This window comes from Odocoileus virginianus, chromosome 14, assembly GCF_023699985.2.
Source record: "Odocoileus virginianus isolate 20LAN1187 ecotype Illinois chromosome 14, Ovbor_1.2, whole genome shotgun sequence".
Classification (NCBI taxonomy): Eukaryota; Metazoa; Chordata; class Mammalia; order Artiodactyla; family Cervidae; genus Odocoileus; species Odocoileus virginianus.
In genome coordinates this window covers 64517649-64587355 of record NC_069687.1, presented here as the reverse complement: position 1 = coordinate 64587355, position 69707 = coordinate 64517649, and the positions used below count along the sequence as shown (strand labels likewise).

The window sequence follows — 69707 nt, the reverse complement described above, 5'->3', positions numbered from 1 at the left end:
GATTTTCTAAATGTGTGTGCAGGAAACTTGGCCTCTTTACCGCTTACTTGGCAATTGTAAGGTCCAGTCACACTGTTCAGCTTTCCTTATTAGTGTACTTCGCTTCTTCAGTTGGATTAAAAGGCCTTTTAAGAGTGATAGATGCAGATCTTATTTTGTTCCCCACAGACAGTAGCCTATAGCCTACAACCTAACTTGTAGGTGGCTAATAAATGTTAGGTGACTTATACTTTGCATGCGTGATGACATAAACATCTGTGTTATCAAATGTGTTTTTCTATGTTTAGATTTACTGAATCTTAGTCACGTAAAACTTGAAGACAGCATTGTGCTCAAGTCAGTTTCTCTGGTCAGTGGTAATAATGAAAGGTTATAATTGTCTACATTTAAAAACAACTAGTTTGCAGGGCTTTGTAGAATGGTGGAAACTAAGTTGAAGCACCGTTTTTCTCTTTCCAGGTCAGTTTAGGGGCTGGAGCAAAGGATGAGTTACACATTGTTGAAGCAGAGGCAATGAATTATGAAGGCAGTCCAATTAAAGTAACACTGGCAACTTTGAAAATGTCTGTACAGCCAACGGTAAGGGCGCTTTAGTACTTTTAGGCTAATTTTGTCTAATTAGATTTTAGTCTAATATTGTTTCATTAAGGTGGATGTCATTTGGGTTACTCTTCTGTCACTGGGGTGACTGATAACTCTTGAACATGGTGGTAGCTGCTTGTTTGTGAAAAAACTGGCTCACTGATTTGTTCATTTGGCTGATGGGTTTGCTTGTTCAGAAACATTTTAAAGTTATGAACAGATTTTATACCAAACATGTAACATTTTTTTTTCACAATATTTAGTGGTTTATAATTTCTTTGTAGGTTTCTCTTGGGGGCTTTGAAATTACACCACCTGTGGTCTTACGGTTGAAGTGTGGTTCAGGGCCTGTGCATATCAGTGGACAGCACTTAGTAGGTATGTTACACTGTATTCTTTTTAATGCAGTTGCCTTGTTCCCAACTTGGACTTTATAAAGTATGTTTAGTTCTGGTGCTACTGTCTGTAATGGTTCAAGTGGGAACCTAGTAATTTATAACTAGAAAAGCAGTGCTTTTTTTCCCTGAGTTCTTGCTGTTGAGTTTTAATAGTGGCTAATGAAGAATTTTATTTTAGCTGTGGAGGAAGATGCAGAGTCAGAAGATGAAGAGGAGGAGGATGTGAAACTCCTAAGTATATCTGGAAAGCGTTCTGCCCCTGGAAGTGGTAGCAAGGTTCCCCAGGTATGGATGTAATTTGCTACACATAATTTATTCTTGCCTTTAGTTCAGTAGTTTGGATTAGCACTTATTTAAGAGTATGTGTCCAATTATTTTTTTAAGAAAAAAGTAAAGCTTGCTGCTGATGAAGATGATGATGATGATGAAGATGACGATGATGATGATGAAGACGAGTAAGTAGTAAGCCCTTAGAAACTTGACGTAGTTGTATGGGAGTGATTATGAGAACAATTTATCAAAATCATGTGGGATTAAGTAATTGTTTTAGTTACACAAGAGGTGAATGGTCAGTGGTTGTCAGTTTGTGTTAAAGGATGAAGTATGTAGCATTTCCTAAATATATTTAACTAGGTTCCTTTTTTTTCCTGAGGAGAATTTAGTGGACACATTAATGTATGCTAAGTTTGCTGTATTTTATTACTGTACAGTAATAAATGGATTAGGCCTACAAAGAATCTGAATAGCTCCAGCTGTATACATTTTGTAAGTTGTCACATGATGATTTTTTTCCTCATAAAGGATTTTGGCCCATGATTATCTGGTCCTTAGGAGAGAATTAGATTCTAAAAGGGAGTAGGGTTTTATTGGTGAGTTTAATGATCGTAAACAAGATTTGATATGTTTGTTAACTAGGTTCGACTATGGTAAAGTTACAAACATGTTATGGAATAAAATGCTATTCATAATTAGTCTTTCCTATATGTAGCAATATAAAAATTTGTTAGTATTGAATGTTTAATTGCCTGTCAGCTTTGTTCTTGAGTTCTCATGTTGGTCCATATATACTGAAACCAACTGAAACTGGAATCTAAGACACTCTGAGAACATGCACTAATGAAAAATCTGCAAACCAGATTTTCAGTAACCTCAACTAGTCAAGCTGGTAGTTATTTTAAAAGATCTTTGAGCATGATAATGAAAGCAGAAAATAGGAAAGAGTTGAATGCTTAAAATTCTGAGTTACCTGTATGTCACAGAACAGTGTAGTTGGTGTTTGTTACTACTTGATTATGCTTGGGCTTTCAAGACTTCCTGTCTTTAAAAGGGATAATTCCTGATGTAACTACAGTGTAAATAGTTGGTGTTCTTGTCTTCCATGTCTCCTTTAAGTTTTCTTTAGTTAGGTGATTAGGGAGGAATGAAAGGTGTAGATGGTAGCCAGGTCCAAATCAGGAAGATTTTTGGTATAAGGGGGGAAAAGTGTTTAGTCAGATATATGAATAAGTAGAGGCAGTTAATAGATCCTGTTGAGGGTACCAAGGTTTAGAGTCCGTTGGTTAGGAGGCAGTGACCAATGGGTCCTGTTTTGGGGGTGGAAAGGGTATGGTGTGGGGTTGGTTGACTTGCTGTTCATGTAAGAAAAGCTGAAGACCATTGAGTACGTTAAAAGTTTAATATGGCCAACACAACATTGTTAACTATATTCCAGTATAAAAAGTTTAAAGGTTAGTATGGTTTACAAATGCAACCTTGGTAGATTATTGTTATTCTGAGTGGCCCAGGGAACTGTAATGGGTATATAAGGACAGTTTTTAGGGGGCCCAGAAAGTGTTAGGTGCTCAAGCCTGGTTGGCCTGGGGCCACTGTTGGGCAAGAGTGGCCATTCCCCAGGTGGCCTGTGCTTAGGGCTGGGTCCTGATGCTCCTTGAGCGGTACTTCCTTCCAAGTTGTAGGTTTTCCCACAGGAGCCAGGTCAAGTGAGGGGGTGGTGGAGATTGTTCTGGTTCTACATTGAGGTAGCAATGAGAAAAGTGGGGTTCTCCAGAAAAAACATCCTCTCCACCTGTTTTATTAGGCAATATTCTGATATTTAAAACTGCTTACAGTACTGGTAGTGGTTGTATACAAAATCACTGTCATCTTTTCTTAAGGGGGTACCACATGTAGTTTTTGGGTGCTAGGGCCAAAATTGATAAAATCAGTGATGAAAGTCACTTAAGAGATGTTATATGCTTTTAGTGTAAATTATATGGTACTTGATCCAGTTAACACAGCAGATGTTTTTCTCTGGTATTGGAAAAGAGGTGTTTCTTTGGTTGAACATATATGAAGTTGTCTTATTTTTGGGACTGTGTAATACTCAGTTTGTGAGGTAATTAAAATTTCAAGCAGTTCCACCATTCCCTGTTTCATACTTGTGGACTTCTCTGATAGCTGCATTTCACCCCCCAGTTTGCACACTGAGAGTACGATTCTATAGTTTATGGTATATGCCCAGTTGTGCAGCCAGTTTCAGAGCATTTCATCACCTCAGAAGAAACCGTGGTATAACCCCTCATTTTCTCCAGCTCTAGTCAACTGCTAATATACTTTTTTTTAAAAAACTTGTCTGTTTTGGATATTTCCTAGAAATGGAATCATAGTGTGTGCCCTTTCCTGCTGGTTGGTTTCGCTTAGCCTCAGTATTTTTAAGGTTCACCTTTGTAGCATGTGCTAGTGCTTGTACTTGTTCTGTATTATTGAGCTATAAGAACTTCTGTATGTTTTGGAAACAAATCCCTTAGAATTTACAAATGTTTTCTCCCATCCCATGTGTTGTCTTTGTGTGACAGTCCTTTACTGACAAGTTTTTTACTTTCATAAAGTCCAGTTAATTTTATTAATTGTGCTTTTGGTGTCAAACCTAAGAAACCATTCCGGATTTATAGTTTAGCTCATTTTTGATCTTTTATCCATTTTGAATTAAGTTACTGTGAATACCCAGTAGTCCCAGCACCATTTGTGAAAGATCTTTCCCCATTGAATGGTCTTTCCCCCCTTTTTGAAAATAGTTACCATGCTTACATAGTTTTGTTTCTGGATCTTCAGTTCTATGTCTGTCCTACCACTAGTAAAACATTCTGATTTCTGTTGCTTTGTAGTTTTTATACACCTTAGTTTGTAATTACTTAACATGAATGTTTCGACATTGTTCTTTCTCAAGGTGCATTTTGGCTTCCTTGCGCTTCAGTGTGAGTTTTAGCATCAGTTTCTATGGAGAAGCCACCTCGGATTCTTTTAGGGATTTTGTTACATCTGCAAACTAATGTGGGGAGTTGCCACCGTAGTGTTTACTGGTCCATGAGTGTGGGATGTCGCTATTTTAATTTCTTTCTTTTTTTTTTTTTAATTTTTATTTATTTATTTATTTATTTTAATTTCTTTAACCCTGTTTTCATTTTTAAACATCTCTTTTCAGTTGTAAAAAATAACTGTACCATCTTAACTATTCGAAGTGAGCAGTTCAGTAGTTTTAATCATAATGACGTTGTGTAACAGGTCAGGCTCATCTAATAATACTAAAAACCGTAACCACTGAATCAAAAGTCCTCATTTCCACCTTTCCCCTGGCAGCCACCCATCTTCTGGTTTCTGTAGTGATCGCTGTAGATGAACCTCCAATAAGGGCATGGTACAGTGTTGATTTACCTTGTGAGGTCTGACAGTCTCCCCGTGGTACCACGTCCGAGCGGCTCATCCATACGCTGCATTCGACAGCATTTCCCTTAAGGGCTGTGCTTTCAGTCCTTCTGTCGACCCCCAAAAGTTTGATTTGCTTTGATTGACTAAACTTGTGGGTTCATCCACTTTCTAGATAAGCTTTCTAGATTTGTTGAGTACTTCGAGTAAGTAATAAGCACTTACTTCATTTGTAGTGATGATGATGACGATTTTGATGAGGAAGTTGAAGAAAAAGCTCCAGTAAAGAAAGTAAGTAAGATAACAGTAATTTAAGATTGTTGGAAATAGTTAATAATAAAAGGTGGGGATTTTTGATTTCTTTGGCTTGTTTGATGATTATTGAAAGTTGTCACAGAAGATGCTGATCTCCCACTTAAAATTGCTCTTGAATAGGGCTGTTTTGGAAACATTCCTAGTAGTGAGGAATTAACTTGTTCTCTCTGTGTAGTAGTAGCCTTCTCCCCATTAGCCCTTTTGTGAAAATGATTATCTTATCTTAGCCTGGCTGCTACTTTTACATGCTTTGGGGTGGTTTAATTTGCAGCACTCGGTCTGTTCACATGGTTTGGGCTTCCCTGAAGCTCAGACCTGCAATGCAGGCAGACTTGCCTGGGTTCAATTTCTGGGTCAGGAAGACTCCCCTGGAGAAAGAAATGGCACCCCACTCGAGTACCCTTGCCTGGAAAATCCCATGAGCGGAGGAGCCTGGTGGGACAGCCCATGCATGGGGTCAAGTGGAGTAGGACGTACTGAGTGACTGGTGACTGCAGTAAGTCTGTTCTGTAGGGAGGGGCCTTGATTAAGATTAATGTGATGGATTTAATTGCAGTCTGTACGAGATACTCCAGCCAAAAATGCACAGAAATCGAACCAAAATGGAAAAGACTCAAAACCATCAACACCAAGATCAAAAGTAAGTGGTAACATACATACAGATGCAAGCATCATTGAAGTAGTTAGGTTCTACTGCTCTCATAAAATTTGGTAGGTCTTTGGAGAATGACTTTAGGGTGACAAAACAGCTAAAATGTGCTTATTTTATTGGCATTCATCCTATACTGGACAGTTGACCCTTGAACAACAAAGTTTTAAACTACATGGGTCCATTCATCATGGATTTAAGTGGTAAACACCATAGTACTGCACATCCATGGTTGGTTCAGTCTGGATGCAGAGGGATCACAGATGTGGAGGGCTGACAGTAAGCTAGTAATACACATACTAATGACCACGGTGAGTGCTGGGGTCATCTATTGACATTCACGGGTCAACTGTATATTGCTGCTGGCTTTCTCATAAGGGAGAAAGCCAACAAAGATTTTTGTGACATTGTGTTATTTAAGGGTTCTTGCTTATATCTAAAAGGTATATTTATCACATAAGGCAGTTTCTCACAGCTGGCTGCATATTGGGAGATTTTCTCTTAAGTCCTATGGAATGGGCCCCAGGCATAAAACTGTAATACCTTTGATTTCTTCTTAGGGACCTTCTAGTTTCCAATTAAGGAATAATTTAAGGGCAAAAATAATTATTCCGATGAATTACTGTATATTGGTAACTCAACTCTGGTGTATACACACTTGTTTTTACAGTAAAGGATTTAAGAATTTTATTTATTGAGAAAATCCAGATACTGTATTGAAATTTACTTTTTCTTTCAGGGTCAAGAATCCTTCAAAAAACAGGAAAAAACACCTAAAACACCGAAAGGACCTAGCTCTGTAGAAGACATTAAAGCAAAAATGCAAGCAAGTATAGAAAAAGTGAGTAAAATAATCTTCCTTAAAGAAACTTTCTGGGGATTGGAACAGAACTGTTTCTCATTTTTTATCCTAATATACCTGCCCTTTTGTGGTGTGAAACTTTCTCAAAAATGGCTTACTTAAAAAAAAAAAGCTTACTAGTTTATAATCTCTGGTGATTTTTTTTTTGTATATTTGAATTTACATATGCTTTATTTTCCATTATAAAAGGAGTACAAATAAGTTGATGGTAAGATATATTCTGACTTTAGATGTTAAATTAGACCATTTCCCGTTGCCTGTTCTGTTCATAAGATTCCACAGTACCAGCAGAGGGCGTATGAGTCTTCTAAAATTGCAAACAGCTGGAAATGTAGTCCGGCTGTTACAGTTTAAAAAAAAAATTACACACTTTTGACTAGTCAGAAACATTCTCCAACAAATAAATTACTTCTATTTGCCTTTTGCACCAAGGTGTCACCAGTCAATACATGTGATCCTTGAATATTTGAATGACAAACATGTTTATATTTAGTTATCTTTTGTCTTAAGTAGTGGGAACATGTGAGAAAAAGATTAGCTTTTGTCCTACTTGCTTGATTTGGAGTTGGGATAATCTACATTTCATGGACTTTAGTGAACTCTGGAGTATGGTGTAATTGATTTAAATGCCTTGAAACATTTGAGAGGAACCTTTAAAATTCTGTGAGCAGAATTAATATTCTTAGACCTCAGTTAATGAGAATAAATGTAGAATTGAGAGGAAAAGTTAGTAACTCCTTTTCCCTTGTTTTTCCAATGCTTTCTAGGTTCTGCAAGGCTTCGGTAGATTTCCTTTCCTTATGCAGCTATGAGTCAGTTGGAAAACTAACATTTTAGAACCAGAATGTATTTCTTGATTTTGTTTCAGTACTGCTGTAAATCTTTTAGCCCTCCTGGTATCACTGCTGTGTTTTTATCCCTTGCATACAGTGCTAGACTGACAATTTAGATATCCTCCCCCTCAATTTTAATATGGTCCTATCTCCTTGGTTTAATTGCAGGCGCATTGAACAGTCCTGGGCACTACTGGTAAATTAAGCCCAAAGATGGGGAGAGGAAAAGGAGAGACACATATAGTCCAAACTGAGTATCATCAGCAGTCCAGACTGAAGTCTTCTATTTTAGTCTCAATCCCCTTTCCTGATTGGCCACCCACCCATGCCCCTTCCAGGCTGGAAGCAATCAATTGATCTCCTAAAACACTTTGCCTGCTGTGATTCAGTGAACCTTACACTTTGCTTTCTATTTGTGCTTCTATATTGCCTCACCTCTGACCATGTATTTCCCTAGCTGCTCAATAAATATTTGAATCAAATAATGGATGTGACAGTAATTTTAAAATGTAAATTAAAGCCAGGTTTATTTTTTAGGTGATAAGGCAGTTAAGAATTCACCACATCTGAAACTTTTGATCTGTCTAAAATGCATAGAAGATTCAGGTTAACAATTTTTGTCACTTGTGTATATGATACTCAAAGGGGCTATATGTTTTTTAGAGGGGCTGGGAGTGGGTGGGTGGATGTCAGAAACTTATTCTGTATGGAAGATCTAGGTCCTAATATGCTGTGCAAACGTCTTTCTAGGCTTTTTAAAAAAGGGTTTATTCGGTATTAAAACATTTGAAAGGACAAGGAATGATCACAAATAATCCCATGTAATATATAGCACGCAAATCTTAGGAATTTCATAATGATCTCCCTCAAAAAGTGTTTCTATACTTACCCTTATGCTTTTGTCTCCATAGGGTGGTTCACTTCCCAAAGTGGAAGCCAAGTTTATCAATTATGTGAAGAATTGTTTCCGGATGACTGACCAGGAGGTAACTGAACTTTCTGGAGACATGACCAAATCCAGAATTTTTATTGTGATTTATTATGGTTGTTTAGTCTCTTTAGGTATTGGCTTCTTTTAAAAGGTTCCTAACCACAGACAATACTTCAGATTAAATACATGGAAACTCTTAAGAATTTAGTTGGCAAAAACTGAGAAGATAACTTTTTTAGTACATTTTTCCCAGCTTTTATATAGTTGGTAAGTTATTTCTTGGTTACTGAACTCAGTTTGCTTTTGGTACTATGTTGGCTAAGGAAATGAGCTGTGGTTTTCCTTGCTGCTCCATTTGGCTCCTTGGGGCAGTCTGGTCTTTTTGCTTTCTTACGAGTTGGCAGAGATGATTTTCTCCATAGATGTTATGGGAAGTACATGTTGCTGAAATAGACCTAAGTGTAAAATTTGGAAGCAGGAAGCCAAATTGTACTCAATATATTGATTTAGATTTTGTATTTCTTAATATGAAGGTATTTTGTCAGTAAAAGAAAAATCATGCATTTATTTTTACTGTCTTCTAGTTGTTGACTCAGGTTGTAAAGGAAAATGTAAAAGCTGTTACACAAGGTTGCTAGGCATTATGTACATACAGGACATGTTCTGTGTTGTTTTTGTCAGGACTCCCTAAATCTCCTGTGTTCAGCTTTCTTCAGTAAATTAAGAAATTTGTTATTAGAGCTCTTTTTCTGCCACAGTATTTAGTACTTAAATCACTTAATGGCAACACTTTTTCTCAGGTTTGAAAGTCTTTCAGTGATTTAATATTCTTTACGTGAGTTCAGCCTTCATTGCCATGGCCTTGAGATGATCAGATTGAATCTTTTTTATTCTTTTGGTTGCTGTTCTGTCTTTATGTATATTTGAATTCCAGAATGCCAGTGTATATTTTGTGAATTTTCTGAATAGTGGAGATTTTAGTAAAAATAAAAGCCCTTTTAAAAATGGTGCAGTAGATAATTGTTAATTCAGTGTTGAAAATCGTGGAAAGTGAGATATATAAATTATCATCTGTAACTGATAAGCATAAGAGATACATAATTTAAGCTAATACCAAAGGAAGTAGTAAAATACAATTTTGATTAAGAAAAATTCAGGTGAAGATAAAGAGGTGAAATTGGAAAGGCCTTCCAAATAGTGTAATATCAGTCTTGTAGCTGAAATGACTGAACTCACTGCTATCAGAAGTATTTTCTGACTTCAAAACTGAAAGTATATTTCGAAGTGCCAGGGTGAAATTTCTGTAATAGTGAAAAATACGATAATTCACTTCACTATTAATGGAAATTATCAAAATGCTGAATTCGTCACATTTTTACTGCATAGTTGCAGATATGAATAATCACAGTGTATAAAATATCTTCCCATTGCTTGTGCAGTTTTTCTTTAGAGATGCTTGTGAGAATTAGGCTAATAAAATCTAGATGGGACCTGAGAAATAGCAACTTTTTGCAGAAACTCTTGAATTAAAAAGTTAAGAAAATGTACTACTACCTTTTGAGGAAATACTGCAGATAAAAGTTTTGCTGAATGTTTGTATAAAGGTGCAAACAATGTTTGGTCAAAGTTGAAGCATGAATTACTCTAAGATCAGTACTCTATATAAAGCAGGTCAAGGAACCATCTGATAACCTTTTGACTTTTTCAAATACTATGAAATATATTGTTTGATATTTGTATTTAACTTAATGATTAGAGAATGACATGATACTCAGTTCCTGTTGATTTGAAGCACTGCAATATTATTAGTTTTCAGGAATGGAAAGACAAGTCATGGAAGATGGGTTTATGTGTTTAAACTGGAAGAGCTTGTCTGAGTAACTAATAGGCAAAACATGTTCTATATACTGCCTCATATGTCTTCTCATTAATAAAGTAATTTGGATGTGACCACTTTAGAAACTTAAAATGTACCAAGATAAGATACAAGCCTAACTAAGGAATTTCTAAGCAAATTCTGTAAAACAAGGAACTATTAAGATATCATGGAAATATAATTAGAGATAAAGAAGGATATAACTGGTATATAGTTTATTTCAGATAAATGTAACTTTTTAGTATGTGTCCCATATACAGGTGCATGTTTTTCTCTGAATTTGGCCCTAAAGCAGGTGGCATTGAGGCAACATTGACCAAACTAGTCTTGATTTCCTTAGCTAAATGTCTAAGCTGTTAAGTGTGTATTAGTATGAGAGTGGCTTTGCCTACAAGAATCATAGGATTTTATGTTCAAATTGAAGTATTTGAAATTAAATTATGAGTATAAATTTCCTTGAAATCAGTTATTAATTATCTAGAGTGAACCTTTTTGGTGGTGGAATGAAAAATAGCTATTTTGAATTTTACAAAGAGACGTGGTTTAATTTATTGGTGTCTATGAAGTGTTGTGGTTTTCAACCACATTTCTTTTTTTTTTTTCCAGGCTATTCAAGATCTCTGGCAGTGGAGGAAGTCTCTTTAAGAAAATAGTTTAAACAGTTTGTTAAAAATTTTCCGTCTTATTTCATTTCTGTAACAGTTGATATCTGGCTGTCCTTTTTATAATGCAGAGTGAGAACTTTCCCTACCGTGTCTGATAAATGTTGTCCACGTTCCATTGCCAAGAATGTGTTGTCCAAAATGCCTGTTTAGTTTTTAAAGATGGAACTCCACCCTTTGCTTGGTTTTAAGTATGTATGGAATGTTATGATAGGAATAGTAGTAGTGGTGGTCAGACAGATGGAAATGGTGGGGAGACAAAAATATACATGTGAAATAAACTCAGTATTTTAATAAAGTAGCCCTGTTTCTCTTTCTATTATCCTCTTTATACTTCATCAGAGAAATACATTTACATAATCAAATGTTCCTCGGACCTTCCTACCACCCAACCTAGCCTTTTCACTCCCAAAGAAAATCTGGCATGTTAAGTACCCTGCAGCAGCCTTTCTCAGCCTGGATTCTGTGTGAACCAGAACAGAAAATGCTTTCTGGGACTCTCTTTTCAGTTTATCCAAAATAGCACATAACATACTTGAGATTCTTGGGGGAGGATAGTTTATTGCATGTAGTGGTTACGTGAGCACGTTTGGGGACTAATCCTTAGAACCCCTTTAACTGTCTCAGCAAGATTCCTCTTCTACTTGGTTTGCTGTCATGTATCCTCCAATAGTTTCTAAGGTTGCTTTACTGATGCTGTTCTGGAGTGTTATGTCCTGCAGTCTTCTGGACCCTGGGTGGACTGTGGGTGTAGTCTCGAGACTCTCGGGCGTTTTCTTGGGAGATTTAAGCCTCCTACTAAACTCCCATCCATTCTTAGGCTTTCTGTATGATTCTTTCTTTATCCTCATTCCTTTTTGTTTAAACTTTAGGGGAGAGACTTTATTTTCTGTCTTCAAATTTGTGTTGGTTTTCTTTTTTTAATTTCCAAATGTTCTTCCTTAGTTCTTGGGATATAGTATCTAGAGTCTGGAAAAGAACTTTCTTATCCATGCATTGTTACTCATTACCCCACTCACTCCCAGCCTATTAATTTTATATTTTCTATTGATTAGAAGGGTGTTACTTGATGACTGTGTTCTAGTTCCAGATTATTTTGATGGAAGTCTGAAGATTTTAGCCTTTCCATCTCTGGGTTAGTTTTCCAAAGTAGATTAATTTTGGAGGGTGGCAAAAAATACTGGGGCAGCACTGTCTTGTCTAATCTGTTTCCAAGTGTTAGGTTTCTCTTCTAGTCATTTACGTTGTGATTTTCTTCATTGATTATTCAATTATATCTGAATAAGTTGTGTCTGCCCTTGTAGCTCCTTTTATTTTAATGGAGGCATACTAGGAGATGGTAAATGTTCATTGTTCTTTATTGAAATCACATCCATTTTAAAAGATGTTTATGTGCTTCAGTTTTAAAAGATGATCTACTTTAAATTGATAGTAGAGTCCCAAATCACTTAGCCATCCTATATTGAAAAATTGCTGGTGTTCAGATAATGCAACCGCAGTAAAATTGAGTCATTCCTTCCCTGGGTAGTGTTTTTTATTAGTTTGTGATATAAGAGTGTTAGGTAATTACTAGTATTAGTTAGTTACTAATACTAGTTCAGAAGTAGAAGTATGCTTGCTGACAGTAATGTCTGAAATTTTTATTGAGTTATGTTGTGTAGAAGTTAAATGTTTGGTTTACCTGATGGGCACTTCTGTGTGGCAGGAAATCTAAAAGAACTTCCACCACTCTGAGGGAACGCAATTGGCCTTATTGATTGTTAGCTTATTAAATACAGCTAATAAGATCTAGAGGGCTGCTTTTTTTTGAAAGGACAGGAATTAAAGATTCCCTGTGCCTCAGAAGTCTCTGATAGTGTTAGCTATTAGATACCAGCCAATTAAACATGATAGTTAATTAAACTGGTATCATGGAAATTAAACTACTACTCCCAGGCTTAGGAAATCCTCTTTTAAAGACACTGACTTCCCTTTGTTCTGTATAAACTACTCAGTGAGATTGGTCATAAATCAATATTGGTATAAATGCTAAAAATAAGTATAGTTAAGGGAAATCCCATGGACAGAGGAGTTTGGTGGGCTTTTTTGTCCATGGGGTGGCAGAGTTGGACACAGCTGAGTACATGCAACCTACTAGAAAGCAACTTAATTTTTTTACTTTTAAATCTCTACTGTACTGCCTCTACTTAATTTTGAAAAACATTTAATGTTTTCATTTACCAATTTTGAGAAAGATGGTTGATGTCAGCATACCTGAAAGTAACAAGTATTCTGAATTCAAATTTTTTGTAACTTAAGAGTATTTTTTCAAAACTATAAAAATTTTTTGTTGAAGTATAGTTGATTTAGAATGTTGTGTCATTCTGCTGTACAGCAGAATGATTCCGTTTATACACATACAGACAATTCTTTTTATAAATGTTTTCCATTATGATTAATCCCAGGAATATATTGAATATAGGACCTTGTTGTTTATACATTCTATGTGTAATATTTTGCATTTTCTAGCCTCAAATTCCTAGTCCGTCCCTCCCCTGCCTGCCTTCCATTTGGCAACCACAAGTCTGTTTCTGTTTAACAGATAGGTTCATTCGTGCTATACCTTAGATTCCACATATAAGTGCTACATGGTATTTGTCTTTCTCTTTCTGACTTAGTATGGTAATCTGTAGTTGGATCCATGTTGGTGCAAATGGCATTATTTCATTCTTTTTTTTAATGGCTGAAATCTTTTTTTTAAAATTCTCTCTTCTCACCCTCTCTAGTGTTTATAGATTTTAATGATGTCTACTAAATTCAGGTTCGAATACATTTTCTTTATCTCAGACCTTTACTGATCCATTTCTTCCACAGAGCTTTTTGGTTCCTTATGTTAAAAGTGGCATTTAGAGATCACAGCCTGGGTAGGAGTTCATGGCTCATTAATACTGTTTAACAGACTTAATTAACCTGGATGATCAGATAAGACCCTTTGCAAAAACAGGAACATTTTTGAGTACTAGCAGGGCAAAGATAACACTTGTCAGCAGGAAGCTTCTCTTTTTGATACCTTTTTGTTTTGATATTTTTAGGTCATGGGTGAGAACTCTACAGAGTTACCTTCAACCTGAACCAGAGGACAAGATAGGTTAATAAGGGATGCTATTTGAGAGCTGTCCAAATTACTGGATCATGCATATGATAAAAAAATGAGGTTTATAGTCCTGTGTAAAACTTGTAAAAGCTATTTAGTTAATAGGGAGGGGATTGTGTATACATTGTCAGGATAGGGCTGTTTTTGTTTGAAATTTATCTAAGAGAAGGTTAAGGGTCACAAAATTAAAGATTAGTGGTCTGGGCTCTGGAGATACAGGGTTAAAGTTACTGCAGAAAGTCTAAGGCTACCTTTTAGCCAGATTTTAACAAAAGAACCAGTTGCTCCCTGACTCATGAACTTGGCAGTAGACATCCTATTTTAATGCTGTGAAAGTTCCAAGAGCTGATGTAGAGAAAATTTTACAGCTGCATCTGTGCTAAGGGTCTACTTTTCTCACTGAGCTACTTGATCCTCTTGAAGACGAGGCTGTGTTTGTCCTATTTTCTTAGGCTGAAGGTTCTCTCATCTTTGTCTCCAAAATATATTCTATAGACTCCCTGAATTTTGTGATTCTTAGGTTTGGAAAGGTGGAAAAGGAATGTCAGGTTGCAGTGTTATGAGTGTACTTTAACTTGAAAATGAGGTAGAAAGAATCTAAACATGTAGATACTCTGTCCCAAAGCATCTAGGTGCTTAGGATTAATCAGCAGGCAGAACACTTCCAGGGGTTCCTTTCTATTGGTCAAGCGGTCTGCATACATTCTCAACTACCCTTGAGACAACCAGCGAAGTTTTGCCAATGAGATCTGCTCAGAAAATTGCAAACTTGCTAGCCTAGAGCTGGGAATTTGACTGTTTGTGTGTCCAACTCCCCAACACCAAACTAGCACACAGCCAGCCTGGTCTCAGCTACCATAACTAGCTGAACTAGTAACAGCTTTTTCATTGGCCTCCTTAAGGCCACTGTCGCATCACGCCATTACCATGTATCCATGCTGCATTAAGCTTTTTAAAAACAGACTGGACTTTGGCCCTTACTTACCAAGCCTTTGTTAAATTGCCAAACAAATGGGTTTATCCATATTGAGAAGTGAAAGTGTCACTTAGTTGTGTCCAGCTCTTTGCAACTTTATGGACTGTAGCCTGCCAGGCTCCTCTGTCCATGGAATTCTCCATTGCAAGAATACTGGAGTGGGTTGCCATTTTCTTCTCCAGGGGATCTTATGACCCAGGGATTGAACCCTGGTCTCCTGCATTGCAGGCAGATTCTTTACCATCTGAGCCACTGGGGAAGCCACTGAGTACTAGTTGGCGGTAAAAAGGAACAATACTGATAACAGCAACCAGATGGGACTGGCCAGGTAGTTCAGAGGTTAAGACTACTTTCCAATGCAGAGGGCATGGGTTTGACGACTGGTCAGGGAACTGGGGTCCCACAAGCTGCGTGGTGAAGCCAAAAAAAGACAGGAGTGAGGATGAATCTCAAACATGCTGAGCAAAAGAAGTCAGAAGAGCAGGTACTGTATGTGGATGCATTTATGTGAAACGAATCTAGTGCCAGCAGATTAATGGTAACTTGAGACTAGGGATGGGCATGGGGAGATTGCTCAAGAAAGATCTTTACATAAGTATAAACATTTGTTGAACTCCAAGCATTTAAAAATTGTACATAAATAGTGCCTTAAAAGGCCTTTTGACGGCTTGTCGACTTAAAGCCACAGCCTAAAAGTTGAGAGCTGTTAGATTCGGTGGGAATTTTTAGGACTTCAAGCCTTGGAGACAGTGTCTCAAGAGGAGGTGGGTGGAGGAGTTGGGTTATACAGAAATTTGCAACAAAGAGCAGGTAGTCTGGACGTCAAAAGTGTTTCTGTGAATTAAAACCAGATACCTCAAGGAATTTAGCACTTCTCTATATATGGGGAATGCAGGAGCCTGGGTTCATTGAAATCATGCCTTACATATGCATCTGGGCTATCTGGGGCCAGCAACCTGCCTTTTTCAAGCTCACTGTTGGGAGTGGCTACAGCCTGACTGCTGGATCAGAGGTATTGTTCTCCTTCCTGGTTGCCTAAGGGGCTCAGAAATTCCCTTTTGGAGGGCCAAAGGCGCTCATCACTCTGACATCCTGGTTTACTGATTCAGCAGGAAATACTCCATTTCTCAGGCTTCTAATAGGTACCTACCCCGGTTTTACCCTCTTGCTAACTCGCACCCATCCTTTTCCCATTTGGAGGCAATTGATATCTTCTCCCTGGAATACTGTGCATGGCTGGCTTTCCCACCTTTGGGTCTTAGCCTAAGTATTGCCAATTGATGCTCTCTATTCCATTGTTTTCCTTCAAAGTGCTGTTAAGCTTGAATTTATCTCTTGGCTTATTTGCTTATTGCTTGTTTTAGTAGAAGTGAAGTGCTTTTTAAAGCAAAGGCCTTCTCCCAGGGCCTGATGCAATAAACAGTGATTGAAAAAATTGGAGAGAAGTGACTATGAAACTAGAGACCCATATTGCTACATGAATATGTCAAATTTGAATAGAAAAAGTTCATTTAAGATTCATTTGTATGGTAAATCAATAGGTTTGAAGGTGTGAATGATGGGGAAAGGGAAGAATGTGTAAAAATTTGATTTGGAGTAGAAAAATTCTTTTCAGTAAATTGAGAATGATCCTGCTTTCCGGCTTCGTGAACAAAAACATGAGAGAGTAACCTGAAAACCCTGATCAGGATTATTAAATAATAACTAAAACCTTTGAAACCTTCATTGTGAGCCAGACCAAGTGATCTCATTTGGTAACTCACAGCAACTCAACACTTGTTGCTGTTCTTAGATGTGGAAGATGTGGCTTGTAGATGAGGAAGCTTGCAGGAATTTATAAGTAAGTGTTGGAGGCAGTATTCAAAGGCAGGACCTCTAACTCTTGAGTTTACACTCTTACTCAGATCATCTCTTAAAGTCAATCCTATTTGTAAGTAAGTGTTAGTTGCTCAGTCGTGCCTGACTCTTGGCGACCCCATGGACTGCAGCCCACCAGGCTCCTCTGTCCATGAGATTTTCCAGGTAAGGACACACGAGTGGGTTTCCATTCCCTTCTCCACGGGATCTTCCCAACCCAGGGATCAAACCCAGGTCTCCTACACTGCAGGCAGATTCTTTACTGACTGAGCTACAAGGGAAGCCCAATCCTATTTGGGTGACAACTTTGTAACAATCAACAGACGCTATCTGAGCCTTAAAAAAACTGCAAGTAGTTTAGAATATGAGTAATAATGTACTCATTTTTTTTTCATTCAAAAGTAATAGAAAATAGTAGTAGTATAGGAAACTGGAAGTATTGATTCTTAGCCAGGAGATGCTTCAAACACCCCACTTCAGCAGGCAGTAGGCCAAAACCACCTCTTGACTGGTCTGTCAGAGGTCTTAAAGATCAAGCACAAGGTGAAGCCACAGGACCCAAAAGGAGCATTTCTGTTCATTTCTTTTGGGTTGGTCATCGCATGCTATCTTGGGATTTACGAGCTCTAGCAAAGAGAATGTCAAATTCAGCCCAGTGCTTCAAACAAGAACTTTCTGCATCACTCAGCATCTGGCTTTGGAAAGGTTTTCTGCACTTGTCTTCAGTGCCGAGACAGAGTCTGTTTAAGATAGCCTCAGCTTTGGGCTTCCCTGGTGGTTCAGTGGTAAAGAATCCGCCTGCCAGTGAAGGAGACACAGGTTTGCTCCCTGGTCTGGGAAGATCCCACATGTTTTGGAGCAATTAAGCCCTTGTCCCACAACGACTGAGCCTGTGCTCTCGAGCTGGGGAGCTGCAACTGCTGAGCCCGTGTGCCTGGAGCCTGAGCTCCGCACCAAGAGAAGCTACTGCAGTGAGGAGCCCGCACACTCGGCTAGAGTAGCCCCTGTGTGCTGCAGCAGAGAAAGCCTGAGCAGACAAAGAGCCACTCAGCCAACAATGAACAGGGAAACACAGTATCTTAAAGATAGCCTCAGCCTTGAAAGGGAACTTGCAGCCGCTCGCAGGGAGGCCTGAACAACTGCTGATATTTATATAGGAAGTATTGCTTTTGGACAGCACCTATGGCAGCCCACTCCAGTACTCTTGCCTGGGGAATCCCATGGACAGGAGCTTGGCAGGCTACAGTCCATGGGGTTGCAAAGAGCAGGACATGCCTGAGCGATTCAGCACAAGCACACCTCAGCTTCACTGTAAGTGAGAACCACAGTGAGCACAGAAAACCACCAGTCATGGCACAGTCAGGGCACATCATCGATGACACAATTTTTAACCAATAGTCTGGATTCCTGAATTTCGCTTTTTGAGCTTACTCAGTTTCTCTCCTATGACTGAGTAGAGCCTGGCTGTCTGGAGCCTCAGACAGTGTGTGGCACTTACGATAAGAACACCTACATTCTGAGGTTGGTGGGAAGGACAAGAGTGGTCCCTCTGAGGAAGCAGAAAGGGTGAGAAGAGATGCTCTCGGAAGGGACCTGGTTAAAAGAGTCAAACTGCTTAGTATGCAAAAAAGAGCAAATCTCAGCCTAGAGGCCAGAAGAGGGCCTGGAGTGGTCGCTGACCAGAGTCCTGCTGGCTCCGCCCGGGCCTGTATAGCCTGCCCGGGCTGGGCTGCAGTGAAGCCTTGAGGACGCTAGGTGGCAGCCGTGCGTTTCCAAAGGTGACTCGCCCATCAGAGCCCAGCTGGGAACCAACCCCGGAGCCCTGGAAGGGGGTGGGTGGGGGGTGTAAGAGAAACCCTCAATGCCCCCTCCCTTTCAACGGCAGAGACGGAGATTAGAAAGGGGTTCACTTAGGGTGGCCAGCCTTCCCAGAGGGATATGGGATACGCCACGATCCTCTGTGGACTCACAGGGTGGGTAAAAGCGACCCCCCTCACGTGGAGCCGCCCCGAGGGTTGGGCCTGACCCGCCCTCTCCTGCTCCCCACTCAGGCGCCGCTGGGTGTGAGTGCGGGGACGAATGTGGGTGAGGAAGGACGTTCTACACCTAACTGCGTTCTTGGGGACCGCAGCCGGTTCAATTCTGGCAGCCTTTGCGCCGTGGCGCAGGTCATTGCGCCCAGGCGCAGAATTTCGACGGCTCCCAGCGCTCATCAGCTCCAGGCTCGCGGTCTCTGCGCCTTCGGAGCTGCTGGTCCCGTCGCCGAGAGTCTGAGCGCCTCCCTCCAAGCCGGAGAGCCAGGAGAAGAGGAGGCGGCAGTGGAGAGGCCGCGGCAGGCCGGCAAGCCGGCAGGGCCGCCTTTGATGTGGGCGCGGCGCACCCAAGCGAGCTGAGCGCCCGTCCGGCCGCGCCCCGAGGGGGGAGCCCCCGGGCCCCGCATCCTCATTGTGCCGGCTCGGGCCCGGGCCCGCCCCCGGCCCCCCGCCCCCTCGCCGCCCGCGCGTAGAAAACGCCCCGGCCGCCGCCAGTGGTGGGAGGCGGCGATGCGCACGGCCGGAGAGACGCGGAGGAGGAGACATGAGCCGGCGGGCGCCCAGACGGAGCGGCCGTGACGCGTTCGTGCTGCCGCCGCGCGCCCCGGCCCCGGAGCGCTGACCCCTGGCCTGGCTCAGCCCTACGCCCCGCCTGGAGAGTGCGCCCCAGCTTCCAGACCCTCCGCGCATGCTGCCCCCGGAGTGAGTCGGGCAGCCAGCCTTCCGCGGACGCCCGGACGGCCGGCCGGCCGGCAGAGAGCCAGGCTCCTCGCACCGGCGGGTGCCTCCTGCCCAGCGGCGGCCGCCTCGCAGCCCCCGCGCCAGCCCGGAGGGCGCAGCGCTCGGGAGGAGCCGCGCGGGGCGCTGATGCCGCAGGGCGCGCCGCGGAGCGCCCCGGAGCAGCAGAGTCTGCAGCAGCAGCAGCCGGCGAGAAGGGAGCAGCAGCAGCGGCGGCGGCGGCGGCGGCGGCGGCGGAGGCGCCCGGTCCCGGCCGCGCGAAGGGGACATGTGCAGGCTGGGCTAGGAGCCGCCGCCTCCCCCCCCGCCCAGCGATGTATTCGGCGCCCTCCGCCTGCACTTGCCTGTAAGCGCCCGCGCTCGGGGCTGCCCGCCCGGCCCGGACGTCTGTCCGTGTGCCTGTGGCTCTGCCCGCCCCGCCGTTCTTTTGACTTTGCGGCTGCGTATCTCTCTGTCTGTGCGCGCGTTTCCCTCCCTCCAGCCCCAATGACCTCCTCTCCCTCTCTCTCCCCCGCAGGTGTTTACACTTCCTGCTGCTGTGCTTCCAGGTACAGGTACGTGGGCTCCTGACTCTGACCTTCCCCCTGCACCCACCTGCCCCTGCCTCTCGGTACGTGTCGGTCCCCTTCCCCCGGGCCGCGCCCCCTCCCTGGGCCCCACCCCTCCTGGGCGTGGAACGGTGCACCTGTTCCCAGGGCGCTGAAGGGCGGCTCCGCGTGCGCCCAGCGCGGGCGGGGAACCCGCCAAGGGCAAGGGGCTCTGTTGCTGGACTCAGGCTGGCGCGGCCCCAGTCCGCTTCGGCTGGGAGGAGACCCTCGGAGCCGGAGGGCTCAGTCGCCACAATGTGCCAGGCTCCGAGCCCCTCGGCCCCGGTGAGGAGTTAGGACGGAGGGATTTTCTCTGCCAACCGTCCCTTCACCATCTCCACTTGCTCTTCCAAACAAAAAGGCTCCTTTCAAGCGAGTAGATTCCGAGTCCAGGGAGAAAGCTTCAGTTGTAAATTACTCTGTGGTTTCAAAGGCGTTTGCAGCATTGAGAGAGAGAGAGATGTGGAACTAGGAGGGGAGACGAGTGAGAGGGCGCAGAGCGGGGCACCAGAGCCGAGGGCCCCTTGCCTGCGAGGCGGCTCCGGAACGGGCCGCGCTTCGCACACCCTCGCCCACGGTGGTGCAGCCCTAGGCTGCGTCCCCGCCTCGCTCCCCGCTCGCTCACTCTCCTGAATCAGAAGAGGGCTTGGCGCTCAGCCTGGAAAGCACTTGCTAAAATCTGATCTGTTACTTCAGCAGCTTTCAGACTCGGGAAGGTCTTGGCACGCAGACAGTTGGAACGCGGGTGCTTCCAAAGCCGTGGAAATGAAGGAAGAGGGTTGGGGTGGGGGGGACGCGGGAGGGAAAGAGAAGAGGGACTGGGGAGCCGACTTCAGCGCCGATTAGAACCAGACCAGGCTGCCTCAGCTTGGGGTGGGGGTGCGCGGAGGAAAAGGGACTAGGAAGTGCCAGCTGCCCTAGCCCCCCACCCACCTGGAGCTCTGAGGGAGGGGCCCTCGGAGGAGCTGGACTGAGGCCAGAAGAGATTGTCTGCCCCGTTCCCCTCTGGCTGAAGGCAGGTGTCCTCCTAGGGTTAGAGAGCATGCTTAGGCCACGGTTTTCTGGATCCTTGCGGTGCCGGGGAGCCCCGAGCGGGGAACGCGGAGGTTCTCCCCGGTGTGGGTGTGTTGTGCCGCGGGGACGGCGCCCTCTTGTAGAGGGCGGTGGCAGCGGCTGTGGTGAAGGGCCTGCTTGGCTCCCCTCCCACTCCGAGGAGAGAATTGTTACCATCACGATGGACTTTAAGCTGCGGGCAGCTAGTTGGGACCAGGGGCAGGAAGCGTGGATGGACAGACTGATGGGTTCTTTCCTTCTGTTGGCCAGGCTGGGGTCCCCGGTGACTCTTTGAATCAATACAACTGGAGTCAGTAACTTAAGACTGGCTGTTTGCCAAGCAGATGTGACCCTGTGTGGTGGCGGGGGCGGGGTGGGGAATGGCTGGTGTCAGAGAGAGAGGCCAGTGCCTGGCATGGTCTGCCTGGTTTGCAGCTGAGTCCCCAGGCAGAGGGCGAGCCCCAGGGCCACTGCAGGGAACTGCTTGTCCGACCTGGGTGGGAGCTCTTCCCCAGTGCCCTGAGCCTGGGGGCGGGGACGATGAAATGGGCCTGAAGTAGAGAGAGGTGGTTTCAGACCTTGTTGCCCAAGCCTCCTGTTGTCTGCTGCCTCTTGGTCCTTGAAGCGGGGTCCAGGAGGGGATGCTCTGTGATCTTCGTGTTCGCTGGGAGAATGTAAGGGAGGGAAGCTGGACTCTGCATCCCACCTTCACGTCCTGGCTAGGGCTAGAGCCAGCCTTTGGGGGGAAGAAGCTGAGGTGGTCTGTCTGGGTGAGGTCTTCAAGCAGGTGAGGGAGCGTCCCTCCCCTCCCCTCCCCTTGCTGCCCCCACCTCTCCCCTTTGCAGTCTTTCCCCTTCTAAACTGCCTTAGGTCTGACTAATGTTTTTAACTCATGGTCTGTGTACCCTTGGGATGTCTAAGGATGGGATTATGGGGAAGGGGTTTGAAAGTCTTCAACATGGTGCCCAAATATGCAGTGTCTGTGAGAGTGTTCTCACCTCCCCACGGATTTTTGGAAGCACCCGTGATGGCTGAAAGATAAAGCAGCACTACCCTAGGGAGCTACAGATGAGGTTGGCAGGTGCAAGTCCTCCTATATGCTCTGGGGCTAAGGTGGAGTGCTCTTAGAGGTGGAGATGAGGGCTGGGCCCCCACAGGAGTCTGGAGTCTGCTCCCCACTGCAGTGTTGGGCCACCACCAAGAGAGCAGCTATTTCCTGGACAGTGGGCATTTGGAGGGTGGCTGCGAGAATACCCTTGGTGAGCAGGACCCAGTGAGGCTCCCTGCACGGTGGGAAGGCTCAGGACTCTGCCGTCCTGGGACGGGCCTGAGCCCCAGGTCCATCTTTCCCTATGCATGGACCTTTGTGAGACTTAGTTTCATCGTGGGTGGCCCTGAGGATGAAATGGCATATGATAAGGTGTGGAAGAGGTTTTGTGAATTCTCATCACCCAGTACGGCACATGTCTCTGTTGGAAGCTCTATATACCTAACACCATTCCCTCCCCAGGCCTAGTGTTTTGGAGAACTGGTCCAGTCCTAGCAGTGGAGTTTCTGGGCTCCTCCCTCTTCCCATCTATTAGCCACCAAGCCCCAGCGGGCCCCCTGCCCCCAGCCGCATTTCCTTGAGCACAGTCAATGCCAGACACTGCCCCCAGCCCAATATGGTGAGCCCCGCCCTCCCCCACCGGCAACCCCAGGAGCGAGAAGCTGGGAATTTAATAAAATCCTTTCTCCACACGACTTGGGACACCGTGGATAGCTCAAATCGGAAGAATTTTAAAAATTTCCAAGGGGAGCAAGCGGCGTGACCAGTAAATTGCTTTTCTGCACTTGGCTGAGCGCTGACAATGACACCGGGCCGGGCCTTTCACGCAGCTCGGCCGGCACCTGCCTGACATTGTTCCTGCCGCCAGGCTCGGCTAGGTCCTGGCCCTTCTGAGACGGGCCAGCCGGGAGGCCGGAGCCCCCGGTCCTGCCTCCCACAGAGCTGCTTCCTCCCTCCCCACGCTTGTTCAAGTCTGGGAGTGTCCTTCCAGGCCTTGGCCTGACCACCCCTACACCTGGCCTCCTCAGTGAGGTTGTTAGAAGCTTTCTTCCAGTTCGCTGGGATGGCGAAGCCAGAGACAGAGTCCTCTGGGACTTCACGAGAATGGAAAGCAGTCCTACTGGGTTGCACTTTTAATTTCTCAAGAAGCAGCCTCATGCATCCATTCGTCTGACCAGTCAGGTATTCCTTCCTCAAGTGTTGGCTGCAAGCCTGGTTCTTGCTGGCCCTGGAACAAGGCTAGTCGCTTCCTGGCCTCATGGAGCCCCTGGTTTAGAGAGGGAGTGTACCAGATTAACAGGAGTACCTTCAATGCCCTCCTTTCCATGATGTGAAGTGTTGAGAGGCAGGGAGTGGCCTCCTGTCTGACAGAGGGGGAAACGAAGGCTGGGGAGAAGTGACCTGCCTTTGTTGAGCAAGTTTTGCTTGTAAGAATTTCCAAGTGGCTCTTGCCTCGGGAAGTTTGTTTCATTTTTGCTACCATGCGACAAGGGAGACTGAAGAAGGTGAGGATGATATTCCCATCTCCCAGATGGAGAAACTGAGGCCCAGAGTGGAGAAGTGGTTTGTTTAAGGCCACCGGTAAGCTTCAAGTCTCTGAAATCAGGATCTTGTATTCTTTCCATCTCACCAGGCAGACTTTTCGAGAAATACTGAAATGAATCAGAAGGAATACTGATGGGGGCACTGAGTCTCCAGAGACATGCTAGGGGTCCTTAATGAGAGATCTGGTGATCTTGCTGGATCTCCATGATAGGATCCCTGTAGTTGGGGTCAGAGGCTGGTGGGGGCCTGGGGGCTGTCTGTGGTTGAGGGCATCTGATCTGGTGCCTTCAGGCCCTGATCGTCCTGGAATGTTCTGGTCTGAAAGGGTTTCCAAGCTAGAGGTGGGAGTTCTGTAGGAGGCACAGGGCTGGTGGATACAGCCCTTTCCCCATGTGGAAGGGGAGAGGGGCACCCTGCCAGCCTTCCTGCAGCCCAGGAGTGTCCCCTGCTCTGAGGCAAGGAGGTGGATTTTTAAAATTTCCTGTGATTGGCACTTCCAGGGCCCAGCAAGCTCTGGGTAGCATGTCAGGGCCACAGCGTTGCCTTTTCCCTGCCCTGGCAACTGTGAGGGCGCAGTGGGCCCCCAGAAGGAGGAGGGTGGGTCAGGGAGGAGACTTTCTGCCCTCAGCTGGGCCTGATCGCATCCTGGAGCAGAGACATTCTTGGTGTGGGAACCAGGGTGCAGCCATGTCAGGCTGGCAGCCTCACCGAGAGCTCCCGCCAGATACTGCGAACTCGTTGTGTGAATGAGGGTTTCTCACAGCACCTCACGAGCCGCCTGGGGTTAGGAATTCTCAGATGAAGGGAGTGAGGCTCAGGGACATGAAGTCATCTGCCCTTGGTTGCATGGCAGGAGAGCGAGGCAGAGTGGGGTTCAGCTCTAGCTTGGCTGCTCTGGGACCCAGGCTTATGAAATAGCACTTTCGAGGCTCCACATCGGCCAGGTTCAGAGAGTCGCTCTGCCTCATCTTTGCTGTGTGACCTTGGGCAAGTTACCTAACCTCTCTGGGTCTCAGCTTTTGCATGGATAAAAGGGGAAGGAAACAACCAGTAAAACGGTTCCTCTTTCCTAAGGATGTGGAGCAGGGGGAGTGCAGAGCCAAGACTTTGCTCTGGGAGGACTCCCTCCGGCCCCCTGTGAGTGGCCTAAGCCCCACTTGCCCACGTCTCTCCAAATCCTGGTGACTGGGGAGAAGGAAGGGGGGACTGCTTTCTTTCTGAGGGCAGGAGCTGTCTGATGGACTTCTGTGTGCTCCCTGTCTTGTGCTGGGTTGTGCTTGCCCCTCACTCACAGGGACCCGTGGCCACGCACTTAGGGGAGGGGAACGCCTTGGGCCCTGCAGGTGAGGCTGAGGAGAGCCGCCAGCCTCAGGCAGGGCCGGAGCCTGCCTGCACCTTGGGTGTGAGCATAGGGATTTGTTTGGGAACATCGAAGGGTAAGCGGGTCCACAGGCTTTGAGCAGACTTGCTGATTGTGGCTGGGAGGTGACTGGCTTTTCTTTGCTCTGACATCCAAATGGCATAAGGCCTCAAGTGCATTTGAAATACTGCTTTGCTAAGGATGGGGCCAAAGACAGGCCCGCATGGGCCACAGAGCAGAAATGTGCTGAGGATGCCTGGAGTGGAGTCCTGGCTCCATCCCTGGCTCACTGGGTGACCTCCCTCACTGTGCCTCAGTTTATCTACCTGGGTGTCAGTGAAGTGAGCTGGGCAGCTTCCTTGAAGCTTGACTGTGTGGGCCTTGGTATAGGAGAAGTCTCGGTTTGAATCCTATCTGTGCTGCTGAGCAGCAGTTTAGCAAATGTCTTAACCTTCCACCCTTGGCGTTAGTTTTCCCCATCTATGTAATGGAGTCATGAAAGGTACCTACTTCTTAAGGGTCATGGTGAGGAGGACTGAATAGGATAATGCACATAGAGCAGCCAGCACTGTGGCTATACTCAGTAAATAATTGAGTAAGTGTCATTGTTCAATGGATTATATGCTGCACGGTGCTGGAGAAAGCTAGAAGGACCTGCTGCTTGCATCGGTGATATCAGGCCCCCTCTTGTCTGAGCACAGATCTTGGGTTTGGGTCTGAATTTTATCCTCATTGCATCACTCACAGGCTGTGTGCCCTTGGGAAAGATTTTTAACCTCTCTGAATCTCTTATCTCCTCATCAGTTGAGAAATAGGAATAGTAATACCACTCCTTGGGAACAGTAATTGAATCCATATCATGAACCTGATATGCAGTAGGCATTCAATTATGGTGTTTCTCATTAGCAATCATGGCTGACCCTGGACTGTGTTTTGAGTGGGATGAAGATATCTAAGGCTTCAGCATTTTTCCTGAATGTTCCCTGTGAAGAGATGGCAGGTGCTTTGGGCAAAGTGGCTTTCTACCACTCTCCCCATCCCATGTCTGCCTCAGAACCCCTTCACACTTTGTCACTGCTCTATGGCCCAGCACATTCTCTGCTGGGGCTCACAGGGATGAATAGGAGCTCAGGCTCTAGACTCAACCTGCCTGGGTCACACCCACCTCGGCCACTGGGAAGCTGCATGATGGAGGGAATTCTTGGCTTCTCTGTGGCTCATCTTTAACATGAGCCTCCAGGTGGGAGCTCCCTCTTGGCATTGTGGTCCCTTGGGGGAAGCACTGCTGCGGCGTTCAGTGACTGTGAGCTGCAGTGACGCATTTGACTCTGGTGTTAATGTCGGGTCACTGAGTAGTGGGGTGGGGGGAGCAGCTTCCCTGAGGGCCGGGCACCTGGACTGAACCCCCTCAACCCTGTACCAGCTGGGGGCCACAGGGTATTCAGGACCTGTCCCATCACTCAGGGACTTGAGCAAAATCTGTGCAGAGGGGCAGGGGGCTCAGGGTGCAGAGGCTGTTCTGACTGAGGGCCGTGAAACTCGACGCAGGGCACAGGGATGATCTGACCAAGGAAGGAGTTCCATTTGCATCTTGAAAAAAGAGCAAGCTGGGTGAAGAGTCTGAGCCTGCCTCTGTGTGTGTGTGTGTGTGTGCGTGCATGCGTGCACACACAGAAAAACCTTTGCAGGCACATGGAGCATTTTCGCATGGAGCAGGGAACATCCTGATGTGCTCAGGGGACCCCACACTGGTTGGAGTGGCTGGTGCATCAAGTTCAGGAAGGGGGTGATGTAAAAGGCCATGACGGGCCTTGAATGCTGGAATAAAGGGCTTATTTATTACCTCTTTGACGTGCAGGACCACTCTCCCCACCCAAGGGCTTCCAGGAAAAGGGACTGGAAGGAATGAGAAAGAGAGGGAAGAAGGGAGCGTGGGTCCGTAGGAGTCCTGCCCCCTCCCACAAGCCGGCTCCAGGGTTGACTGGCTGCAGCACCCGTATTGACGATCTGTACAGAGAGGCTGATGTATGGGGAGGGGGCGCCCCCGGTCAGCGCCTTGGGTGGCAGTACCCCCCTCCCGTGGCAATGCTCAGCCCTGCCAATCAATACATTGACAACCCCGGGAGCTTAATGGACAGGCTGGGGGTGGGGAAGGACCCTTTGGAGGGTCACTCTGTCCTGACTGGGACGGATGTGATGAGTGTGATGGCAGAAAGGGGAGGGGCCCGCAGCTGCCGGGTGGGTGGGGGCGTGGGTCTGAGTGAGCCGCGCTCAGATTCAGGGGTGGCCTGGCCTTTCTCCTCCCCTTCCTGTCCAGGGGTGGCCACTTGGCAAACCTGACGGGCTCTAGAGCCAGAGACAGGCCCTGGTCTTGGCGCATCCGTGTTGGTCCACCTTGGGCAAACCCCTTGGCCTCTGTGTCTCCCTGCATCATGGGGAGGGTGATCGCGCTGACCTGCTCAGGTCCTGTGAGCAGCGAGGAAGCGGGGCCTGCAAAGTGCTTAGCTCAGCCCGCTAGGTGGGTGCCAGCATTAGTTTCGCTCTCAAGGACAATAATAATCCGCAGAGCTCTATGACTGGCATCAGATCCTGGGCAGGAGGCCAGGCTTGCTCTCGAGGAAGAGTTTGGGAGCTGCTTTTCAGCTTGGAGAGGGTGCTGACTCTACCAGGGACCACTCCTGGAGGGGAGTGCAGGTCTCGGGGTTGAGTCCAGAATTTGGAGAAGCTCTGAAAGCCCTCGGCACGGCCGGCCCGCCGCTGCTCCTAGAGCAGGAGGCAGGTGGTGGTGGAATGTGGCCGGAAGGCTGGGGGCTGCCTCTCCTGGGACCGGGGAGACCTTCCCTTTCTGGGCAGGCTGCCTGGAGACAGGGGCACGGGGTTTTGTGAGGCCTCAGGAATGGGGACCTGAGCGGGAGGGGGCAGTCTGAGCCCATCCTCCTCTCTTAGGGAGGATGGTGAGCTCAGGGCCTTCAGTCCTTTCATGTTTAGTCCTCCGCCTCAGTCCGTGCCCCACTGGCTTGTGGCCAGAGTCAACTGCTTTCCTGAATGGGGGAGAGGTGGGTGACAGAGAGAAGGGAGAATGAAGCAGGCCAGGCTGAAGAGGAGGGGAGCATGCGTCCTAAGCTGAGCTGGATCCAAATCTTGATCCTTTTTTGTACCAGTTCTGTGCAATGTAACCTATCTGAGCCAGCCTCAGTTTCCTAATCTGGGAAATGGGGATAAAGATCATACCGACTCACAGGGCTGCCCTGGGGACAACGTGAGATAATCTGTTTAAAGTTGTTCTCAGCACAGAGGACGTGCTCCGTAAGTTGTGGCTGTTTAGACAATAAGACAAAAGAAAAAGAAAAAAGGTACCTATGATTACTAATGTTTTTCCGAGATAAATAATTATAAGCAATCTCATTCTGCTGATGAGAAAACTGAGGGTTAAAGAAGTCGAATAAGTTGGTGATTTGCGATAGAGCCAGGTCACACTTGAGGTCAGTGAGTGTTAGTTACCTTGCTGAATGTATGTGATGTGGGTGTCCAGATGTAACGTGTGTATGTAGGAGATGTGGCCGATGTTGGTGGGAGGTGGGGCCAGGAAGAAATAGGAAATTCCTGCCAACATGCTTTCAGAGCCATGAGGGACTGGGGAGATTGAAACCTGGAAGCTGGCCCTGGCATGGGGGGCTCAACCCAACATCTTTTCACCCGTGTTAGTTTCCCTCCAAGGTGCTTAAGAGAGGAGGCTTGGAAGGTGGGTGGGGGCTGGATGGTGAAGGACTGCGTGTGGGTGCTGTGCTGTGGGTAGTGGGGAGCTAGGTGGATTCTGGAATAGGGCAGCCCCCCGCTGTGAAACTGCAGGCAGAGATAGTGAGCTCTGTTCCACCAAGTACCACCATGTCCATGCTAGGTCCCAGGGGACAGCTGGGGGTGGGGACAGCTGAACGCACTGGGCCATTGCTGCCCCCGCGCAATTCCTGGGTCCAGGCATGACTATTCCCATCAGATCCCAAGCCCTCAGATGAGGGAGGGGGCCCCCAGGAGGCAATCGTGGTCTTGGTCAGGCTTCAGGGGGAGCCCCACTGCAGGCTACCCTGTTGTGGGAAAAGCCGCCTTAACCCAAAAGGCGGGTATGTGGTGGGCGGGAGAAGGAGAGCCTCTTGTAAGGCGCTGAGCTCCGCCCCAGGAGACACCCTGTCGGCCCAGCCCTGCTCAGCTGGTGAGAGCTGCGGCCTTTTGATTCCGGTCACACTGCAGCCTTTCAGCACACCTGGCGGTTATGCACCTGGACAGGTGTTAGCGGGCAGAGAGCAGCTCTGCCTGCTCTAGGAAGGCCTGGTAGATGGGCGCCCCTTGGGCAGTGAGGCCAAGCAGCAGGAAGGGAGGCAGAGCACGCTCCTGAGCGGCCCTGCTCTGCCTGAGCTCCACAGGCAGAGCCGGAGAGGTGGACTGGCGTGGGTGCCTCCTCCACGGGAGCCGAAGACGTTTGACGAGGGGCCACGCCTTGAGGTCTTAGCAGAGCACCTGGGACAGAGGAGAGCTTCGCAAATGATGGCTTTAAAAACCCTCTCTTGGCACTCAGCTCATCTGGTTAGTAAGTGGTGGGCTGATTTTGGCTGCCAGGACCCCCTCATCCTCGCCGCAGTAATACCGCAAACATTTGCCAGGTGCAAAGGTGGAGATTCAGGGATGCACCAGGTAAGCTGGACCCTGGGGACAATGAGCAATGCCCTACAGTAGTGCCCAGAGGCTGTGACCCCACCTGAGGCCAGAGGAGAGGACAAGGTGCCTTCCAGGGGGGGACCCGAGGGCAGGGGCCAGCCAGGCAGAGGGGCTGGGTGCCTTTTTTTTTAAACTTTTTATTTTGTATTGTAGACCCAGGTGGTGCGGCAGTAAAGAATCCACCTGCAATGCAAGAGACTTGGGTTTGATCCCTGTGTCGGGAAGATCCTCTGGAGGAGGAAATGGCAGCCCCCTCTAGTATTCTTGCCTGGAGAATCCCACGGACAGAAGAGCCTAGCAGGCTACAGTCCATGGGGTCACGAAAGAGTTGGTCACAACTGAGTACACACGCAAGGCTTTATCCAGGGCTCTTGTTTTGTGTTGGAGTGTTTCTGATTGACAGTGCTGTGATAGTTTCGGATGGACAGCAAAGGGACTCAGCCATGGAGGATCTGGCCCGTGCAAAGACCTGCAGCCCCCAGAGGTCCCACCCAGGAAGCCCAGGGCACTCCCCGCCTTTGCAAATGGACGGACTCTGACTTCATGTCAGAGGTCACCCGGTGATCTCCCTCGGGACTGACCTGGCCACAGAGTGCGGTTCAAATGGTGGGAGCTGGCCAAGATGGATTGTCCCCACATCCTGGGAATAGCCCCCGGATAGCCCTGCTGACCCTGGGTCACCCGGCCGCCTCTGCCCAGTGGGCCAGGAGGAAAATCGTTAACGGGAGGCTGGCTTCCGGGGCAGGACAGCACCCCTCGGGGACCGGGGGTGAGGAGATTGGTTTGACCTCTGGTCAATAAGGTCTCCTGTGAGCAGGAGGAGACCTGGAGAAGAGGGAAGAAGGCCGGAGGCCTGGCCTTGGGGGAGGGGACAGGGCCGGTCCACCTTGGAAAGTCATTCCATAGGCCTCGCAGGTGTGGGCCTCGGGGGCACGCAAGATCTACCCTCCCTGAGCTCCAGGGTGTGACAGGAAGCGGGTCCCAGGTCTGAGAACTGGCTCTGAATGGGCTGGCCACGGAAGGCCGTGCAAGTGAAATGTGTGCACACTTGGTGTGCTGGTGAACAGACCCTGTGCCCCTGGGCAGTGCAGTTCAGAGCAACCAACTCAAGTTTTCTGAGCCTTGGTTTCTGCATGTGCTAAATGTGGTGATAGCGTTCCCACGGCCTAGGGCTGTCGGGACGATCAAAAGCACTGACATCTTCCCAAACTGTCTTCTGAGCAGCTCAAGTGCCTTGTCCCTGAGGACGTGAGAGTGTGATCTACTTCTGCCATGGGGAGGCTTATGTTTATGGGGTTTCACCAAGAGCCTCTTAAAGGTATCCCTGGTATCCTCTCAGTAGTTTTTTAATTCTAATATCTATTTCCTGGGCTATGCTGGGTCTTAGTTGTGGCACAGGTGATCTTTGGTCTTCATCGCAGCATATGGCATCCTTAGTCACGGCTTGTGGGGCCTAGTTCCCTGACCAGGGATCGAACTTAGGCCTCCTGTATTCAGAGCATGGAGTCTCAGCCACTCCACCACCAGGGAGGCCCCACTTGGTAATTATCTATGCCTGCTGAGCCCTTGATTCTGTGCCAAGCAACTGTTCTAAGACTGTGTACAATATTCATAGCAGCCCATGAGGTGGGTATCATTGTCACCTCTCAGGAACTTGCCTGGGGACCCTTAGCTCATGAGAGACTGGCCCTGGGTTTTGAACCTCGGTCTGCTCCCGTCTGCATTGGTGGGGCAGGCGGGGCCCAGTGAGGTGGAGCTGAAAGCAGCACTTTGGAGACCACACAGCTTGGGGCTAACTCTGCCACGGCCTGATCTGTGACCGTGTCGGTTCAGCTTCAGAGCCTCAGTTTCCTCAAGTGTCACATGGGATAATGTTTCCACCATGAGGGTGATAGTGAAGGTTAAATAACGTGGTCCAGCTGAAGTGCCTGAGAGGCTCAGGCTGGGGTGGGAGGATGCGTACAGGTCAGCCAGGGCACAGAGACCTTGGCTTGGGCATAAGCAAGGAAGTGTTAGTCACTCAGTCGTGTCTGACTCTTTGCGACCCCATGGACTGTAGCCTACAAAACTCCTCTGTCCATGGGATTCTCCCGGCAAGAATACTGGAGTGGGTAGCCATTCCCTTCTCCAGGGGATCTTCCTGACTCAGGGATTGAACCCAGGTCTCCTGCATTGCAGACAAATTCTTTACTATCTGAGACACCTGGGAAGCCTGGACATGGGGTGTAGAAATGAGGAAAACAGTTCCTGCCCTGAGGAGCTCCACAGCTGAGGGGTGAGACACATGCTCAGGCAGTCCTGATTCCAAGAGCTCTTCCATGGGCTGAATGGGGTCTTGCTCACATAGGAATGGGGTCCTGAAAGCCTAGCATGCCTAGAACAAACTTGGAATGCTGTCTGGACTTCAAGAATTACTCAGCTTTCTGGTTAAATGGGCTGGGACAGGCATATGATTATCAGGGCACAGGGAAATCTAGTGGTGCTAGTGGTAAAAAAAAACCCTACTTGCCAATGCAGACGTAAAAGACCGTGAGTTTGATCCCTGGGTTGGGAAAATCCCTGGAGAAGGGCATGGCAACCCACTCTAGTATTCTTCCCGGGAGAATCCCATGGACAGGGGAGCCTGGTGGGCTATAGTTCATAGGGTCACAAAGAGTCGGACATGACTGAAGTGACTTAGCATGCATGCAGGGAAACCTCATTTAATGTTACATGGGATGACAGGACCCCAGATCTTTTCAATGTTAACTTGTTCATTCATTCATTCATTTGACAAATGTTTGAATTTCTACTCTGCTGAGTGCTGGGGATATGGTGGCAAACAAGTCAGGGAGACAGACAAAAACCAGAGAAGTAGATGTTATGTCAGGTTGATGAATACTGGAAAGAAACTCAAAGCATGGTAGAGAGATGAACAGTGACAAAAGTGGGGGCTACCCCAGAGAAGCGGTCAGGGAAGTCCTGTCTCAGGATGTGCCATTTGAGCAGAGACTCCAGTGAGTCAGAGGAACCAGAGGGCAAAAATCTGGGAAAGAGCAGTGAAACAGAGGGCAGAGCAAGTGCAAAGGCCCCGAGACATCCATTGGGTTTTCTGTTTGGAATGCTCAGAGGCATGCTAAGGCAGCCAGTGAAACTGGGGGGAAGAAGTGGTAGGAGATGGAGGTGGAAAAGCGGTCAGGGGCTCCTCTTTCAAGGCTTTGAGGCCACAATGGGGACCTTTATAAAAATTTGATGGGAAGGGACTTCCCTGGCAGCCCTGTGGTTAAGGCTTTGCCTTCCAAGGCAGAGGGTGAAGGTTCCATCCCTAGTTAGGGAGCTAAGATCCCCTATGCCTCATAGCCAAAAAATCAAAACATAAAACGGAAGCAATATTGTAACAAATTCAATGAAAGGCTTTTAAAAGATGGTCCAAAAAAAAAAAAAATCTAAACTTGATGGGAAGCCCTGGAGAGTTCAGGAGAGGATTACACAAGGTGCCTGGCTTTGGTGGGAGATGGACTTCCAGGTGGGAGAAGAAGCGGAAAGCTGCTGAGGAGGTGGGTGCGAGTCGTTTGGGTCTCACCTGGACCATGTTCAGCAAAGGAAGACTGGAGAGATGCTGTTGGCTTAGCCAGAGGAGGATTCCTGGAGAGTGTGGTCAGACATGAACTAAACTTCTAGCTGTTGTTTAGTTGCTAAATCGTGTCTGACTATTTGCCACCCCATGGACTGTAGCCCACCGGGCTCTTCTGTCCATAGTATTTTCCAGGCACGAATACTGGAGTGGGTTGCCATTTTCTCCTCCAGGGGATCTTCCCGACCCATGTCTCCTGCATTGGCAGGAGGATTCTTTACCACTGAGCCACCAGGGAAGCTTATAAAAGTGGATGGATTTTTTTCCTGTGTGTGTATGTATAGGATATCTCTGCAAAGTGTTAGTCACTCAGTCATGTCTGACTCTGTGAGCCCATGGTCTGTCCATGGAATTCTCCAGGCAAGAATACTGGAGTGGGTTGCCATTCCCTTCTCCTGGGGATCTTCCCGACCCAAGGATTAAACTGGGTCTCCTGCATTGCAGGCAGATTCTTTATCATCTGAGCTAACAGGGGAGCCCTAAACTTCTAGGGTATAGGAAATTTGATGGGAGGTGCTAAGCAAAAGGTTCTCTACAAGGGGTTGGGGCGGTGGGCAAATGCTTGGTGATAGGGCAGCATAAGGACCATTACAGTGTGAAGAGGAGAACCCCTCTAGCACCAGCTCCTGGGGGAGAAGTGGCAATGGGATGTGGTCCATTCATTCCTAGGAAGCAACTTGCCAGGTCCCCCTCCTTTCCCACTGAGGACCTAAACAGCAATGATGTGCCCCCAGGCCCTGTCCCATCTCCGTGGTGATTTTGGCACTTTTCTTCCCATTGGCTCACTTTACCCTGACAGCCATCCTGGGCTGTGTTCAGGATGGGGACTCTGCTCCACTCTTTTACTGGGGAGAAATCTAAGGCAGAACAAACTGTGTTCTCAAGGTCACATGGGCAACTCTGGCCCATATTTCTTATTTTAATTTGGGGCTATGGCAGAAAGAAAGCAAACTTTGTTTGCTGTCAAACAAGTGTGTTTTCAAATAGCCCTAGACCGGATCCTTAGCTTTGCAACTTCCTGGCTGGGCCATCTTGGATGACTTGCCTCAGCTCTCTGAGCCTCAGTTGCCCCATCTGTGAAATGGGAGATAACAGGGCGATAGAGCTTCCCTGGTGGCTCAGTGGTAAAGAATCCGCCTGCCAGTGTAGGAGACACAGGTTTGATTCCCTGGGTTGGGAAGATCCTCTGCAGAAGGAAACGGCAGCCCACTCCAGTATTCCTGCCTGGGAAATCCCACGGACAGAGGGGCCTGGTGAGCTACAGTCCTTGGGGCCACTGTGAGTCAGACACGACGGAGCGACGGGGCGACGACAGACAGGGCGGTTATGAGATGTGCTGATGCTTGGCCCAGAGCCGGCATCAAGGAGGCTCTGGCTCTCTGTTGTGAATGTGGTTCCTGCCGCAGGGTGTCTGGGCTTCCAGGGTGGCTCACTGTCACCCCTTTCCCTGCCCAGGTGCTGGCGGCCGAGGAGAACGTGGACTTCCGCATCCACGTGGAGAACCAGACGCGGGCTCGGGACGATGTGAGCCGTAAGCAGCTGCGGCTGTACCAGCTCTACAGCCGGACCAGCGGGAAGCACATCCAGGTCCTGGGTCGCAGGATCAGCGCCCGCGGCGAGGACGGGGACAAGTATGGTAGGTGTTGGCCCCTTCCTGCCCACTGTGCACACGTCCTTCCTGGCCACCGAGACCCCAGGTGCAGATCCCAGCTCTCCCGCATCCTGGTGTGTGATCTTGCACCCAGTGCTGAGTCTTTCTGGGCCTCAGTTTCCTCATCTGTGAAATGGGGATGCAGAAGCACGTCCCTGAGAGCCTTGTCGGGAGTGGTGACTGAAGACATGAGTGAAGCCTACTCTTGCTGCTCAGTGCCCATAGATACTAGCTGTCATGGGTAATCGCCGCTTGCCTGGGGCTGGCCTCTAGCAGGTTGCTGCTGCTTCCCGAGCGTCGTTTCACTGTCCACAGTTCAGATGCTTGGGTGGGGGTTGGGGGGAGCCTCTGGGGAATGTTCTTTGGAGGTTTGTGGTGGTGGTGGAAATTGGCCTGGTATGAGTGTGTGCGCATGTGTGCATATGTGTGTGAGAGTGCACGAATTTGCACAGAGAGGCGTGTGCGTGTGTGCTCTGTGGGCTGAAGTTTGCTCTCTTATGAAGCATGGGTGCTCACACCACCTGGGGCTGCCCTTGACCTACCCTTGACCCTGGAGCGTTCCAGCTTCCCTGAGGTGTTCAGAAGCCGTCGTGGGCCCCAGGCTGCCCCCTTCCGTCCACAGGCCCCTAGCCCGCAGAGATCCTCAGCTGTGCGGGAGGCACCCGAGACTCCTCCCGCCCAGCCCCTGAGCAAGTGCTGACCGTATCCTCACCGCTTCCTACCGTCCCAGGCCTGGCTTCTGGAAGGTGTCCCAGGTCCCAGCCGCGGGGCCCGGGGGCTGTGGGCGGCTGTGCCTGCCAGCCTGGGCCGTTCTGAGACGAGGCTCTGCCTGCCTGCTGGTCCCTGCCCATTGCAGACATGACAACAAGACAAATAATTTCTTGGATCTCTTTATCTTGGACACCATTTATTCTCCCTGTGCCCCGGGGCAGGACTGACCTCGTGGTGGGCCCAAGTGTGGCAGCTGCGCTGTCACTGGGGGCTGGGCCGGCCGGCCGGGCTGGGCCATGCTGGGCTCCTGCTCTTCCAGGCCAGCTGCCCCCTCCCTCTCCTGCCCCATCGCTCGTTACTGCCTCCATTTCCCTCCTCCCTCTTCCCCCTGCTCCCTTTCTCGGTCTGGCTGCTCCTCCTTTCATCTGGCATCTCTGTCTCTTGAGTCCACCCCCTCCTCCTGGTTGCTCCTGTCCATCACTCTGTCTCCCCCATCCCCACCATCTCAGGCTCTATCCCTGCTTCCCTCCCTCTGACTGGGGTCTTCTCCCTCCTCCCCACCTCTCCCAGACCCTCTGCTGGCCGCCTCTCTGTGGCCTCGGCTCTCTGCCCCCGCTGTGGACGCCTGGCTGTGCTGGGCAGACCCAGGTGCGGGTTTTCCCTGGGATCTGCCGTCCCGTTGCTGCCAGGGAAGGGGCAGCTGGCTGGCTGGGGTGGGAGGGAGGTGCCCTCCTGGGGAGTCCTGAGAGTTCTCTCTGGCCCCTCCAGGCTGGGAGCGTACAGGGGGGTCAGACTCTGGTCTGAGCCATCTGTCCAGGCTCTGAGATCGGGGTCCAGAGCTGGGGAGGGAGAGGAGGTAGGCAATGGCCGGCCCCTCTCTCCAGAAGCAACTTGCCCTCTCGTTTCCTCCGCCTGAACTGGAGGCTCAGTGGTCTCACCTGGTGTGGCCTGAGCGTCTCTGGGGCTCAGCAGTCTCCCTTCTGTGCATTACCAGGGATGGACTCGAGCAGTGCCTCTTAAACATGCGTTTGCACCCAGATCGCTGAGGGGTCTTGTTGAAAGGCTCGTGTTGATGTGCAGGGTCTGGCCTGAACTCTGGGTTTCTGACAAGTGGCCTGGCGGTGCTGGGGGACCACACCTGACGTATGCAGGGATGTGCCTGTCCTGATTCACCTCCAGCCCCACAAAGTCTAGACTTAATGATTCTCTGTCAAGGAATCTGTTTGTCACTCCTTGGTCTCCCAGCACCCAGGGCAGCAGGGGGCCTTGCTGGCCGCTGAGACCACTCCATTTAAATGTCGCATTAGTAACGCAGATGAGGGGCTGGGACCCCATCTGTGAGCCCTGAGAGAGGAAGTGAGACAATGGAGCCAATTGAAGCTTCCAATCTAGATAATCAATACAAATATTATTGGGAGGGTGATTTATGTGGCCAGTCGAGCAGGAGGACGGGGCTGCATTAGCCTGTCCTGCCTGTGGGGGAGGGGCTGGCAGGCCAGGCGGCCCAGGATGTTGGAGAACCTGCTCCCTCCTTCTCAGGGCTCCGTCCAGCTGAAAGAATGGTGTCTTCTGAGACTTGCATTCATACACAGTTAGAATACAGTCTGGGAATTCCAGCAAACACCAAGTATAAACAATCCCCATAAATGCCTGGAATCCCCACAGACCCTCGGAATCTCAGATTGGAGTCTCTGAAACACTCAGAATCTCAAATTCATCAGCATCCTGAGGCGCTAGACCCCTTAGGCAGGTGTAAGATGCTGGTCTCCCTTTGTGTGGACGCCCGCCCCAGAGCTCTTGGCCGACCTTACAGCAGTGAGCAGTCTTTGGTGAAATCTCCGCAGATGAACCAGGCTTCTACACCATTCTGCAGGAGGGTCTCCCCATGGCTCCCTGAAACTCTCCCAGAGCACCGGGGTCCCCGAGGGTGGCCGTTTCAGGAACGCGAGACTTTCATAGCTTTGGGTTCTGCTCTGGAGGGAGAAGTATGTGGGCCAAGGGCTAGTGGCGTAGGTAGTGTGGTGGACGCCTGGCTGGCCAGGAACTGGGCAAGCGCCGTCCTGCCCACCTGGGGTTATTGTGTCAGTCCCACACCTTCCTGCCTTTAGTCCTGGTCACCTCGGTCTGGCCAGTAGTCAGGAGACAGGAGCCCTGGGTTCCAGTGGCAGCTCTGTCACTGAACAGCCTCCAGTGCCTGGGGCAATCATGTCTGTCTGGCTCTGGGCTGAGTTCCTTCACCAGCCGAGCAAAGATGAGAAGGCCCCACTGCCTCCGAGGTCGATGCCCTTAAGCTGGAATGTGGAGGCATCAAGGCGCATGAGCTGCAGGAAGCAGGGCTGCTGGGTGGTGGGACCTGTGACTTAGCAGAGGATCACCGAGGGTCAGCTGAGCCAGCCCGCAGGGAAGTGTAGGAGCCCCAGCATCGGTTATGGTGGTGTAGGAGCCACTCTGCTTTCATAAGGCCTACTTTCATTTGACAAAGGCGGCTTTTCCACTTGATTAAGAAAAAACACCCCAAACGCCCAAGTTTTCTTTTTTAAAATTTGTTTTTAATTGGAGGTTAATTGCTTTACAATAGTGTGTTGTGTCTGCCATACTTCACCACGAATCAGCCGTAGACTTTGCAGGAGGCCAGACTCCCAGGACTGACAGTACCCAGAGCAGCCCTGAGAAGGCCTCTGGAGGGCCTGTGAAAGCCAAGAAGGTGGTCTTCTGAGAGGGTGAGCGTGTGGACTCTGGAGTCGGAGGGAACTGAAATTTCAGCGCCACCACTTAGGAGCTGGAGGCCTTAGGTGGGAGTTAGCCTTTCTGATCCCATTTATTCTTTTGTAAAATGGGGTCGTTGAAATGAAAGGGTATCTTCTGCTCAAAGATGTTATGATTATTTAAGCCAGAATACTCAGTGCTGCTGTGTGGGGACAGAGGGTGCCATCGTGGGCTCAGGTGAGGGCTCCCCTCTGGGGAACTGGCTCCTGGAGCTTCTGGAAGGGGTGCTGCCAGCAGGCCCTGGCATGTCTGCTGCAGATAGAAGAGGCTCCTGCAGCATGGTTCCAAGCAGCAGCGGGGACTGGCAGTGCTCTGGCCATCTCAGGCCGGAGGCGGAAGGGTATTTGGACCCTTCTGTTGGGTGTGGTCTGGTCTCTCGGTTCACATCTGGGTCCCCCCCTCACTCGGATGGCAGTACAGCCGTGAGTGAGACCACCTGGTCAGTCTTCAACGAGCTCCCAGGCCAAAGCCCCTGCTCCTTCCTAGGGGCTGACTCTAAGTAGGAAGAGCCTGGGCCGTTCCTGTCCCCTCCCTGCATTGCAGGGTGACAGAGGACAGGGCATGGAGTTAGTATGCCGTGGATTGGTTCCAGCTTGGCATGGATCAGTGATTCCAGCTGTGTCACCGCTGCCCAGGGTCACGGGGAGTCAGCCTGCTCAGCTTGAGCCCTGCCCCTCTGGGCAGCCTTCCTGAGTTCCCCCACACCCCTCCAAGAATGTGAGCTCCTTGAAAGCAGTGACCTTTCTTCCTGTCCCTGTGTCTACTACACAGCCTGGCAGAAAGCAGGGCCCCCTTTAAAGGTTCCTGGATGAGTGACTCAAATAATTACAGGGCAGCACAGAGCCCAATCAGGGGCTGACATGCACGACTCACCTGGGAAATCGAGTGGGGTCTTGCAGGACTTTTGCTGAGTGGGTGATGGAAGTGGGCGGGGGCCCTGCGGCCCCCATTTCCCTCCTCCTGGTACCTGCTGCAGGGCTGGGCTTGAGCGAGGAGCCAGGTCCTTTGGGCTGGCAGGTGTGGGCAAAAGGCAGCAGGGACCCCCTTCTCTGTGAGTCGGACACCTCATAGCCCGTTCTCCATACTGTGGTCCAAAACGTGAGCCTCGGTCACTCAGTCAAAGGCGGTCATGTCATTTAGAGTGAAATCCACACCCTCAACAGGAAGGCCTGGCCTGGCTCCTCCCTGACCACAGGCTCCATCACCCCAGGCCTTGCTCGCTCTGCTCCAGCCCCAACTTCCTGCTGCCCCTCGCACCCGTCAGGCATGTCTGCAGTTAAGGGCCTTTGCTGGGCCCTCAGCCTGGGGCTGCCCTCCTTCCAGGTGTCCCCATGGCGTTTGCTCCCTCACCTCATTCATTCAGTCGCCACCTTATCAGAGAGCTGCTGTGTCCTCCTGCGGGTGTATTTCTCTTCCTGGCACTTACTGCTGCCTGAGGTTCTGTTAACGTGTTTAGTTATTCGCTCCCCGTGTCTCCTGTTCCCACGCACACTCTAAGGCTAGGTGGCTTCTATCTGTGGTCCTCACGGCTGCATCCCCTCACACAATGAAATTGTTAGCCGCTCAGCCATGTCAGATTCTTGGCAACCCCATGGACTGTACCCTGCCAGGCTCTTCTGTCCATGGGATTTCCCAGGCAAGAATACTGGAGTGGGTTGCCATTTCCTTCTCCAGGGGATCTTCCTGACCCAGGAGCGGAAGCCACGCCTCCCGCATTGCAGGCGAATTCTTTACCACAGAGCCACCTGGGAAGCACCCGCTTTGCACACAGCCAGCCCCAAACCAGGGTGCGATACATGTTTGAGCCAGTGAGCGCATCGTGACCTGTGAGCATCCAGGAGTGTGGGTGAGACCACTCCTCTGGGGCAAGTGCCCGGCACAGAGTATGTACTTAGAGAATCAGTGCTCCCTCCGTTCTCCTCTCCTGTCCTCCCTTCCAGCCAGCCTTGCATCTTGCAGCCGGGATACCCTGAGCAACAGAGCAAGCTTTTCTGAGAGATGTTCCCAGCTGGAAGGAGCATTAGTATGTCCGTCTAATACCCTGCCCTCTGAGCTCGTGTCCCACGACTTCTGTCCTCAGTGAGGAGTGGTCACCCATATCTTGGTGACTCTGCAGCTCAACCAGCCGCATGAGAGCTGCAGCTAGGATTAAATATAGCTCCTGATCGATCCTATTGATTCTTTCCCTCTTCCTTTCTGGCAAATCCACATGGCCTGTGAGCCTCCTTGGGTGACTTTAGGAGAAGGGGAGCCGTGGGCACCTTTGGAGAAAAGCCATAACATGTGTGTGTGTGTGTGTGTGTGTGTGTGTGTGTGAATAGTGATGCTGAAACCTCTCCAGAGAGGAATCCTTCCCGCCCCCACTTCTTTCCCTTCCCCTCAACCTGGTTCAGAGGGGAGGGAGGGGGTTCTGGTTCAGTGTGACCTCCCAGCGCCTTTGTGGCAAGGATGCTTCCTCGCTGGAGGGCGATGCCTGGAGAGGGGCCAGCGGCTGCCCTGGCACTGCAGCAGCCAGCCGGGTCACCCTGTGCGGGCCCGGGTGCACTGCTCTGCCCAGCCTCTTGCTGGCTCCCGGCTCCCGGCCTGTGTTCTCAGGTCTTGGAGGCTTAACTCTGAAACTGGTGGGAGACGGGGAAGGAAACCAGTTCTCCTGCTTACTTTTCTCCAGCTCCGCTTTTCTGGGTCTCCTGTGTCCCTCTGTGTATGTCTCTCTGGATTTCTGTCTGTCTTTCCCTGCTGTTTCCAACCCTTCCAACCAAAAGGCTTCCAAAGGAGGTCCTGGATCGCCTGCAGGGAAGCCCAGCTGGGAAATCGCACTGAAATCAGTCAATCCATCCATCCACCAAAGTCGTTTCTCATTTCTCTGCCGTCGCCAGCCTGCCTCGCATCTGTCCTGCTCTGCCTGAGTCTGAATCTCTGTCTGTGTCAGACTAGCTCCAGAGTTACTCTGCCTGTGTTCAAATCCTGGTCCTACTGGGTGACTTTGGCAAGTAACCTCTGAAGCTCTGCTCAGAGCCTCAGTTTCTTCATCAGTAAAATGGGCGCAGTAGTTCTACTTCATAAGGTTGTTGTGAGGATCTAATGAGACTTTCCATATTCAGACTCTAAGCACAGTGCCTGACAGATGGTAAATGCTCAAATAAGTATTAGCTTTTTAAAACCATCATTATTACTCCATGCATTTCAACAAAACTGGGGGAAAAAGACAGCTTTTTTTTTTCTTATTCTTTTATTGAAAGGGCTTTCTCTCCAGCTCCTTTTCCTTCCACTTTCTCTTTTTCCTTTTCTTCATTCCTGTCTGGATCCTGGAGAAGGGATTGGGTTCTTCAAGCTCCTGGCCCCCAGCATGGGCAGGCACTGGGCTCCTGCTCTGAGCCGAGGCTGGCTCTGTGGCCCTCCCCCGTAGGGGAGATCCCACACTCACTCAGCCCCTGATGCATTCAGCCTCTCCTTCTTGTCAGAACTAGGTTGGAAGCCATTTGCTGCCTCTCTGGCTGTGGTTTGAACCCAGACTTGGGTGCTCCTATGGCCCCCCCCATCTCCCAGAATCAGCTAAAAGCTATTTTCCTCAGGGTGACTGCTAGTACCCTTCCCTGCCTCAAGGTCGTTTGGAAATGGAGCTGGGGAGGGATGGGCCCCAACCGTTGGCTCTTTGGGCGTCTTGACCCACAGACTTCTGCCTCAGGAAGGTGAAGTGAAGGCAGAGACCCTCCCTGTTCATTCACTAACCTCCCCAGAAAGGGACTAGCATGGAGGAAAAGACCTAAAGTGGAGACAGGCTAAGACCCAGACTTCTAGGTTAGCCTGCCTGGGTTTTAACTCCACCATTGTGTGACCTTGGGGCTCTATTTTCTCACCTGTAAAATGGGGTAATAAAAAAAATAGTTCTAATCTCCTGGGATTGTCATAAGGATTGAGATAACGTGTATAGTGTAGAATGGTGACCAGCATATGATAGGCTCTCAATAAATATAAGTTACTGATGCTTCCCAGAGGGGCAGTACTGAAAGGAAGTCATCTAGTCCTGGCCCAGAGAGGGATAGGACTTTCTCCCATTGTCAGAATATCTGATAGTAACTCTGAGGCTGGGAGTGGGTGACTGGGGGAGCTCAGAGCTCCAGTGAGAGGCAGGAGTAACACTGGTGGGGAGCAGAGTTGCTAAAGGCATTGATGGTGGGATCAGACGCTGAATTTGCACTTCTCCTCTGCTCTTGCCAGCTGGATGCCCTTGAGCAAGTCCTTTACCTGTCTGAATCTTCATTGCTTTAACTTTTAAGTGGCATTATGCATACTTGGGGCTTCCCTGAGGCCCAGAGGCACGGGGTCCGAGATGTCGCCTCCTTCCCTGGTCACACTGCCCTGCCAGCCCAGCTCCTGCCATCCCCGCTCCCTTCTCCTCCGAGCTCTCCTCCACACTGTCTTCTCTTATTTGCTGCCTTTTCCGCACCTGTCTCCACCCACCGGAAGGTAAGCTTCTTGAGGGCAGGCCCTTGACTGTCTCATCCACCACTGTGGTTTCCGGCACCTAGCCCACACTTGGCTTATGGTAAATGACCAATAAGTAAATTTTAGTGAGTATATAACGGGCTTGATGAGGTAAGTATGAATAGCCTGTGAGTGTTAGTCGCTCAGTCATGTCTGGCTTTTTGTGACCCCATGGGCTGTAGCCTCCTCTCTGAGGAGGTGACATCTGAGTTGAGATGTCAGTCTAGGAGATGAGGAGCCACTGTGGGAAACTCTGGGCAAAGCAATCGCCAGGCGGAGGAAGAGTGTGGAGGCCTGAGGCGGGAGTGTACCGGGTGAGTCAGGGCAGGAAAAGCAAGGAGGCTTGTGTGGCTGGAGGGCTGTGAGTGAGGGTGGGAGACAGGGGCGGGCAGCAGGGGCCAGACTGTGTACCTCTCAGGGGTCCCCTTGAAGGGTCTGGATTGTTGGTGAGGTGGCACAGTGGTGAAGAATCTGCCTGCCAACGCAAGAGACCCGGGTTTGATCCCTGGGTCAGGAAGATCCCCTGGAGCAGGAAATGGCAATCCATTCTAGCATTCTTGCCTGGAAAATCCCATGGAGAGAGGAGCCTGGTGGGCTGCAGTCCCCGGGGCTGCAGAGAGTCAGACACGACTGAGCGACTGAGCGTGCAAGCATGGAGATCCATTTGAGGCTCTAGCAGGGGAGAGGCACAATTCACGTTCATTTTGTAAGGGTCCTTCTGGCTGATCTGCAGAGGAGAGACTGCCGGGGGCAAGAGTAGCAGAGTGGAGGAGGGGATGCCAGGGTGGTGAGCAGCAAGATGATACCACTGATCGCTCCTGCCTGGCCTGGGACAGGCCTGAGAATCAAAGCGAGTGGAGATGAGGTTTCTGGCTCCTGAGAGGTGCGTCTTGGGGGCTTAGGTCTTAGGTCATGAGACAGGGAAGCGTGATGCTGAGGACCAGGCAGGCTCTGGGGCAAACCTGGTCTGGGTGGGTGGAGTCTCTCTTTCTCTTTTTCTGAGAACTGCTGCTGCTATTACTCCCCAAAGACTTTACATAATCTTGGCCCGGCTCCCTCCTCATTATGTCATGTGCTGAGTGGAGTCTAGGTCACTCCGTGGCTTGCTGCGGTCGGGGAAGAACAGACTTCTGGCTCCCCAGGGTGCAGTGGCCGGTGCAGACCATCCCCATGCTGGGGTGGGGGCGGCTGGGCTGGTGGGGGTGGGGTGCCGTCCAGCCCCAGCCCCAGGCCCCTGGACGGCTCAGGCAGAGGCCAGGGCTTCCTCAGATGGGCTGTGGTTAATGAGAGGCGGGGGCTGTGTTTTGAGCCAAGTCTCCCTGGGGCTGGGGGCCCTCCTCTGGGACCCAGGCCCCAACAGGAAGAGAGCCAGCCAGACTGGATGTCAACTCCCCCCCCCACCCCCCTCCCCACCTGGGAAGGCTTGCTTCTCGGAACCTCAGTCTCCTACACTGTAAAAGGGGGACAAAGGCACCTAACCTCGCTGGGATGTGTGACTTTGGCAGGCTCACAGGGGCGTCAGATCCAGCGTGCAGTAGGAGCTGCTCTGAAGACAGGGGCCCAGGCTGGTGCCGGGAGAGGGCAGAGCAGTCTTCCTCTCGGACGTGCTTGGGGCTGCCTGGCCTCAGCCCTGTGGCCTCACCCACTCTTTATGATTTCCCATCCCTACCTCTCTCCAGTCCCAGAGACAATCAGAACAGCCAGGCCCCACTCCCATTGCATAGGGAAGGAAACTAGGGGCTCAGATGGGGTGTGTGGCTTACTCTAGGTCACCCCCCCAGGATGGCAAGGCTCTGTAAATCCCTGCCTAAGGCATCTTCTGACCCTGGAGGATGCTGAGAAAGTTCAGGACAGAAGGCCCGCCTTGGAGAGGCAAGTTCTGCTTCCCCTCTGCCTTTTTATACACACCAGATTTCTTTTCCACTACTTTTTGTTTTTTCTGGGTAAATGGGTTTATTTTGCAGTTATTAGGAAACTTAAGGAACAGTTACTGAGTTTCCCCTACCTAGCCTCCGCGAACAGCATCATTTTATATAACCCTCACATTGGGTGTTAAAGATGAGGGATGACCACCCCCATTTTACAGATGAAGAACCTGAGGCCCAGGGTCATACACTGGCAAGTGGAGCTAGGGAGTCATATGCATACATGTGCATTTCAAAGCTCTCACCTTTCCTCTTGCACATGCTGCCTTTGTCAGAAGCTCCTGGGGATTGGGGACTCCCCTGACCCCTAACAAGCCCCATCCCATGTGGGGCCTGAGTTTGTGAGCGGATGCTGAAAGCTAGTCTCAGAAGTGCTGTGATGTTTGGCCCTTGGTTCCCAGGGACTAAGCTAACAAGAGAGTTACAGGGAGTTTGGATTTAGGGGAGCAGGGAGCATGAAGGGCTTATAACCCCCAATCTAAGTGTTCGCTAATATTCTCAACTCAGTGTTTACTAGGGATGGGGGAAGGTAGAGAGAAGAATGTGCCCCCACCTTTGTTCCTAGAATTACTAAATTCTTGTTAGATCTTTAAATTTTATGTAAATTCTTCTTTTTTTCCTTGGAAAGGTGGGTATCACATTTTAATTAGTAGTGGTGTCAAAGGAGGGCTAGATTAATTATTGGAAATCCTGAGTTCCAGATGGTTTTAATTTTCACAGCAGGGCACCAGGGTGTATATTTAAAAATTTTTTTATTAAAATCATACCTCTTGTATTTTAGGGGCACTGAGGTACACTGTTTGTGGCTCCAAGGATACTGTATTTAGGACTATGATTTTGTTATGGAGAAGCAAGTTCCTTGTCATTGAAATTAAAATTTTGTGGGTGAGGGAGGGGCAGGTGTTGGGAAGCAAAGGGTCAGGAGAGGGAGGGTGAGAATAGGGGGTCAGAGGCAAAGAAGGGGGATGGAGGTGGTGGGGAAATCCAGGCACTGGGATTCAGGTTCAGAGACGGCATGTGACCTGCCAAAGTCATACAGCATCCTCCTGGGGAGAAAATGTGAAGTGGCTGAGGGACAGGGAGCAGTCTTACAGTACGATTAATCAAGAGACAGCCACCCTTCGGCCACTAGATGTTCTTGTTTAGTCAGGCTTTGGGGGATCAGCTCTGGCTGCCCCATCCAGGATCACCTGGGACACCCCATGTTTTTGTGGAGTATGGGGGTTTAACATGAGGTCTCCCATTCCAGACCAGAGGGTACTGGGTTCTGATTGGGACTTCCAGGCTCCTGGGAGTTAGCTATACTTCAGCCTTGGGGGCCTTTTTTTTTTTTTTTCCTATCTACACTGTGTGGCATGTGACATGTGGGATCTTAGTTCCCCAACCAGGGATTGAACCCATGGCCCCCTGCACTGGAAGCATGGAGTGTTAACCACTGGACTGCCAGGGAAGTCCCCAAGTCTTGGTGGCCTTGACTGAGGAAAGTGAAATATTATACTGACAGCCTCCTTTCCCTGGGGCCTTGAATTACCCTTTCCAGACATTTCCCCATTTCAAGCAGCCAGGGCACTCCCTCTCTCATATCCCCATCAGGGAGTGGACACCCAGATGTTTGTCCTGGAGGAAGGGGCTTCGGACCTAAATTTTGGAGGAAGTAGCTTAGCATTCCACAAGGCAAGACTCGTGTGCATGTATTGTGTGTGTGTGTGTGTGTGTGTGTGTGTGTGTGTGTGTGCACGCATTGTGCATGCCTGTGTGAGCTCATAGGCATCTGAATGTCTGACCGCTCAGTCCAGAGACTGCTGCTTCTTTGGGGTTATTTGTGTGGTTGTGTGTCCTGCATTGGGGAAGGGACTTGAGGGGCAGGGGAAGGTGGGTGATGAGGGCAGAAGTCACACTGGTCTTTAGCCACCGGGAGTGATCTGGGTCACCAGTGGAGTCCAGAGACTCCGGGAGTTGGGAACAGGTGTCAGAGAGCTTTTCTCCCTGCCTGAGAGGCACATGCTCCAGAGAGACCTGTCAGAAGCAACCCCCCCCCCATACTTGATTCTGGGGGCAGTGGGAGGTCCGAGGGCAAGGTCAGTGTCAGGGATCATGTTGCTGAGTCTTCAGGCCAGCCACTGCCCCTGGTAAAAAAATGTGTCTTGTTCTCCTGCCTTTCGAAGCCCAGCTCCTAGTGGAGACAGACACCTTCGGTAGTCAAGTCCGGATCAAGGGCAAGGAGACGGAGTTCTACCTGTGTATGAACCGGAAAGGCAAGCTTGTGGGGAAGGTAAGTGGTGGTCTGGGACTTGGGTGGGTCCCCCAGCAACCCAGGGGGGCTGGAGCAGTGCCTCCTGGGCCCCATCAGCCCTAAATGGGAAAGAGGTCCCATGAATGTGTATGTGTATGAGAGAGAGACTCCCATTGTGAGATCTCTTCATCACCCCCACTTCTCTGTCCCCTCACCTGCAGCCTGCCAGACTGTGGCTTTGACTTTGGGGAGTATGTAGGGCCCCGGTCTCTCCTGGTGGACGTGGAGCTCTGGCTTGCTTGGCAGTGGGAGAACCCCCCAGGGGTCTGAGGCTCCCAGTCTGAATGTACCTGATGTCTGGCAGCAGGGACCCAGTGGGCCAGGGCCTGGGGCTGCAGCGTTGTTTTAATAATCACAGGGGGTTTATGACTCCCCAAAGCCACACCTCTGGAACCCAGCAGCCTCTTCGGCCTTGTGATTCTAGCATTTCAGGAAGGTTTTATTACTTTGGAACACGCATGCAACAAACTAGGGTGGGGGTAGGATATGGGTGGGGTGGACCGATGTGCCAGGGATTCTGAACCTCCACTGAGCTGCATTTTGATGCTGCTCCCCCTTTTGGCCTGGGTGTCCTTGTTTGTGAAGTTCACACACTTGCTTCCTTTGGATGCTCTAGAGTGGATTCATGCTCCATGTTCCCTTCTCTCTGCAGGGACCCTACTCACGCCCTGGCCAACTTGTATAATGAGGGGGTGGCTTCTGCTGGCCAGTTGGAGTGGAAGGTAGAGGGTAGACCCAGATTCCAAAGAGGCTGGCTGCTTCTCCTTGAGGCAAGGCCGTCTGTGATGATCTGCATTTATTACACCTTGTTGGGGTGAGGGGGAAGGAAGCATGACTTCAATTTCTGTTTAAGCCATGGCTTTGACTCCCCGAATCTTGCAATTCTTATCCCTCTTCCCCTCTCCCCTCCATATCCTAGGGAGAGGATGACAGGCCAGAGACCTAAGCCAGGAGAGTGTCTCTGATTATTTGTTAATAACTAGGGTACCAATAGCCTCTGTTAATTGAGCACCTACTTTCTGCCAGGCACTAAGCAAAAAAAATGCTTCAAAATAATCCCGTGAGGTGGGTCGGGGAAGAACAGGCTTCCACCATTCCCATTTCATAGATGGAAAAGCTGAGGCTTGGCCGTGTCCGGGCACTTTTCCCAGGTCACGGGCTAGAGCTTGGCGGGCTTCAAAGCCCAGTTTAGAAGGCAAGGATTCCAGCTGGAGCTTCTCAAAGAGCAACAGAATAGTAATCCGTACCTCGCCCCGGGATGCCTAGGAGTGGTTTTAATTAGTGATTCACTTTCCGCGGACTCACTCACCGCGTCCGCGGCCGGCCGGCCAGCTAGGGGTCCGGGGCAGGGGCGGCGGGCGGGCCGGGCGCCGGGTCCCCTGGCCTGGCTGTGCGTTTCCTGCGGCGGCGCGGCCAGCCCCGCGTCGGGCGCTTTGTTCTCCCGCCCGCCTGGGCCGCCTCCCAGGCCCAACCTGCTTGCAGTCGTGGGCTCGCCTCCCCCCGCCCCGCCCCCTTTTTTCCTGTTTAAAGGCGGGCCGCGCTGCAGCCCGCCGCAGCGCCCACTGCCCGCGTGCCCCTCCCTCCCCGGCTGCGTGGTTCCCGGCATCTTGACCCCAGGAGGGCCGTGCTGGGGTCAAAAGAACAGCCCCGTCCCCTCGGGCCGCTCCCCGCCGCCCGCCCGCCGGCTGGCCGCTGAGTCACCGCTTCCACAGGAGCCGGCTCCGATTTCCTGCCCCTCGCCCTCTCTCCAGTCATTAATATTGGGGCCGGTTCAGCTGGCGGCGAGGCCCGCCCCGTGCTCCGCTTCCCTCCCCCCTTGCTTGTAGCCCCTCCACCTTGCTGCAGGGTCCCCCGCCCCAAATTCCCCTCGCGGCTCCCGGGGTGGCCGCGGAGGCTCCGCGGGCGTCCGGCCGCCCATCCACCTGTCCCGACTCGGCCCGGGCGGGTCCCCCTGTTGGCCCCTACCCAGCCCAGCGCCCTCGCTCTCTGGGTCCTGCAGTTGGCAGCCCCGGGTCCTTGGTGTCGGTTCTGTCACAGGTCATCGGCAGCCGATCAGACCTGGTCCCGGGGTTACTCTTGATGGCGGGCCTGTGTCTGGCCCTGCCCTAACTCCTGCCTCTGTCCTGCCCCGCACCCCTTCTCCGGAATAGTGTTCCTCCTCTGCCTCGGGCTCCACCTCCGGGCCTTTCCCCGCTGCCCACGCTCAGCTTTCTAAAGCAGAGCTTTCTAAAGCTCGCCCCTCCTCTCCACCCGCAGCTCAGCCAGAATCAGCCCTCAGGCCCTCACTTTCTACCCAAGAAAGGCTGCCCTCCTTGGGGAGAGCCTGCCCACCCTGGTGCTCCTTATGTCACAGACACATGGCCCAGCCAGCCCCCACTCCTTGCTGGGATGGGGCATCAGGCTGTGTGCAGGCAGTTCCCTCTGCCAGGACAGCCTTTCCCTCGCCCATCCACCCTGAGTCTTGGCTCATCCTTTCATGATCTCTGGCTCCACTGACCGCCCAGTCAGCACACCCACCTGGAGCCCACGGCTACTCACACATCCCTCTCTCTGCAGTCTGCTCACCTGGGTTGGCTGGCTGTTTCTGTGCTCGCATCCCCCACCAGGCTAGCGGCTCTGAGGGCCAATTCTGGATCCATCCATCATGCTTCTTATACCTGCTCAAAGGATACCAGAGAAATAGAAATGTGGTGCTTACCTTTTGAGAATTGACTCAACCTACAGCCAGAATTAGCCACGTCAGACCTGGAATCTAAGTGCTTTGACCTCATTGAGCCTCAGTGTCCTCACTTGTAAAATGGGAAGATAATCCTGACACTGAGTAGGCACTTACTTGTTAAACATGAGCTACATTCCCCTTGAAAGTCAGGTTCTTCACCTGTGGGAACCCCTGACCTCAACTCAGGCTCTGGCTCCTTTGGCTCAACAGGATAGCTTGCTTGGATGGTCTTGACCTTGGGTGTCAATTTTCTACATATCTGGCCACAGCCGGACACATCACTGAACCCCCAAGAGAGCCTCTGCCGATGCTCCAGAACCTTGGCCTTGCTTCTCTCTCTGCTGCGTCATACTGATCCTACGCCAGAGCTCTTCTCCCCAGCCCCTGAGAGAGAAGTAGCCCCCTTCTCCTTGCCACCTCTCTGGACCCCACCTCCACCTGACCTAGGAGATAGTACTTCCTTTCAATCCATAAAAGAGTTGTTGAATGTCAAGCGCTGTGTGCTAAGTAGTTGTTCGCCATCTCTGGAGATTCAACCCAGGTGGATTTTTCTCATCTGTCTCCTCCTGTGTGATCATTGGTGTGTCCCCTTTGGGGCAACAAAGGGCCCCAGACCCATTCAGAGCAGGGGGTCCCTTGCCCACTGCACGTTTGTGAAGACTGCTTTGGTTGAATGTGACTGAAACCTAATTCAAAATGCCTTTAAGCAAAAAAAAAAAAAAAAAAAGACTTTTTTTTTTTTTTGTCTAGGTAACTAAAAACATCCAGGGGGTAGTCCTGATTTCAAGGAAAACTAAATCCAGGGGCCAAGTGATGTCATCAGGATTCAGTCTTCAGACCAAACAGAAGGAATAGGACTCCAGTTTGGAAAGAAGGAGGTTGGAGGTGGTAGATTTCCAGAGATGATCAAATTCTACTAAATCACCAAGGTCCTGGGATGGGCTGTTCCGTTACTCTTTAAATATTGGTGGATCTGCCTTGCCTGAACCAATTGAGTCAGCAATTTGGGGGGTGAGGCCCATGCACATGTGTTTTTTAAAAATCTCTGCAGGCCATAAGCAGGGTCATAGAGGTGGTGAGGAGAAAGGCAAGGGTCAGGCCCCAGGGCGGCCTACCATTAGCTTCTTATCTACTGAGTCTGAGTTCAGGTGGGAACTGTTATAGGCCCTATGGCTCCTCCCAAGGGCTCCTGACCTCTGGAGTGTCAGAACCTCAGCCTGAAGCCCAGATCCTCAACCCAGGCAAGAGCATATGTGCCAGGCACTGTGCTGGCGCTTGAACCTCCAAATCACTGCTTCATGAGCATGGTAGCTCTGTGGTCCTGGGGGACCTGAGGTGTGTTGCTGGGCAGCACCCACTCTTCCATACCCTTCCTGCCCATGGGCCTGTCTGGGATTAGACAGCAGCAGCACCCACTCTTCCACACCCTTCCTGCCCATGGGCCTGTCTGGGATTAGACAGCAGCAGCACCCACTCTTCCATACCCTTCCTGCCCATGGGCCTGTCTGGGATTAGACAGCAGCAGCACCCACTCTTCCATACCCTTCCTGCCCATGGGCCTGTCTGGGATTAGACAGCAGCAGCACCCACTCTTCCATACCCTTCCTGCCCATGGGCCTGTCTGGGATTAGACAGCAGCAGCACCCACTCTTCCACACCCTTCCTGCCCATGGGCCTGTCTGGGATTAGACAGCAGAGAGGTGAGCTGCAGTGCAAGTGCGGGTTCAAATCCTGGCTTTGCCACTTAACAGCTCCATGACCTTGGGAAAGCCACTTTTGTGTCTTTGAACTGTTTTCTTCTACCAGGTAGAGTCTACCTTGGCAAGTTAAGAGAATTAAATGAGACAGTGGCTGTGGAAATATCTGGCCTCTAGTTGGCTATCAGCAAATGCTGAATGAATGAGTGAATGGATGGGTAGGGACACCAAGGTGGGCAGGCTGAGAGCTCGGCCCTCACTCTTCTCATCATATCCCCCAGGAGGGGCCTCTCACAACTCACGTCTGTCTCTGGGACATTAGTAAGGGATCCAGGAGGCAGAGTCCTTTTTTTTTTTTTTTGGAGGAAAACCAATTAATGTGGCACCCCCACCATCTGTGTCCCAGCAGAACTCTCATCCATTTAACCACAAATTCTCTGGGTGCCCCTGTTTTGGGCTAAGACCTGTGCTGAAGCCGTGAGAGCAACCGAGAAGCAGTCCTGACCTCTGTAGCTCCTGGGCTGATGAGGAGCAGACAGATACAGAACTACTCTGTTGGGCAGGCAGCAGAAGGAGTGGGTGTGGAGGGGATTCAGAAGATGGAGTATGCGAGTTGGATAAAGCATACTGCTAAATGGGAGAAAGGAATGGCAACCCACTCCAGTATTTTTGCCTGGAAAATCCCATGGACAGAGGAGCCTGGCAGGCTACAGTCCATGGGGTCGCAAAGAGTTGGACACAGCTGAGCAACTAACATACACAGTGCTCAAATGGAGTCTTGAAGGAAGAGGAGGAAATACCCAGAGAGCTAGATGGCAGTCAGGGAAGGCTTCCTGGAGGAGGTGGTTACTGAACTGGCTCTTCAAGGTTGAAAGCAGTTTTCCAGACAGATATTCTAAGATGGGGAACCAGACATAGTATAGCCTTTATTCAGTTTTCTCTGACTGTTCCATCAAAACCATCCAAGGGACCTGGACTCAGGTTGGATAGGCAGCTTCCAGAATTATCCACGGGGAGGCCAGAGCCCACTCCTTTTTATCCCCCTTGCACATATGCCCCGGCTTCCTCACAATAGGCCCTCTCTGCTCACTCAACGCATAATGTCCTCTGGGTCCTGCGCTCTTCTCCCAGGCCCACCCCATGTATACTCTGCAGCCTCCTCGAAAGATCTCTCCTCCAGAGAATGTTTTCTTACCCTGCCTGTCCCTTTCTGCAAAGTTCAGCACTTTGTCTGCAGGGCCCAAGCTTGCCCTCCGCTCAAAGGTGAACGTTCCTGGAAGCTCCAGCCTGTTTTCCACTTCAAACAAAAGCCTGGAACTTGCACCTCAGTCTCCACACACAGCCAGACCGCTGGGCTTCCAACTTGGCCGGGCACCCGTCTGTAACGAGGAGTGGGCCCGGCCTAAATTTGGAGATGTTAGTTGGAAACTCGAGTGCTGCTAATTCTGGCCTTCCAACTTTGTGTGTTTCTCACTCTTCCACTCCGAGCAATTCGGCTTTTTCAAGGAGGAGATTCAAAGCCTGCTTTCCACCTCCTTTTGTTCAGATCCAAGGAGGGAGGTCAGACCTTCCGAACCACCTGCTCTTCAGAAATAATGTAACAAGTTCCTACTGTGTGCCTGGCTCATTTATAAGCATCATTCCTCATAACATCTCTATGATGTAGGAGTCATTTTCCGTGTTTGGTCCAGACAAGGAATCCAAAGTTTAGAGAATGAAATTAACTAGCCTGAGGTCACATAAGGAAGTGTGAGTTGATTCAACGTCTGACTATGAATCTCGTGCTCCTTGCCTGGCATAGTCTCCCAGGGAGTTCACCTGGGACCCTAAAATCTTAGAACCATGGGTATAGGCTTTGAAGTTTGGTCATGCCAAAGCTCTTATTTTTAGAGGCTTCCACCCCTCTTCACAACAAACATTAAGATGTACCACACCCCACATTAAATGTAACTTATGTTTAACTCTGTAACAGTGGAGTTGAATGGCAGTTGAGTAGGCAGTTAACTTGGTCTCAGGTTTAGTGCACACGAGTTGGGGCTTCTTTATGTTGCATGTGATAGAACACAGTCTCAGCTGTTCTAAAGGAAATGAGATATTATTGGCCCACATAACAGTGAGGTAACTTGAACTTCACATATAGCTTGGTAGGTCCAGAAATGGAAAGATGTGAGGAGGACTTGGTTTCTTTCATTCTCTTCCTCTTGGCTTTCTTCCTCCAAGCTGACCTTGTTGTCAGGCAACATTTCCCCTCATGGGGGTACAGAGGCTGCCTTTGTTTCAGCCTTCCCTGTTTCCCAAGTTTAAACTGGCCTATGTTTGGGGGGATTATTTATAACAGGATCTTGAGGACTGCTGACTGGATGACTCAGGCCATGTGCTGTGCTCTGCGCCAGTCACAGGAAATAATATTTTAATTGGTCAGATCTGAATATTTTGTTCTGGTAGAAGCCCCTGATTCTATCGTGGGAGTGGAAAAGAAAGGGATCCCTGAATGGTAATGGGAAGCTGGCACCTAATTGGTGAGCAGGGAAGGATGCAGAGGCCGCTACGTCAAGTCCACTCTAGGGGTCCAGGGAGTGAAACTGCTGAGGCCGAAGCTTGGGGTCAGGCCCTTTCTACTTTGCCATCTCAAGCCTTGGCCCCTGCCGCTGCCTTCTCTGCACAGCTCTGCCCCTGCACCTGCCCTTCCTCTCTCACCTCCTCCTTCTCTCTTCCTGCAGCCTGATGGCACCAGCAAAGAGTGTGTGTTCATTGAGAAGGTCCTGGAGAACAACTACACAGCCCTGATGTCGGCCAAGTACTCTGGCTGGTACGTGGGCTTCACCAAGAAGGGGCGGCCGCGGAAGGGCCCCAAGACCCGCGAGAACCAGCAGGATGTGCACTTCATGAAGCGCTACCCCAAGGGACAGGCCGAGCTGCAGAAGCCCTTCAAGTACACCACCGTGACCAAGCGGTCCCGGCGGATCCGCCCCACGCACCCCGGCTAGGCGGGCGCCGCCATGCCCCTGGGCCGCCCCACCCACACTCACACTCACGGAGAACTGCAATCAGAGGAATATTTTTACATGAAAAATAAGGAAGAATTTCTATTTTTGTACATGTGTTTAAGAGAAGACAAAACTGAACCAAAATTCTTGGGGGAGGGGAGCGATAAGGATTTTATTGTTGACTTGAAACCCCTATGACAAAAGACTCACACCAAGGGACTGTTGTCAACACACAGGTGCTTGTGTCTCTAGGAACAGACAGCTCGGAACTCGGCCCAGAGGAGGGCTGGAGTGAGGAAAGCGACACTCGGAGAAACCAAAGTCCTTTTTCCCAAAGGTTCTTAAAGCAAAAAAAAAAAAAAAAAAAGACAGAAAAAAAAAGCAAAAACAAAAAAGAAAAAGAGAAAGTAGTGTTCCCCCACCCAGCCAACTCCCCCCCTCTTTCCCAGTCCCCTGTCCCTGCCCCAGAGTCCAACAAAAATCGCTCTCTGGTTTGCAGTCATTTATTTATTGTCCGCTGCAAGCTGCCCTGAGACACCGCGCAGGGAAGGCGTGCCCCTCAGAATTCTCGGCGCCTCGACTCTCGACGACAGACGGCCTCGTCCAATCACGGTGACCCTGCATTACTCACAGTTCTGGAGGATGCTGCTATCGACCTTCCGTGACTCACGTGACCTAGTACACCAATGAATAAGGGAATATTTTAAAACCAGCTATATTATATATATTATATATATATAAGCTATTTATTTCACCTCTCTGTATATTGCAGTTTCATGAACCAAGTATTACTGCCTCAACAATTAAAAACAATTGACAAATTATTTAAAAAACCACGAGGTGAGTGGTGGCCGGGGGCAGGGCTCAGGTGCCCCTCTATGTCTCATTCTTCTTGGTCTCAGGTCCTTGGGCTGAGAGCTGGGGCCTTGCTCATTCATTTCATTTATCATTCATTCATTCCACACGGGCTATGCTCCAGGCACTGGTCTAAGCACTGAGGATGCAGCCTTAATCAAAGCAGATGGTAACCCTTGCTTCCAGAAAGATTAAATTCTAGTGAGCCATGATTCAGTGGCCGACTCAGTCACACGTTCACATACATGTGCTCTCATGCACAGTTATGTCCCACAGGTATTCGCAGCCCTACTAAGTCCTGTTGGACTCTTTGCAACCCCGCGGACTGCAGCACGCCAGACTTCCTTGTTCTTCCCTGTTTCCCGGAGTTTGCTCAAACTCATGACCATTGAGTTGGTGATGCCATTCAACCATCTCATCCTCTGTCACCCCTTCTCCTCCTGCCCTCAGTCTTCGCCAGCATCAGGGTCTTTTTTCAAGGCCCTGGGGATTTATCAAAAAACATAAACAAAAAAATCACAGCCTGCTGGGAACTTCACTTACAGTAATTCTCTTGACAGCAATGATTCATTGCTTCATGCATTGATTAATTAATTGAATCACTGATTCAACATATATTTATTAAACACTTACTAAGTGCCAGCCACTCTTAGTTACTGAGAATTCATCAAAACAGATCCAAAAAAAAAAAAAAATCATGAATTTGCAGTAAGGCTTATTGATTGAGTCATTTGGGGAGTTGACCCCCGGGTTTTGCCAGGCACAGACTGAACAGGGCACTGGTGGGCCCCACTCTCCTTTCGGTGGGGGGGGGGGATCAGGTGGCCCAGGTCGGGAGGGGACCTGGTGTTTCTTCCGCAGACCCTCACGGGCTGGAGCACGAGGAGTGTGTCTGGCCTCGTGAACCTCCAGGGGCTTTGGCTTCAAGGTCTTTTTTCTCCCAGGGCCTGCCCTAGGATGTGGGGGAGAGGCTGCCTTAGTCTTGGGGTGGAAAGTGGAGTGGGCTTGAGGTTGACTGAGGGTCTCTTCTAGGGTCCTGCTGCTGTCCCCTGTCTCGGTTGAAAACGCTCCTTGCCAAGAATGGCCAGAAGGCGTCCCCAGTTAGGCCCCGCAGAGAGGGCAGGGGCAGGGGCAGTAGCGTCTTCTCTGCAGAGGCCTCCTGGACCGAGGGAGCCTGGCTTCTTTGGAGCTCCCTCTGTGACCCCCTCAGAACTCAGGCCGAACACCACTCTTGGTTCTGTCTTCACCCCTGGGCCCTCGCCTTCCTGCCCTTCAAAGTACATCTTCTTGAGGGCTTTGTGAAGCCCTTTCAGTGGCCTTATTTCATTGTGACTTCAGGATGATTTGTGAGGAAGGGACTATCATTATCCTCATGGTATGGGTGGGGAGACTTAGAAAAGTTTAGCTGCTTTCCCAAGGTCACAGAATAAGTGGTGGGGTGGGTATCGAAACCCTAGATGCTCTTCGATTGCAGTACCTGCTACTTGGTGAGTGCTTACTGGATGTGAGACCCCCTGCTGGGTGCCTCGTGTCCTCCTCCCTGGCATCCAGCAAATATCCCTTGTGTGGGACCGATGACCAGACTGGGGCTCAGAGAGAACTCTTGACATGCCCAAGGCCTCCGTGAGCAAGTGAGGAATCTGAGATCCTTGATGATAATAATGGAGACTGTGGTGGTCATTTATTGGGCACCTATTATGTGTCAGTTCCTTTCAGCCTCTATTATTTTATTTCATTGAAGCCATAACCCTGTGAGTTGAACATGTCCTATCTTTTGCATTGGAAATTTCAGAGAAATGAAATGACCTGCCCAAAGCAATCCAAGCTAGAAAATAGTGGCACCAGTATTTAGTCAATACATTGAATCAACCATTCATTCATCTGATAAATACATATTGTTGACTGTGAGCCAGATGCTGTGTCAGGGTCTGGAGACACCGTAGTTAGCTGAGCAGAGTCCCTGCCTCACGGAGCTTACGGTCCCTTGGGGGAAGATACAGTAAACTGAATAAATATAAACTATTTCAGGTAGTGGTAAAACATAAGGAAAAAGAAAACAGGGTGAGGAGATAGAGGTGATGGAGCTGCTATTTTAGATAGAGAGGGAAGGGAAAGTCTCTGGAGGAGAAGTCCCGTGCAGACACCGAGGGTAAGAGCATTTCAGACAGAGGGAGCAGAGTGCTAAGGCCTGGAAGCCTGTCAGGGAAATACGGAGGGCCCGTGGGCTCATTGCAGTGAATGGAGGAGAGAAGCTGAGCGTTGGAGGGGCTAAACCACCACTCCTTCCCTGGGGACTCAGCGGCAAAGAATCTGCCTGCCAATGCAGGAGACCTGGGTTCGATCTCTTGGTCGGGAAGATCCCACTCCAGTATTCTTGCCTGGGAAATCCCATGGACAGAGGAGCCTGGTGGATTGCAGTCCGTGGGATCACAAAAGAGCTGGACACGACTGAGCAGCTAATAGCAACAACAAAACCGCCCCTTGAGCTTTTTTATTTGGCGTGAGATGGGGAGCCACGTGTGACGTGCCTGACACTTTCAAGGGTCTGCTCTGGCTTCTGTGTGGGGAAGGACGGGCGGACTCCAGCCTGGGGTGCCTGAGGCCAGGACGACCCTGCGCTGCACTGCCTTCTGCTGCCGACTGTGGCCTGCCTCCCCTGCCAGCGCATCCTTCTGCTGCTGACTGTGGCCTGCCTCCGCCCCCTCCCCAGTACATCCTTCTGTTGCCGACTGTGGCCTGCCTCCCCCCCAGCACATCCTTCTGTTGCCAACTGTGGCCTGCCTACCCCCAGCACATCCTTCTCCCGCTGACTGTGGCCTGCCTCCCCCCCCCCCACCACCACATCCTTCTGCCGCTAACTGTGGCCTGCCTCCCCCCAGCACATCCTCAAACCTCCATCCTCATCCCCCAGGCTGCTGACACTGCCCACATCCAACACCTTGTCTTGACTCCATCCCAGGTGCCTGGGCCAGTGGTGATTTCCTCTCCTTAGTCCTCCAGAGACTTGGAGGATCTGGAGCCCTGGAGTGAGTCACGTCCCCTGTCTGGGCCTGACTTTGGAAGATGCGGACAGAGATTTCTGGATATTTCCCGAGCTGTGAGAAATATGTTAATCAGTGCAGTGGACTGGTGAGAAGATTTCTCAGCCAAAGAGGATGTCTTAGGATGCTTTCTTGAGGAAAGAGTTGAATGAGTATTTCCACAGTCCAGCTGAACAGGGCCCCAGTAATAATAACCACCACTTCTGAAGCATCTTCTATGTATCAAGCATGAACTTACTGAATCCACCCAATCAGCCTTAGGAGTGGGCATTTTTAGCCTCACTTTATAAAGCAGGCTCAGAGAGGTGAAGTCACTTGCCTGAGGTCACACAGACAGTAAGTAGAGCAGCTGGGATTTGAACCCAGGTCCATCTGTTTCTGTGGCTTGATGCCAGTCTGAGTGGTTGGAGCACTCAGCATCTGTCCAGAGTTTTCATCTCCCCTCTCAGCCCCCTGATTTTGCCCGGGTGTCCATCATCTCCCAGCTCCCAGAGGGTGGAGGCAGATATAAACGACACTTTCAGGTGCCTAATGACAGCCTGTCCCTGACCCTCTGTATCCTCCCCAGGATGCCAGTGTCCCAGAGGCCACGAGATGGGGGACCTAAGATACCAGAGTTTGTTTTTCACTTGGCCACTTTGCCAGCTGTGTGATCCTGGGCATGTCTTGTCTTCCATGAGCAGTGTCCTTCATTAATCCAACTGTTTGTACTTTGCAGGGCCCATGTGATGTTCAAAAGAGATAGGAGAGCAAATAGTTGGGGATTGTTCCTGTAATAGGAGCTGGAAGGCACCCACACAAGTGTTTTATCCTCAGTCTTTTCTTTCTGTCTCTCCTCAGCCTCATCACCATTTTTTTTTTTTTTTTTTTTTTTGGTCAAGACCCAGGCAATATGTGGGATCTTAGTTCCCTTACCAGGAATCAAACCTGTGCCCCCAGTGGAAGGAGGGAGTTTTAACCACTGGACCATCTGGGAAGTCCCAACCTCATCACTTTAAAGGGGAAGGAACCGTGACTCAGGGGAAGTGACTCCAGAGCACCCAGTTAGTTAATGTCAGAGCCCATTAGATGACCAGTGAATGGTGATGATGCCGACAGTGAGCCCCATGAGTTATATAGCACAGGGAGGTGGGTCAGGGCTCTTCCAGGGAGGTCAGGGGTGACAGGCTCCTTCACTGGCCAGTCAGGTCCCCCTTAGCATCCTTTCAAAACTTGCTTCTCTGACCCAAAGAAGAAGAGGGCAGAAGGAAAGGGCTGAGGTCCCTTGATCCCAGACCCTCCCCTCTGCTCCTCACCCCTCCAGTGGTACTGTGTGCCTGAGTACCAGAAGTGAGCACAGACGGACCCTTGCCTGGTGTTCCAAGAGGCCAGTAGGGGCAGTGACAGTAGGATCAGCCCCCACACAGGAGGGACGTGGGTTTGGGGACCGCAGCGCGCTCCACCTGCCTGCCCCTCCCTGTGCTGTTTGTTGTTCAGTCTCTTAAGTCATGTCCGGCTCTTTGCAACCCCGTGGACGCAGCACGCCAGGCTCCTCTGTCCTCCACTGTCTCCCAGAGTTTGCTCAAACTCATGCCCATTGAGTCGGTGATGCCATCAACCATCTCATCCTCTGCTGCCCTCTTCTCCTCCTGCCCTCAATCTTTCCCAGCATCAGGGTCTTTTCCAATGAGTTGGCTCTTCGCATCAGGTGGCCAAAGTGTTGGAGTTTCAGCTTCCAATGAATATTCCAATGAATATTCAGTCCTTCCAATGAATATTCAGGACTGATTTCCTTTAGGATGGACTGGTTGGATCTTGTTGCAGTCCAAGGGACTCTCAAGAGTCCTCTCCAGCATCAGCATTCGAATGCATGTTCTTTGGTGCTCAGCTTTCCGTATGGTCCAACTCTCCATCCATATGTGACTGCTGGAAAAACCACTCTAGGGCATTGTTTGGATTCAGTCTCCTCCCTCTGTGGCCACCCCTCCCCTGACCACTGGGATGGGAAGGGGAAGTGATGTCTATCAGGCACCTACTCTGGACCAATGCTTATGATCACAGTGATGTGCACACATACTGTTCAGGATGGTTCCTGGTGCAGAGTAAGCTCTTGGTACCTGAGCTATTACTACCATCACATTTGATTGGCACAAAGACCTTGCAAGACAGCTATTAGGAGGTCCCTTTGTAGATGGGGAAACTGAGGTCCCTAGAAAAATGCCCTTGGCCCCAGGTTTAATGGTAGAAAGTGACAGAGCTAGATTTGAATCCAGGCTTCTCTGTTCCTACTTTCCACTTCCACACTATTCCTCCTCATCCTTGCTTTTATTGGGGGTGGAGAGGGGAATAAAGCACGAAAACTCGGGGCAAGAGAAGTAAAGTGTCCCTACTGGGTGAGTGGGGAGGACGTGACAACAGGAGAGGCTGGGTCTGGGGGTGTTCCTGCAACCAAGGTGGGCTGAGGGGCGGGGCGGGGAGTGAAGCCCCGGGCCGAGCGCAGGAACGCGATGCTGTCCTGACTGTCTGACCAGCTGGAGCCTCATGAGCCTGGGCTAGGATGCTGGGGGCTCGAAAGCCCCATGAACGGGCAGAGCCCTTCCTCCACAGCCTCAGGATTGGGGCTTCCAAAGAAACAGCAGTGAATCAAACGCCAAAGATGTGAAGGCTGCCCCCAACCATGCGATTAGCAGTGGATCTGTTACAAGCATTAGGTGAGGAGTTGGGGAGCAGATGGTGGCGAGGCTCACCCGTGCCGCCCTGCCCCGGGACCGCCTGGCCCCCAGGCTGAAACTCCCAGCTCTGGCACGGAGAGGAGCGGGCAGGCAGCCCGCTGGTGTTGGCCCCCTCAGAGCGGGCCAGTAATGAACCAGGCATTCCTTCCCTCTTGAGGGCAGCTTCACGGACCTAATGAGCACCTGTAAGAACTTCTCCCCAGCTCCTCCACTGTAGAAACAGCAACTCTGAATATTCCAACCTACCAGACTGACCACTGCAGGCCCCACTGTGGCCCCTGGGGTGGGTCAGAGGTGCTGCTGATTTTAAACGACTCTCATAGACTGATGTTTTGGTCATACGGGGCTGATTGTCACTTGCTGATCACCAATATTGATCACCTGTTGATTACCCCAGTTCTCTTAAGTCTCATCCCAGTCCTCTGAGATAGTTAATTTTATCTGCTTCTTACAGATGAGGAAATTGAGGCCCTGAGAAGGTCAAGGTCAAAAAGTCAAAGCTTGGGTAAGGTCATCCATCAGACTTCTGAAATCCTGCACATGACTCTTATTACCAAATAACAGCCCCCCAGGGAGTTGATCTTAACCTGTCCTATCCACAGACAGCAAATCAAAGAGGCAAAATGACATGCTCAAAGTCACTCTGTTATTAAGCAGCAAAGCCAGGATTTGAAAGTAGGCCCATTGGGTTTTAGAATCTTACCTCTCTCTCCTGCTCAATCTCTATTTCTGTCTCTGTGTTATTCTGGGTTCTTTGGCTAGAACTGACAGAAACACATGAAATTTGACTTAAGCTTATAAGGAAATGTACTGGCTGGTATAACAGAAAAGTGCACAGTGACTGGCTTCAGGTAAAGCTGGATCCAGGTGCTCAGTCTCCTCTCCCAGTTTCTGCAATGTTGGCTTCATTCTCAAGAAGACTTTTCCTGTAGTTACTTACATCTAACTGGCTTGATGACTTCAGGGAAGAGGGAGCACACCCTTTTTTGTGTGTGCATCAGTTGCTCAGTCACATCTGACTCTCTGCCACCCTCCTGACTGTAGCCCTCCAGGCCCCTCAGTCCGTGGGATCCGCCAGGCAAGATCACTGGAGCAGGTTGCGTTCCCCCTCCAGGTGATCCTCCTCTCCCCGCTTCACTCCAGCCCCTCCAATCCACACAGTAACCAGGGACCGAACTCTGCGCCTGCCCCGTTGCAGGCAGCTTCTTTACCACTGAGCCTCCTGAGAAGGCCTACCTTTTCCAGGGGCTTTGTAAAAGTCCCAAGGTTGATTCTGGATCAGTTCTCTCACATGTTCTTGAACCCACTGTGATCAGGGAGAGAGAATATTTGAGTAACGAGGTCTAGTCATGGCCACGTCCTTGGACCTGCGGTGGGGAAGCCCTCGGCCAGTTCTGCCAACAGTATCATCTGAGAGGAGCAGAAGGGTGGTTTCCCAAAGGAATGTGGAAATGTTATTATTAATATCAGAAGAAAGGGCAAAAGGAAGAATGCTCTGCTCCAGTGTTCTCTGCTTGGGTGTGCATCAGAGTCCCCAGAAGGGCTTGTTCAGCCGGTCTTCACCCTGACATGTTCTGCTGTGAGAGGTGCAGGGTAGGCCCAAGAATGGGCAAATTCCCAGTGGGCACTGCTGCTGGCCTGGGGGCTGACTTAGAGAATCACCGTCTGGACCTTCCTCTTACCCTCAGTCTCGTCCCATCTTACCTGCCGTGTAAGGGCATGTGTGCCCATCCAGGGCCTTCAGAATGGGGACGCACACACTTGTGCTATGTGAAGGCTTTCTGAGAGGCCCGTGGGTACAATAATCTTATGGGAATCTACTTTCCCAGATGGCACTAGTGGTAAACAACCCAGCTACCAATGCAGGAGATGAAAGAAATGAAGGTTCGATCCCTGAGTCGGGATCTCTCTTGGAGGAGGAATTGGCAACCCGCTCCAGTATTTTTGCCTGGAGAATCCCTTGGACAGAGGAGCCTGGCAGGCTACAGTCCGTAGGGTCGCACAGAGTCGGACACAACTGAAGCGACTTAGCATACACAACATGCAACTTTCCCAAGTGCGCTTTCTTAAACTGCTGGAGAGCTTCCCCACGGTCCCTGGCTCCCTTCCTGCCCCTCCTCAGCTTTACTCTAGAGAGGTGCACCTCTCACTCTCCTGCACTGCAGGCATTGCCTGGGGTGTAGAAAGTCCCAGCCCATGGACTGAAGGGATGCCATCAGTGTGGGGAGCTCCCTGTAATCGTGGTGCCATGAATCTGAGGCCTCAGGCTTTCCCTTGTCTTAAGATTGATCTAGTCTAAGGCCAAAATGTGCATCCTGTTTTGGTCCAGATTGGATTATTCTGAATTCAGGTACTGTGGGGTGGTGGGAATACTGATAATTTTTCTTCAATTACCTTGCTTCTTTTGTCCCCCAAATATTATCTGTAATGCATTCACTACTAAGCGATGGTCTTATGAAAACAAAAGATGTATCAGTGGTGGTGAGAGTAATTTATTTGACTTAAGGTACATAAACTCACAGCTAAATTTCATTTTTTGAAATGCCAGTCTGGGTCCTGCTGCCTTGTCACCATTCTCTGAGATGAGAGAGAGCCAGGAATGTTTCTCATCTTCTCCAGTGGTTCCTGTTTCTGTGGGATATTTTGCCAATCTCAAGAAGAAGTAGCCGAAACGTTCCATAATTACTTCCTACAGCTCATATCTGAGTAAAATGCATCAGAGGAAGGTTAGTGTTTTGTCTTTCTTGAACATTTATTAAGGCTTGCAGGGGAAATATTTTCATTTAACTTTTGAATAAAGATGACTGGTACCATAAACCCATCATTTTTCACTTGTTCACTTGGGTGTAAATCTTCTATTTGCTGTCACTTGTCACTACTCATTTATTCATTCTTCTTGTGTATTTATTAGAATTAGATGAAAGTAATTTGTAAGACATGATTTTTACTGAAAAGATATCCTTTTCAAAGTTATTTAAGGAGATTCATGAGAGAAAAGTGTGAAGACCCTGATCTAGTTCAATTCGTGCTTGAATTGAACTTGCTTGAATTGTGCTTGCTATCCTGAGGCATAGATGCATAGTCTCATTTTGAAAACACTCCCCAGGGCACTGGCTGCCTGCCTGCCTTCTGCAGCTGGGAGCACAAATGTGCCTCAGTGTGGTCTCATGGGGGGGACCTCAACAGGCAACCTTTGGGGAGCTCACAGTTGAGGTGAACAGCTGGACACTGAAACAGTAAATGGAGATTTAACTGCAAGGAGAAAGCAGGAAAGGGCAGTCCAGGCAAAAGGAACATCAATGTGATAGCAGAGAGAAGCAAAAAGATATAAAGATTTATAGACTATGACCTGGCCAAAAGTGGGGAGTGTGAGATGGAGTGATGGGAGATGCAGCTGGGAGCGGGGAGAGACAGTCAAGGCTATGGCTTTCATAGCCCCCATTTAAAAAAAAAGTCCACTCATATATATGTATATGTATATATACGTGTACGTATATATATACATATATACATATATGCATGCATGCTAAGGCACTTCTGTCGTGTCTGACTTTTTGCAACTCTATTGACTGTGACCCACCAAGCTCCTCTGTCAGTGGGATTCTCCCAGCAAGGAAACTGGAGCGGGTTGCCGTACTCTTCCGGACCCAGGGATAGAACCCACGACTTTCGTGTCTCCTGCACCGGCAGGTGGGCTCTTTACCACTAGCACCACCTGGGAAGCTATGTATATGTGTATGTATACATATGTGTGTGTATGTATATATGCCTATGTGTGTATATGTGTGTGCATATAGATGTGTATATATATATGTAAAATATTTCTTTATTTGGCCACCTTGGGTCTCAGTCGCATCCTGCAGGATCTTTGGTTGTGGCGCAAGAGCGCTGTAGCTGTGGTGAGTGGACTTAGTTGTCTGTGGCATGTGGACTGTTAGATCCCCGACCCGGGGCTGAACTGGTGTCCCCTGCATCAGAAGGCAGATTCTTAACCACTGGATCACCAGGGAAATTCCCATAGCCCCCATTTTTGCACAGCATTCCTGCACTGTGCACGTATCTCCAAGTTCACACACACCCTGCTCTGCACACACAGGAAGAGTCACACTCCAACACTCTGCCAAGTGCATACCAACACTAAACTAGCACAGGTCATGCCTCCCTCCTGCCTTCCCTCCTTCTTCCTTCCTGCTTGTGACATTTTCTGAGTACCTACTCTATCCTGGGCTCCTTGGAGATAAGAACTGTGATCTCTGCCCCCAGTCTTATTGAGGAGAGAGTTAACAGTGAACACACACTGTGGTTAGGGCACAACAGGCGAGGATAGTACAAAGAGGGAGTCATGGAGGACTTCCTGGAGGAGGAGTCCTGGAAGCTGAGAACTGAAAAAAGGAGGAAGCATTGGCAAGAATAGAAGGGGGAGAGAGGGGTGGAACCTTCTAGTTAGAAGAAGCGGCATGTGCAAAGACCTGGCTAAGAGAGCATAGCCTCCAGGAAAACACCGAGAGGGTCCCCAGGGAGGATTCATTATTTCAACTTGGTTGGAAAAAATGGGGGAGGGGATGTTACTGCAGGACTGTCCTCAGGTTTCTGTTTTGCGGGGAGGCTGGGCCCTGGGCTGATGGACAAGGATGATGGTGGTGGGCACCACACCCTCCTCAAGAACCCCCAGGGGGCTGCTTTAGAACCCACTGTGATTCTGTTCCTCATGTGAAGGCAGGCATTGAGGACCGTGCCCTGCATCGGTGGTCCCCGACCAGGGTGACTCCGGGACCCTTGGCTGTGTGTGAGGACACTCTTGGTCGTCACAGTTGGGTGGCAGCTACGGGCATCTCGTGGGTAGAGACCAAGGATGCTATTAAACATCATACAATGTACAGAACAGACCCCACAACAAAGAGTCATCTGGCTAAGATGTCAGTTGTTGTGACACTGGAAAACCTTGGCCCAGATCCATTTTTTTCAGGAAAGTGGCAAAACGGTTATTTTTCTAATGCTATCATTTCTTCTTCAGTGATTGACTGGGATTCTTCTGTAAACAGGAACTTTTCTCCATCAGCTATTCAATTACCCCAAGAGATTCACACAGGAAAGACAAGTACCTGATTCTTTATCTACCAGCTTTCAGAATACTTCATTAACTAGCTTTCTCCAAAGATGACCGAAGTATTTTTTTTTAGTACCATCATGAGAATTTTAAGGAACTTAATGTCTTTCTTTCCTTGTTTTTAAAAAATATTTATTATTTGGCTGTGCTGTGTCTTAGTTGCAACATGTGAACTCAGTTGTAGCATGTGGGATCTAGTTTCCTGACTGGGGGTCGAACCTGGACCCCCTGCATTGGGAGCATGGAGTCTTAGCCACTGGATCACCAGGGAAGTCCCAAGAAACTTAGTCTTTCAATCCATGGCCATGATCAGTCTTTGTGAAGGGCAGATTCCTTCATCTTTGGCCAGTGAGGACTCCTTGGGGTGACTTTTACTGTTCCGATCGCTGTTTTGCTTCTGGGTATGACAAGGTGTCCCTGGGTTATCTTGTACATTTTAAAGTTCTTAGTACTGTGCCTGGGACTTATGGGTGTTCATCTAGCTTGGTGACTACTGTAAGGACAGAAATCAGTTCCTCCAACTTGCTTGCTCACAACGCCCAGTGATTTCCAACACTTGCTTTCTGTACCTCCAGGCAGTTTGGGGCAGGTCCTGAGTGTGATGAAGGGTCAGGTTAGCCAGAGAGGGTTGCAAACAGTGGCTTTGTTGGGAGAGGGACTTGCCAGCCAAGAGAGCACGTGGATTAGAAGCCAGGGCAAATGGGCAGAGGAGAGGGGCAAATTAGCTAATTCAAGGAGTCAAGGCCTGGCTTTTGTTTTCACTGTCAGTTCTAATCCTGCCATAACCTTTGACCTAAGCCTTGGGGCAATTAGTGCCTGCAAGTGAAGTGGTGGTAGGTTTGAACTTCTGCCTCCTTCCTCCGGCTGAGTCAATACCTTTGTGTTCCATTACATGTAATTGAGGCGAAGGGGCTTATTTAAGCTAACAAATGATTATTTCCCACAATAGAACCTCCATCCCAGTTAGTGAATTGGCTCTTCTAGGCAGCCTATGTTTTGTCTGCAACCAAAGCCTGCATTTCACTGATGGCTTTGTCCTCTTTCTTCCTGCTTTCTTGCTTCTCTCCCCTGCTCCTCCCCTTTGCCCTCACAATTCAGTCGAGTAAATTCAATGTAACTAGCATTCACACTTAGATTTAGGCATTAGGCAGGCCAGGCCCTTAGATCTCAGTCTAATTCTGGGCCACCCCAGAAGGATCTCACAGCCTAGTGGCAAAGACAGACACATAAACAGATAAATTATAAATTATACTGTGGTGTGATAAGTGTAAAGTAATTCAGCAAGTCTAGACAAGGAAGATAGATGGTGTGGAGGGGACCTTGTGCAGAAGAATTGAGAAGGGAGACAAGACTGGAGACATCTGAATCATTAGACATGAGGCTTCCGTGGACCAAAGAGGGATTTTATCCAAGTGATTTGAGGGTAGTTATTTAATAGAATGTGGCAGACTTCTCATTACAGAACACAGATTTGATTTGCATTCCCTACTTGCCTATGGGGTCATGTACTTCAGAGAAGTCTTATGCTGGTCTTTTCCTCAATGGGGTGAGTCTTGATTCATCAATGCTTGTCATACTAATCATATTCCCCTAGCCAGTGATTGGCTTAAGACAGGGGTATATGATTCTATTCTGGCCAATGAGCTATGAGGGAAAGTCTGTAGTGGTGGTAGTGGGACATGTTTCTTTTTTTTTTTTTTTTTTTTTTTTTTTTGTATTTTTATTTTTATTTTTATTTTTTTTAATTTTTATTAGTTGGAGGCTAATTACTTTACATCATTACAGTAGTTTTTGTTATACATTGATATGAATTAGCCATGGATTTACATGTACTCCCCATCCCAGTCCCCCCTCCCACCTCCCTCTCCACCCGATCCCTCTGGGTCTTCCCAGTGCACCAGGCCCGAGCACTTGTCTCATGCACCCAACCTAGGCTGGTGATCTGTTTCACCCTAGATAATAACATGTTTCAATGCTGTTCTCCTGAAACATCCCACCCTCGCCTTCTCCCAGAGTCCACAAGTCTGTTCCATACATCTGAGTCTCTTTTTCTGTTCTGCATATAGGGTTATCGTTACCATCTTTCTAAAGTCCATATATATGTGTTAGTATACAGAAATCTCTTGCATTCCTATACACCAACAATGAGAAAACAGAAAGAGAAATCAAGGAAACAATACCATTCACCATTGCAACAAAAAGAACAAAATACTTAGGAGTATATCTACCCAAAGAAACAAAAGACCCATACATAGAAAACTATAAAACACTGATGAAAGAAATCAAAGAGGACACAAGCAGATGGAGAAATATACCGTGTTCATGGATTGGAAGAATCAATATTGTCAAAATGGCCACACTACCCAAAGTAATCTATAGATTCAATGCAATTCCTATCAAACTACCAACAGTATTTTTCACAGAACTAGAACAAATAATTTCACAATTTGTATGGAAATACAAAAAACCTCGAACAGCCAAAGCAATCCTGAGAAAGAAGAATGGAACTGGAGGAATCAATCTGCCTGACTTCAGACTCCACTACAAAGCCACAGTCATCAAGACAGTATGGTACTGGCACAAAGACAGAAATATAGATCAATGGAACAGAATATACGTGTATTTTTAAAACAATTTTCATATAAATGTTTCCATGCACATCTGCTGGATGGTAATTTGTTCCTCCTCCTCTCCTGATAACTGTGTCCACAGATTCTCTGACTGCTGATTGAACTTCAGAGTGAAGAAGCTCAGTTGCTGGCCAGTACTTTAGTATTATCACCAGAATCTCAATTTCTGCTTAGACTATCATATGATGCAGGGGGGCAGTTATTAGAATTCTTCTTAGAGAAACTTTTTGAGCTAAGAGACTAGCTGGAGAATTCCCTTTAGAGATAGATTAAATTCAGGCTAAGAGAAGTGGAAGCAACAGACAGTATTACCCCTGTTGGAGTTCTCTTGGCTAATTAGATTCTGGTTAACAATTTTCTGAGATGTGCTAGAGGAAAAGTCTTAGGAAGCCCAAGGGGAGGAATTGTGAGCCCAGTCAGGCATAGTAACAGAGGTCAGCATGGAAAGCTGAGCTAAAAAACTCACCTGTGCCTGCAGGGGGTGTGGTTTAGAACTGCCATCCAGGGTAAGGAGAAGGAGACGCTTCAGGTAAAGCCAAGTGCTGCTCTGACCTGCTGCTCTCTGACCCATTTTAAGGTTCCGGAGAAGGGATGTGTCCCAAGAATGTGATTTTCAAGATTAGTCCAAGCAGAATGGGGGGAAACCTTGACTGTTCCTACTGAATCATAAAATACAAAGCAGTCATT

At 49.5% G+C, this 69707-nt stretch overlaps 2 protein-coding genes across 3 annotated transcripts in view; both read left to right on the top strand.

The window, feature by feature from the left end:
• The window catches only part of NPM1 (nucleophosmin 1), a 13290-nt gene extending 2182 nt beyond the window's left edge, over window positions 1–11108 (top strand). The window contains exons 3-11 of one of the 2 annotated variants that reach the window (XM_020870259.2): window positions 460–579; window positions 867–960; window positions 1159–1265; window positions 1365–1435; window positions 4898–4952; window positions 5533–5616; window positions 6365–6466; window positions 8232–8306; window positions 10734–11108. In XM_020870259.2, the coding sequence (XP_020725918.1) occupies window positions 460–579; window positions 867–960; window positions 1159–1265; window positions 1365–1435; window positions 4898–4952; window positions 5533–5616; window positions 6365–6466; window positions 8232–8306; window positions 10734–10772 (747 nt within the window). In that variant the 3' untranslated portion in view covers window positions 10773–11108. Of the gene's footprint in view, window positions 1–459; window positions 580–866; window positions 961–1158; window positions 1266–1364; window positions 1436–4897; window positions 4953–5532; window positions 5617–6364; window positions 6467–7488; window positions 7806–8231; window positions 8307–10733 lie in introns of those variants that run through there. The other variant, XM_070476841.1, reaches the window with a different exon arrangement.
• Window positions 11109–19328: 8220 nt separating this feature from the next.
• Window positions 19329–55510, top strand: FGF18 (fibroblast growth factor 18). The gene is made up of 5 exons (XM_070476840.1): window positions 19329–19872; window positions 20044–20080; window positions 34898–35078; window positions 47146–47252; window positions 54410–55510. Exons 1-5 carry the CDS (start codon window positions 19841–19843, stop codon window positions 54674–54676), a joined length of 624 nt encoding a protein of 207 aa, XP_070332941.1. The 5' UTR covers window positions 19329–19840; the 3' UTR covers window positions 54677–55510.
• The last annotated feature ends 14197 nt before the right edge of the window (window positions 55511–69707 follow it).

What these genes read in the sequence shown, in the direction of transcription:
- FGF18 (XM_070476840.1), top strand. Translation starts at nt 19,841, where the DNA reads ATGTATTCGGCGCCCTCCGCCTGCACTTGCCT. An exon ending in TGCTGTGCTTCCAGGTACAG is followed by an intron (nt 20,081 to 34,897) that starts GTACGTGGGCTC and finishes TTCCCTGCCCAG; the next exon opens with GTGCTGGCGGCCGAGGAGAA. An exon ending in AAGGCAAGCTTGTGGGGAAG is followed by an intron (nt 47,253 to 54,409) that starts GTAAGTGGTGGT and finishes CTCTTCCTGCAG; the next exon opens with CCTGATGGCACCAGCAAAGA.